The following is a 72,089-nucleotide window of genomic DNA, read 5'->3' as shown; positions in this document are numbered from 1 at the left end:
CTGAAGGGCCAAGCAACCAAAATAACCAGCAAATATTAGAAACAAGCTAGAGGAAGACCATCATGCATAAAGTAATGCCATCTTAATATCATACACTTCTTTGTAGCTAATTTTGGGAGCAGGAATTAGCCTATCTCTGAGTACATGATGTGAGAACAGGAAAGCAGAGAATGTCCATGAATGTTGAAGCCTACTTTATTGTAGTGGGTGCCTTTGAAATCCCTTAAAACTATATGTGGGGTAAAACACTATAAAGGTGAGGAGAGCCTCTTGGTATTCTGTGCAAAAGCAAAAGAAAATCAGCTTTGTAAAGTATATTGGAACTGAGATGATGCCAAACACCGAGTTTGACACTTGCCCTGGAAGGTTTGCAACCCTGAGAAGATATTTTGCTATCCATTTCTCCTTGCTTACAAGCAGGAAAAAATAGATGATGATAAAATAAACCCTTTCTGTTGAACAGTCTCTAAAATTCTGTTGAACAGTTTTAAAGAATCTAGTTTCTAGATCACACTAGGAAGGGTTCTTAAATGGAAATAATAATAATATGAGTAATTTCAGGTTCCTTGGCACCCAATGCAGTTCTCAATCCCGGGTGAGGCACCCATGCTCTCACCCATGCAAGGAGAAAGCCTTAAGCCTAGAAAAGGGTTTTATTAAAGCAGAAACACAAAGGAGAGTAGAAGTGTTTGCATCCTGCCTATGACAGGCAGTTAACTTCTCTGAGCCAGAGATGGGCACCTCTTTCATAACAAGGAATTGGGGTTACTTATTTTCAGCATTCAAAGTGAAATTGTTTATTCCAAGAGGAGACTGGAAGAGCAAGTCCTGATGTCCTTTTAACCACTAGACTGGTAGCTAGGGTACTTATGAAGATGTAAGAGACTTAAGCCCTGACCTTAGGGCTTTGTTTTAATAACAACAGGAGGTAGTTCTGAGTTGGCTTTACCACTATGCCCCATGGAAATAATCTGAATTTGCATTTGCTCATTATTTACAAGCTGGTTTGTAGTCATATATGCTTCTTTGACTATATACCAGACAGTCTGATTAGAATAGTCTGTAAAGCTTTAGAACATTTGAAAGAAAAGACAAAGAGGCAGATGGAAAGTAGGAAAAAAAGGCAATGGGGGATAATGTATGATCATGCCAGACCAACCTGATCTCTGTCTTTGTTGACATAGCAAGCATTACAGGCAAGGGAAAGAGAGCAAAATCTTAAAGGATAGATTCACCTGGTCCTAAATACAGTTTGCTGGGGATAGAGCACAACACAAGAGCTGCAAAGCAGGAAAAAACTGGCTGACAGGGAGACTGCTAAAAAGGGAACATGTTGCTGGAGGAAGGTAGCTAGTGTAATTCCTCAAGGATAGGTCTTGAGGCCAATTATATGTAATGTTTTTATTGGTGACCTTGGCACAAAGAGTAGCTATGTGCTGATGAAATGTGCTGATGACACAAAGCTGGGAGCAGCAGTCGATACAGAGGAACATCAGAATATCATACAGGAAGAGCTGGATGACCTTGAGAACTGGATTCATAGTGACAGGAGGATACCATGTAGTACCAAGTACAAGGTCATGCACTCAGGGACTAAGAAGAAGAATGACTGCCATCAACTGGGAATGCAACAGATGATGCAAATGAGAATGGGGGGCAAGTTTGCGAGTGTAAGTCAACCACAAAATGCCTGTTAGCCACTTAAAGGACATGACTGTCAAAAAAGTACTTGCAAAGTATTTCCAGCAATGCTAGAAATGGACAAAACCATTACTCAAATGGTAGAAAAGATGTTTTTTAAAGTATATTCAAGTATATAAATGAAAATCTCCCTAAAAAATTAAAACTGAATAGGTGCTGAAATGAAAGAGGAGTCTCAGGATATGGATATGTGAATAAGTTATTGCAAATTTGGGAAGGATGCAGGTTTACTAGTTATCATGAAATAGCCTTTACTAAGCGTTTGCCTGTCTGCACTTGTCTCATGGTAAATTCAAGGCAGTTTTTCTTTGTTCTCACTGAAAGATAAGCTGTCTTGAACTTACCAAGGAAAAATATTATGGCAGCTTCCATGAGGTGGTTAATGAGATATATAAAGGCTGAGTTCTTCTTCAAGTAATCTAACCCTAAAATAAATTACTTTGCCCAATCTGGCCAAACAAAAGATGAAAAGAGAGAGGATTGTGTCTGTAAATATACAAACAAAGTAGGTGAAGAAAAGGTGAAGAAAAGTTTTTTGAGTTAAAAAACAAAGTAACCTCAAGACTGAATAGTATTTAATTGGCTATATTTTGAATGGAAATTATAAAATAGTTTCTGATCACAAGAAGGGTGGGTGGTGAGAAGTTTTCTAATAAGCATATTGAGGGCAAGAAACCTAACTGCTTTTGGAGATATAACTTGAAAATATTTTCTTAATGATTGCCAACTCTATGTTTGTAATTCTTGTTAGTAAGGTGTTTCATGTGTGGAAAAGGTATGAGATAGATATTTGGTTGTGAGAGTGTCTCAGGGCAGGAGGCAGTTCTCTGGAAAGCATTCCTTCCCTTTTCTGCTTTTCTAGTATTTGATTATGACAAATAAAGAATCAGTACAACGCACTTCTGTGTTGTGTTATTCTAATCCTGTTCCTGAAAATCTTATAGTGCTCCTAAGCATTGTCATGAAAAGAATATACGACTTGAGCCTTTTCAACAAAAATAGAACCTCCATCCATTAATAACACAGTGAGTAAATGAGCAGTGAGGGTATGACTCCGAGCACAGATGAATTTCAGTGTTCCCTTACATGCTAATGTGTTTTTCTCATTTATATTTTTCACCTGAATTTTAAAAAATAATAATTATGAATCCTCTCTTTCCTGCTGTATTGAATGAGGGAAACTGTGACTGGTTAGGCTGACGTTTATACAAATGCCATTATAAAAGTTATACACAACTATAAATTATATAAAAATAATTCCATAAATTATTTAAAAGAACGACCAAACGCATTTGGGTAACATGAAGATGATATGAAAATGGGAATTCCCATGAACACAGAAGAAAAGCAGATGCTCGCATTCTGTGTTGAGGGTGTCTGCCCTGAAAGGTAGAGTGATAAGAAAACTTGGCAAAGACGACGAAAAAAGATATGTTTCTAGCAAGCATGTGTGTTAATACATCTGGGAAAACAGTTATCTACTGGAACTATCTCCACCTATCATGTTTCCATGGATACAGCAAGACTGTAAATATTCTTAAGGCATATGTTTTTGACTGTTTTTAATTGAGACCTCAGTTTGGGAAAGCTTATGACTATCTGCCTAACTTTAAGCACATACCTAGGCCATTGAAGGGAGAAAATGGAGGTAGACGACAGATGATTCCCGTGACTTCAAAGGTGCCTAAAGAGATGTTCTCACAAAATGAACAGAGGCTACAGACTCTTCCTGGCTGTCTCACTGTAAGCAAATGGGACTTCTTAATGCAAAGAAAGCCTCAAATCCCTCAGCAAAATGTGTGGACCAAGAACCAAGAAGAAATGTCTAATATTTATCGGTGGGAGTCTCGGCAGAACAAAAGCAAGTTGCAGGAAGCTCAGCACACTGTTTCATTTCTCCTGGCTGCTTTGCCTATGAAGAGCAGAAACATAAGTTACTTCATGCTTCATTTTCCAATCTTCATTGGCTGACTGATAAAATTAGTAAATAGTATTCTGTCCTTTTTCTCTGTTTTGAGTCTATTTATCTGAGAGAAGAGCTGGCCATAACTCTAAACTGTGTGAACAGTTTTGATATTTTGAAGCTTGTTTTCATGAAATATCAAAAATATTTTAGTATTTACCATGGTGTGGAGTTTCAAAAAGCTTTACTTGCAAATTTTAATTATTTCACTTTAATGAAAATGTCTGAAAAGTAATCTGTTTTTCTACATGTTTTATTACATTTTCATAGAGTTATATAATATTAAGGAAGATACTGATTAGTAGGGATTTAAAACCTCTTACATTCCCTTCAAGTTCAATCTGTTTCTCTCCTGTTTGTTTTCTAATGAAATAGTTTTATAGCACAGTTTCCACCAAATCCTTTTTGATAAACATTTTTGACGAACTACAGGTAGTAATAGGTAGTAATAACAGTTTGGAGCAAAATGATGACAGAAAACCTGTTGATAAGCAATTTAGCTTACCTGCTTTAGAAATGAATTTTCAGGAGCACAGCTGATGTGTTTCTTTTCAAATAAATCAAGAGCAGTCAACATCAGAAACCAAGCAAAAAATTTAAACTGCATATTTTACTTTTTTTCCTAAATTGTGTGTCACATATTTCTGTCTAATCCTTGTAGTCTAAAACTTAATACTTAGACTGATGGGAATATTACTACAGTAAGGTCAACCCCACACAGTTTATGACCAGTATATTTTTAAGTGGCAAATGTTAATCTGCCAAATCAATGCTGCAAACAACCTGATTATTAAAAAATGCTGTGTGACCAGCAGTTTTTGGCATTACTGAAAATCATGCAATACAATTCTATACTTGCTTTTAAAAATTTCTGTCTCTATAAATTAGATACTGGGCAGGTGGCATGATGTTTTTGCTATCAAAGTACAAGTTTTACCCCTATATCTTTGTGTTACATAAACCCACAGAACTAATACGTGAAGTATGTTTTCCTAGAGGAAAAGATAGGCTTTGCCTGATGTAAGAGTTTGATTCAATAATACTTTTCTGATACTGAGCTTTATTAGATAATTCTAGTGCTTTTTAAAGCAAAATTGCCCTTCTTTGCAAGGTGGCTTTCCCAATAAAGTGAGGTCACAAAATACGCCATAAATCAGTTGGATCTAAACAAAATTTGACACTGTTTAAATTGAATTGACTTGTAAGCCATGGAATAATTAACAAGAAAAAAAATAGCAGATATTTTAATTCTATTAGTTACTGAGCTATTTACTTTCCAACAGTTGTGAACTTCTGAAGGTGTCTTATTTTAATAATTAAAAGAAGGATGTTTTTTTAACCATGAAAAGACATTTATTTTTGTTCATAAGCCTATGAGTTAATTTACATATTTAAATTGTGTAATAATCATGACAGAATAAGAAAGGACTTGCTTGGTGGTTTTTTTTTCAATTTTCTAAGATTGCAGCATTGTCGTTGGCCTGTCAATAGAATTTAAAATATTAATTTTCTACCTGCAGTGTGTCTGCTGTGGTCAATCCCTGGCATGCTGGGACTCCCAAACCGTGCCAGGAACTCTCTGGGAGAGCACAGGCTGGCGCAGGCGCAGCCGTTCCCGAAACTGCTGTGCCAGCTCCGTGGTGTGGGCACTGGCACCGCTCAGTGCAATAGCATCGGTGTAACCTCAGTTCCCACTCTGCCAGTGAACTGAATTACATGGCTGCAGCTGGTCCTGTGTTGTGGACAGGATAAACGACCTCTTAAAAACCCTTTCTGGTTCCATAGTGACATGCAAAAGCCTTATGGTGATATAATATTAAAAACTGCTTACTTCACCAAGATCTTTGTTAAGGCAAATTGAATTAACTCATTCTGGCACTCCAAATTTCAAGCATTTGAGTCCTGGACAACACTTCCTTGAATGTCCATTTTTGATGATTTAACTTCTTATCACTGCACTGTAAGATTTTGGAGCAGGAATGGTCTGAACCTGTAAGAAATGACCCAGGCTTCCTACTTGCCACATTTTCTTCTCATTTTTCCCCTTGAAAATTGCTTATTCCACACCTTGAGAATCACAAAACTAGGACAATCAAAGAGATATTTGCATCAAATACACAAAATCACACAGGATTTCAAGTTTCCACTGTAAGTCGGTGGGGGATAATTTTGTTTGGGGGATAGAGGACTACGCTAGAATTCAAAACTGGTAATTAGAGGATTTCAGACAAAAAGCGGTGACTCTTACTAGTAGGCCGATGTCACAGGCATGAAGAGTGCTGAGCCGTGCATCCCAGGGAGGGAAAGAACAGGTCCCCCAGGATGTTTTAGCATTCCAGTCACAAGCTTATTTCAATGCGCTTTGCATACTCCAAGATCTCCTATGCAGAGTCAGGCTTTAGCCAGCCAGGGGGGCCTTAGTTTTTAAACTGGTGGCAGCTGTACCAAAAATGCACTCCCTCACATTTTAGGAATTTTGTAGTCCTTTTTCTGAGGTTGACAGGCATTTCAAATTTATTATGAAATTGATATAAAGATGGTATTTTTGACAGGTAAATGAAGACCTGCAGTATCTGATCACTCAGGGCTCTGTGAAACACAGGTGTTGGCTGCTGTTTGTCCCAAAGGGGAGGATTTGTTTTTACATCTGAGGGCCAACCCAAAGGATGGAAAGTGTCAGGAAAGGGGCAGTTTCCTCTGTGAGGACACAAATCACCACTCATAGTGTATATAAAAGAGTGAAGAATACTTTAAAAAAAAATATTTTCAAAATAGTACTTTTAATATGAACATATATGTGAGGTATAAAAATATTTGAAAAAATAAGTTTTTTCTCATGCAGTACTTAAGTTCTGAAAAGTCATCACTGTAGTTTTTTCTTTAATATGACTTTTAACCAACCAGCCTTAACCAGGTTTAACCAACAGAGCAAACAATCTTCTTAATTCAAATCCACGAGCCAGATTGATATTGCAAGGGAACTGAACGCCCTCCCCTTCCAGGAGTTTACCTGGCTCTGCCCTGGACGGAGGCTGGCCCAGATCCCTGGCTCCAGATCTCATCCTGACCGCGCTTGCTGACCTGCAGCTGCAGCTCCTAGCTGAGATCCTGCCTGCCCTGCCCTGGTGCTCTGCCCTGGCCGCTGCAGGGAGCCTGGCCCTGGGACTGCAGGAAGCCTTGTCCCCATGGCTCCCCACAGCTCCAGTTTGACCTCCAAACCCTGCAGGAAGCTGTGGTGGATGTGTAGGTGCAGATCCTGACAAATATTAGCTCTTATTAAAAAGTTGGTTGAATACATACTCATTCAAATGGTTTCAGAATACCTGCTGCTTAATGCAGAAATTAAATGTTTCTCAAATGTGGTCAGATCCAATAGTCTGGAACAGTTGAAAAGGAAATTTTCTTATCCCTCATAAATTATGTACGATTTGAAGTTCTTGTGTAGATTAAATTATAATGCTTTCATGCAGGAAATTTTAAAGACAAATAAAAAAGGTAAAAAGGTTGTATTTAAGTTTACTTTGTAAGTGTTGGCTTCTATCCCTGTTTCAGTTTTTTCAAGTTTACATTTCACTTATGTTTATGTGGAACATGGTCATTAAAATACCAAGCTACAGCATCTACTGCAGATCTGCAATGACTGGCTGCATCTATTATTTTTAGAACCTGATCCTAAGCTAGCTTTGATTGAAATTCACCTCTCTGCAGGTGCTTGCAAACGTATCTAAACAGATAAGAAACACTAACAGCAAGATGTGGCATAAACAGCTCACAGCCTTTATTCTGTATCTCTGCTAAGACAAGAATTTCACCTCCTAGGTACAGAATTCCCATGGAAATCAATCTATGGATCCAGTAAAAATAACCTCTCTCTGCTGAATACAGCACTGTGTAGTTATATGGCTAAAAATGTGTCAGGCCTGATTCCCTTCTATTTTAAGGCTTCTCTAAGTAGAACCTTTGAAGACTTACCAGGACAGCGAGAAGAACCGAATTTTGCAGTCTAAAAGAAGATGAGCCAAGGTTAGGTCAGGCTTGGGTTCCTCCTCTTACTGAAAGGGGAAGGCAGGACACGGTGGCACAAGTGCTGGAGGAAAGACACCGGGAAATGAGAGCTGCTGATCAGCTTGCTTTGGGGAAAGGCAGCTCATGGGCCACCACCGCTGCGCCCCACACGCTGACTGCTCCTTCAGCAGCAGCAACCAAGGACTTACCAGTGCTCTTCCACAGACGAAGTAGGCACAGGAAATCCTGCAAAGGCTGTTACCCTAAGTACTCGTGAAAAATAACACCACTCCTTAATCTTTAACAGTGTTGTGTGATTAAGGAAACTCAGTGTTACCGCCTGTTTTTAGATATGTGCTAGTTCTAATTATTAGGACAAGTACCAATAAGCCTGTAAAAGATGATGCTTCCAGGAGCTGCATTTTTCTCCTGGCAAATGAAGAACCGGCTGATGTTACAACATATCTCTTTTCACTTCAGAAATATCCAGTTCAGTCTCAGTACTCCCCGAAGTCCTATAAATCATGGCATCTGTGTGCTCCAGCTTATCGGTAGTCAAAACACCCAACTTAATCATGGCATTCTTTAAGCATTTGCCCCTAAATTTTCAAAACGGGGAATGTAATACAACCTGCAGTACATTTCAGAGCTATCTAGTCCAGTAGGAGGATTTATGGGGACTTTATGTGGTGATGGCATTAAACACAAGCTATTCAAGCTAGTCTGTGAGCTAGGGAGCTGAGAGGAATTACTGACATCCACCATGAAAAAGAGCGAGAATGAAGATGAACACTGGATTCAATACAAAGGATGCCTCTCTTCTATACTCTGAGAGATCATACAGGAATGTGGATTTAGCAGCTCAGTTCTTATGAAACTTAATAGACATTGCATGCTATAATGTCTATGTATTGCTTGAAAATGTAGTTTTGGATACTTATGACTTGGACTTTCAGCATATTCCAGATGTAGTATTACTAGTGGTGTATCTATATGTCTGAGAATAAGGGCTGTTTAAGCAACTAGAAAATGTCAAGATAAATAATTATTCATTGAAAAAAAAGCAAAAATCTGCAATGGATGTTATTCATATGATATTGTTTAGCCATTTATAGAGCTGGTTTAATAAAGGACTGTGAATAAGTGATGCAAAAATTGCCAAAATTTACAATGACTTCTTTATAAAAGATATTTTCCCTAGCTCTAAATAGAATTTGGATCTAAATCATTACCACAGAATGCAACATGAATACTGAAAACGAAGGGCTCATTTATATCCACTGCCCTGATTTTATCTCTTGAGTACTCTAGATAAAGGACTGAATATACTAAAGGAGCAGGTGATAGGTATCTAAGGAGGAGTTTAAGATGGGCTTTATATATTTATGTTTCTGACTGTAATCCTTGCTCCACTACAGTCGTCTCTCTGCCTCCACAGGCACTGTAATTTTCATTTTATTGTGTCCCAGGAACTATAGTTAAGTTTCTGAACATGTCCAAAGCTTCCCTTATCTTTTTGAAACAAAACCTTTCATTGCCTGGCAAAGAAATGGAAAACGAGGTCTTCTGCCAGACTCCCAAATGGACTCTGTCAGCCATTCTCAGTATAATTAATGGATTAACATATGTGTAGGTCTAAGTGTGTACAAAAGAGAAAGAGTTACGGTGCTGGATATCTTTTATGTAATTAATTCAGGGTGCTAAATGAGAAACTTTCAGGCTTCAGTGTCCTTCCAGGTCCCAGGACCTTTAATGCATTTTGTTCAAAGAACTGTGTTTCTGATGCCTGCAGAACTACTTCTGTGCTGCCTTACTCTGCCAGTGCCTGAATCTTGTTTGCAGGCAGGTACATAGACACTAGCAGAGACTCTTCTCCATGTTAACTAGTTCTGACTGTGCTGCAGTCCCTCAGACTAATGGTGAAAGTGCCTAGTTGAGAAGAAAAAGCAAAGGATATCTCAGAGTCACAGCATGGTGTTTCACATCCTTACTCATCTTAATTTTGCTCTAAGATTGTTAGCTTTTCTGTTCGAAAAGGATGCATAATAATTAAGCCATCAATTACTAGTTATTCCAGGACGGTACTTTCTCATTCTCTTTTACTGTAGCTCTTCCACTTTAATAATATTAATCAGAAAGGAATGTGAATTTGGTTATCGCACATCCCTGAGGGGACCATAAGCAGGACACCTTATCATTACCCTGGGATTCAGGTGACTGTGACCAAGAATCCAAGGTCCAGCTCTTATAAGGTCCATACGCATAACCTGGGCTCAGACTTCTGAGGGAATTGCAAAGTGCGAAAGAGGTGTAAGAAAGGCCATGTCTTGCTATGCAAGACAAAAAGGCAAAACTGCAGAGAGATGTGAGGTTGTTTACACTGGGCTCATTAGCAGCTTGAGGGTTCAGGAGGAGAAACCCCAGCTTGGAAAGATAAAGAATTCTGAAGGCAAAACCCCCTGGATTTGGAATATAGACCAGTGGAAGTCAGATATTCCCCATCTGACTGATGCCTACCTGGCCAGCAAAGACATGTTATCGGGGTGAGCTCATTAATCTTAGATACTTGATCAATAAATAACTGTTTTATACTTGACCTGGTGCCTAACGTGCTTGCAAAGTCTCTTTGTACATGGAAAGAGGCACTTGAATGAAGCGATGTAAGGAGATTTGGTTATAGTGCCCTAACTCCTACCCGGGAAGGTCAATGAGCCTCTCTCACTTCCCTTCTATATTTAGCTCTGACAATAGCCCCACGAACATATTACCATTGTATGAAGTGGAGCAGTGCTAAATAGAAAGACTTGAGCTTGTATCTCTGCATTGATTCAGGGAGAAGATTTGAAACTCACTCCCAAGAAAATGTGCAAGCTGGCTCACTGCTCAAAGGACTGTCTTGCTGTCTTTTGTGGACACATTTGCAAGACGAGAGTCATCTGCACAGAATCCCAGCCGGAGGAAGACGTGGAGAGAGTCAGTCAGACACTGTAGCCAAGCATCTCACTCGTTAAGCATAGATAGCTCCTTATTTATATGGCTTTGAGAATCTTTTTCTCATCCTTGGTACCTGCACTCCAAAGTGCCTTTGAGGTTCTTTCTCTGATCCAATAAATTGTTTATATGTATGACACTTGCCTTAAGCATGCAAGGAATATTCGTACATTTGAGTTACCTACATGATTAGGATCTTTACTAAATGAGAACTGCCATAAAATGTAGTTGTTATTAAATTAGAGCATAACTTGACCCCAGGGTCCCATAAACTTATGTGAGTTTAAATGTTTGCTCTGTAGTTAACCTTTGCTTTAAAAACATTTAGTTTGCATCCCTTAACCTAAATACTGTTAAACAAGATTTCTTTTCTTTTCTTGTATTAAGACACATTCACTAGTCTGAGTCACTGTATTTCTTATTTCAACGATGAACTGGATTTGACAGCCAACTTGCATTAAATCTCTAAAAATAGGACTGCATAATGAAAATGCTGACAGACCCTTATCTGTAGTAACATTAGTGGGCACCACTTTAACCAGGAAAATGACTTTCAACTTATTTACTGAAAATGAGATCAGGTGACAATTTTTAATTCCAGTTAAAATATGCAGTCATGCATGGGTATGAGGCTCAGATGGCCTTTTAATAAGTTAGTAATTTGGTTATCTCTCTGAGCAGACTTAAGAATTTATCTCAAACACAAAATTTATATTAATTTTGTTAATGTTGAAGAAGCTACTTGGAAGGACTTTTTTATTAGTTAGGGTTATAACTGTTGGGTTTATCTTGCGCACTTCTCAAGTTTTCATTATTGGATTTTAACTTATTATATAGCTAGGCTTCATTTACGTTGTAACCTTTCATTATCATTGTTACATTAATTTCTACAAGCCTTCAAGGCATAATTGACCTTTGTACATGAAGGAGGCATTTCTTTTCTCTGTATTAAAAAGGTGATCCATATGTGTTATTAAATCATTAAAAGACAACATTCATTGCCTTTATATTCACAAGAGGAGAAAACAGATCATCAAGGTGGAACTATGGAATTATCTCTATCTTTTTATCATAATTTGTTCCGTACAGCTGTTATAGGTATGCTCTTGTACAGAACATGGATCAAATCCTTATCTGGGGTTTAGAGAAAAACAGCAGAGATGATGTCTTATATCCTCTTGTATCATGACAGGACCTTAATAAAGATTTAGAGAAAGAAAGTCTGATTTTTCACTCTTTATTTGATTCAAAATAAATTGTTTTTTCCATTTCAAAACTGCAGGTGTATTAATAAACTGGAATCAGGATTGCATATTAAACTGGTATTAAATATTCTTCTAAAATGTTTTTTTAATTATACGATCATTATAGATTACCAAAGCAAAACTTATTGTCTTAAATCTGTAAATGTCTTTATTCTGTGTACCATTTCATGTTTTGTATATTAATTTCTGGTCAGTAACCAAGTTTCCTTATTAAGGAACACTATTTTGGTTACGTTGCAAAACACCTGATAATTGGAAAATGCTGTTAATAATTTGTATGTAGAAATTTTATTTGTTACCTTGTGAAAGCATATGATGATATGGTTGTTAATTATGTGATAAGTGATCCTATGGGAAAATGAGATTTTATCTTTTTTCCTGTATTGCCCTCCCCTCCACCCCCCACCCCCGTCTCGTTACATGTCTGGATTGTGCTTTAGCTCCTTCAACCCGTTCAAATTTTGTAAAAAAAAGAAAATAAGTATTTCTTTCTTCGTATTTTTTATTCAATTGATCTTTGTGAGACCTTAGGTGAGCACCCAAAACATATGAGATTGCTTTTCAGAAGTCAAGAGTGGATCAAGATCACTTTCTAAGGATAATCTCAATGTCCTGGCCAAGGCTTAGATACATGCCAAGGAAGGAGTACCACATACTTAGCCTTTTCCGATACTTCTCCTCAAGATACAGGTCACTGTCAGAGGCAGGAAATTGAGCAAAAAAGTCCTTGGACTGGAGGTTTTCCAGAAATTTCTCACTTGGCTGAATATGAGTAAGTTTTCACAGGTTTGATAAAATTTCATGTGAGGGGTATGAATTAACTCTTCTGGCTGATGTCAGGTGCCACCTCGGAAGCGTGAGGTCAGGAGAGGTTTACAGTAAAGCTGCCAGGCTTCACGTAGATAAAGCTGTATATTGCATCTGCTCTCACTATTAGAAATGACTGCATCATTTCCCAGAAAAACTAATTGGATGCAGGCATCACCCAGCATGAAAAATTTCCTAAGATGAGATCTTTCTGTGCTTTTTCTTTCTCTGTGGTGCAGAGCAAGCACAACAGTGCTAGCAGGAGCAGGGGATGCCACAGTCTCAGGGTGCTCACTGATTAGTCACACTTGTCGATACTGGATCTGGTCTCCTTTGATGGTGTCTTCATCACAGATGACAGCATAGATAACACAAAATCTTTTTTAGATGAAATCTGAGAGTTTATGTGGCCATCTCACCAATTTTCTGCAACCGTAGGGTCAGGTTGCGTGCTTTGACATCTCCCTGCCCCTTGTGGGCTGCATTAATTCAGCATCCATGGCTCCTGAGCTGGATGAATTCAGAGGAGGTGCAATGTATTTGCGCCTTTCCCTAAATGCACAGAGTAGCTCAGGACTAAGTACCAGACCATTTGGACACTGGACCCCTATGCAATGCCGTATCAGTTATTCTTGTCTCCTGGAAAGAAAAGAGAGCAGTTGTATTGAGGCTGCCCGTTGCCTGAGGCTCACGTGACCCCAGTTTGGCCCATCTTGGGTTTGGAGAAAGTATGATTTTTATACAAACAGGCTTGGAAAAAGAAAAGCACATAGTCATTCAAACTGCAAAAGCCCTTTATTTCATGAAAAACATGTATGACTCATGGAGAATGTTCACCATAGATTCTCTTTTGTATTCAAAGCCAAACTGAGTTTCTATTAAATATATTTTATTAGCAACATCTGACTCCTATGTGAGCTACTCAATTTAGAAAGGATTTTTTCCCCCCCTTAGGTTAATTGTGTTTCCCATTGCATTTAAAATATCATGTTTTTATTACAATGAGGTTATGTTAATGTTCTGAAATTCAGATCGGTTAGTCCATGTCAAAAAGATAATATAAATAAAGCATACAAGCTTGCTTCTATTTTCAAGCGAAGTATCAATCAATATGAGTATAACTAATCATCAGTAGCCTGTACTCTAGAAATCATTTCAGTTTGACAATTCAGAATTTTCTGGATGGGTTAATAGGTAATGTATGCGATTCATATGACGCATGCATGTTCAAGAGAGAAAGAGAGAGCAAGCTCTCTTCCCATTCACATATTAATTCTGGTTCTAATGGCTTTAGTTTATCAGATGAAAGCTGAGAACCTTTGAACTTCTCATCATATGCACAAGATTATTAATAAATGAACCATGAAAAGGTTGTATTTAAGAGAATAAAGGTCAAATAAACAGTGCTAGAATGTTCTGCACAATTCGATTTCATTTGGGGGTAAATTTGGATGTTTTAGTTTGAATTTAGAACACGTAATTTCTGCAAACATTTTAAATGTTGCTAATTTCTCACTAAATAGTATCAGTGTTGAAACAAGGCTAGAATAACTAGCTCATCAGTGGTAAGCTATTTTGTGCATGCTGCCACATTTTACATACTATACATATATATAAAACATATATATATATATAAAAATATAGGCATAGACATATAAACAGTTGCTTATCTTTCTGTCAAAGTCAAGCTTGGCACAGATTATTCTGGGTCACCATCACTAGAGAAAATAATTAGAAGATGCTATCTTAAAGCATTAAAAAATCAAAGGGAAAGTTGCCAAATAATGAGATTAGTTTTAAAGTCACGACAGTTAAAATTGTTAAGTTTTTCTCTGAACTCCTGAAAACTAAAAGTTTATGTTTTTCTAATGAAACCAGAGACTCTCAAGTAATAACATAGCTCTGGGCACTGAAGTTTTGGGAAAGTGCTGAACATCTCAAGATCTACAAAAAGCCTTGTAGAGCTGAACACTGCCATCTATCTATCTTTCTTTTTGTGGCTTTTCAGTGTCTGTGTACTGGAGATGCTCTAAGCAGGCAATACGACTGTCCATTGACTTTGCTCAGAGGTATCGCTCTGCAGTCCAGACCAGTCTATGGGAAATGGTGTGATGAGGCCTGCCTAAGCTTCAAAACTGAACTACTGTTCCAGCCTAAAATATTAATCTAGATGTATCCTATGTTGTGGTGACTACTTTCTCTAATCTTGTCTTGATATTACTATAATGTACAAAACCACATGACAAGCAGAATGGAGATAATGCTGCTAATTAATAAAGCCATATATTAAATGGCTCTGGAAGCTTTGTATTTCTCTAAATTCTGGTCTTTAAACATCATACTTAAATGTACAACTATGTGAATAATTATATTTTTAAAAAATATTAGAACTGGGCATGAATTAGTGCTGTCTAGTGACTTAAGGTTCAAAAAATAACTAGTCATTTATGGGTGAGGAGTTAGGAGATTGCTAAGCATTTCCTGATGATCAAGCCCTCTGAAGGCATCTCAGTCTCCTTTGCCCTCTGTCCCCTTGGATCAAGTTAATCCTTCCTCAGCAGGCACATTGCTCCCTGTGATATGTACCCATTCCACGCCTCTCCTCCTGTCTCTCCAGATTTAGTAAAGCAAAGATTGAGATACCAGGTATCCTGTTGCCAAAACAGACTTTACTTCATAGAATTCTCTTGCAGACAGCAATTTCATTGCCAACAACCTCTTATTTCTTCACAGATAGACTTACCTTACCAGTACCCAGATATTACGCTGACAGGTTTATTGGCTATGCCCAGGACAGTGCAATGGTAGCGCAGATGAACAGGAGGGCAAAAGTATTTCTGGACAGATGTAATAAGAAATTAAGAAAACAAATACAATTGAAAGGGAAAGCTGCTGTTTAAATTACAAAACAGTACTAAAAAAAATACTATTCTGGCACAGTTTATGCTGAAGTAGCGCATGTGCCTGTAGTAGCCTGTGCCTTGCAGTTGTGTGACATGAGAAGCACACAGTGCGGTGACCCTGTGTCCACATCCAATTGCTCCTCCTGGAGAAGAGGGGAGAGCATGAGTTCTCCAGAAAAGGACCATCAGAGAGCATAAATATTGTAACCTGATTGAATCCTGAAGAGGTACGTGGGTATTTTAAGAGCCTGAAAGCGCAGCTGTCCCTAGACTGCATGGAAACCATGCACACGTTATAAGAATGAGACCAAGGGGTCCAGTTGTTGGTATTTATGTAGGCTTTCAACCCAGAATAAGGGGGTAATGTTTGTATTCTCAAAGGGAGAGGAAGATCTAATGTGGTTCTTTTAGCAAAGAGAGAAAAAAGAAAAAGGAGGTGTGAATGGGTAGGCTAAAACAGCAGAGAAGGCAGTGTTGGCTGCCTGGGAAAAGCAAAGTGCCTCCCCGCCTAGACTGAAGGGGAACAGGGTGTTATTTGTTGCTGCTCATCACTGTGTGACTTTGCCTCGTTCTTGTATTGAACTGTGAATTGACTGAATATGCACCTCAGCACTAGAAACGCTGTGGAATTCACTCCCCTGACTGTCAGGAGACAAGATCAGTCTGTGATATTTCTGGCAGATCCAATATTACTCTATGGCATGATTACAGCATGCCAGTAGTATCCCGATGGTGTTATTTTCATGCAGCCACCCCAGAAGTATGTACAGACAGGAATGACTTCCCAGAGCTGAGATGTTGAGAAACGAGCTGCCATTTCTCCATCTGTCTGCCCCTATCGTGTTACTTGAATTCCATCACCAAAGATCAGGCTGCCATGAGCTAGCACGGTGTCACAATTACGCTGCTGTAAATGTCATTGCACTGGTTCACGGCAAGATTCATTAAAGACAAACATGTAGAGAGATAAGTACTTAACTTTTCTTTGTGCCTTGGAAAAAACTTCCTCCAGTATTTAATCTTTTGAGCCTATTTGTGCTCGCTTACCTTCAAAAGGATCTTAAATCTTTTTATATAAAGAAATATGAATGAGGCAGTACGTTTGCAGGCAATAACGAGCTATCTGCAGACATTGTGGAATTCCTGTCATGTGCAGGCTAGTCACCAAGTTGTTCAAAACCTGATTGCCTGAGGAAAGGTACTTGCCTTCGCAGAGCTCTTCAGGATGTGAACTGAGCTGCTTTAGCTTTGTGAAACCTTCCTGCTCCGAGTTCTTAATCATATATGTAAATTGGCCAAACTAATTTTGCTCATAGCTAAGCCAGGTTCAAGCAGGGTTTCAGAAATGCTTCTGAAATGCTTCTGCTGATGTTGATCACCAAAATCTTGTCAAGAGCACAGAGTATTATTTAGATTGCAAATTCTCAAAGGAAGAAACAGTTTTGTTATGAATTTGGGCAGTACTGAACATAGCAGGATCTTATTCAGTCATGGAGGAGTACAGGCAACAGTCAATAATTACAACATGAATTTCAGGTAATTTTACTGAGGCCAGTAAAATTATAGTAGATTAAATTATAGGAGATTAAAATGTTTTTTTCCAATATATCTGCAATCCGCATGAAGATACAATTGAGATCAAGAATTCAGATATGGACCTCTTAATCTTTTCTCTTTTTTAATATACTGAAGTGCTCTGAAAGAACACGGGTAGCTGAATGGATATGAAAGGAACCTGGCATCTTGGCTTGTACACACTCAAATCTTAACCAAGGGAAAGGGTAGCAGCACTACGAATTTGCCCACTAATTTAAAATTAACTTGAAGATTTGATCCACTAACTCTGGGTGCAATGCTAACAAGTGATAGTGGTTGACCTAGTGAAGTTGAGGTCTTTCTGATAGGCTATGACTTCTCTAGAAGCTTTCTGGCTTACCTCAGAAGAACATAGAAAAAAATAGAGGGCTGACTTCACTCCCTGTCTTGCAGATTGTGAGAGAGCTGCTGCTGGATGGACACCCCCTTCTGCCAACTGTCACGCTAGGTATAACCAAAGGAACGGACAGGTGAGGTGAGGGAAGGACAGGTTATTTTTCTTCTACTGGCACATGTGCAAATGTAGGAGAAATTGTGAGAAGTCTGAATTGCTTTTCTGCCTGCCTAGATTCTGTTGTAGACAGCTATACAGATTGGGAGGAAAATCTCTAGCTCTTATTAAGGATTATTAAGGATCAAGTGCTTCCCTCCCTGTAAAGAATGGGTTGGTTTGCTGTTATGCAGATGTGCCCTGTCTAATTGACCTTCTTTTTGGTCTGGCTTCCTTTGAAATTTATCTTTAAATAAGATTCTGATACAATGTCTCATATTATCCTGCCGTTTAGAAATTGCATCCAAAAAAAGAAAGTTTCTGTAGTCTCTTGGCAAGTTTATAATGTTTACACTTTTGACTTGTTGGTCTCATTAGTAAGTTTGTGCATATATATATGTATATGCACACACACAATATATTTGTATTTGGTCTATAAACCATCATACTGTTGTAATATAAAGGCTAACTTTTGAAACAGGTTCTGTGTGCCTTGCACCTAGACTTATCATAAGCCTCCCTGAGGTAAAGAAGGTAGTGAAATATTTTATAATATCTACTCGATTAGCATATTTAAATAACACCAGTAAAACTAAGGTTAACAGTACTGTTCTGCAACTGCTTGAAGGAATCAATGCCTGGCACCCTCTCTGCAAGCAGATAACACACATCTGAAGAGAGTTGAATGGTCTGGCACCTGGCAGGTCATGCCCACCTGAATAAACTAGAATAGAGTAGTTCTGATGTGTGGAATGAGGAAGCAACCCTTTGGACCTAACTGGTCTTGAATCACAGGAAAAGTATGTAGAAATGCCAGTGATTTGCAATAGAGCTTAAGGAAGAAAGAAGAGACCCACTTCTGTTCTGGCTCCCCTTATCAAACATCTTGACCTCAGAGACTAAGAAAACATCAAAATCTGCAGTTACCAGAGACAAAATCATGGCATCAGGCTTGACTAATATATTTGATTAATGCGTCACTCAGTTGTTAACAGATAGATTGCCTATTAGTAACACATAAATAAATTACTGTTTGATGTTGGCTGTCTCAGAATACTCCCATCATGACTGTACCTAGTTATCTAACAAGAACAGCTGCATCACTGCCTTAGCATCATATCTGGCAGTTAAAATATAATCATTTAGCAAAAAAAACCCCTCAAACATAATCATCAAAAGTCTTAGAACTTCCCTGAATTTAAGATAGTCCTTTGCTTTATGATTTTCCCTCTTGTGGTTTGACTTTGGCTGATTACAGAGAGGTACTAGTAGGAGGCTTTCCCTTGGTGTCATCAGAATAGTCACAAGAGCATTGACATAACTAATATGTTGCTAAAAATCTATCAGCAAGTGTAACCTTTCATTATGTTACAGCGGAATAAAATAATAACATACTTTGTATGTGTATCTGTCTAGGTATATGATGCTCATTTATCATATTTTTCTTCTCTTCTAAGAAAAGATAAGAACTCTCTTGTGAAAGCAAATGAGGTCATCGACCAGATATTGGTTAAATCTTAAATTATTTCTTCACCATTAACCTTTTGTAAGCTTTATAAGTAGGATTTGCACACTAGTCTGCAAAGAAACAATTGCTTTCATGAAAATTGTTTATGACTGGTATGCAGGATGAATATGTATGTATCAGTCCACAAAGGGGTTCCAATCTTCCAAAAGAACCATACTAATGGGTATAACACCTTATAATTAGATGCTATACATGCTTGTAAGGTTTGGTATAAATCTTCAAGATTTCTCAAATATTACCAAATGGAAAGATATCAAGACGATCTGAATGACAAGCTCTGTTAGTGCTAGTTTGATTTTCCCACTCAGCTATTCAGTAAAAGGACCTCAGAACAAGTTTATGCAAAACTGATTTGTGAACATATCATTTGAAAGCTGCTAGAATTGGTGATGGATGATTTAACATAGGGAGCCCTTCTTCCATATTTCAGCCACTTCCAGTATTCCTGATGCAGACTTAATTTGGTAGGTAGTATTTCAGTGTTAATACCTGAATAGGCTAGTCTTGCTGCAGTCTACTTAAGCAGCTTTACACCTGCATCTGCTAAACATTAGTTTCTCATTTTCCCCTGATTAATATCACTGCCTTCATGTACTCACTAGAGCAGAGCATTAAAATTACAAAAAAAAAAAAAAGCAAAATGACTAAAAACAGTTTACTTCTTTCTTACCTTTGAAGTTACGTGTTACAGTGTAAAAGTAATACTGAAATGGTAAATATGAAACATCAACCTTGGCAGGTCTTTTACAACTACATTTCTTATACATTGTTTTGGAGAAAGAATTTTGCAATTCAAATATTTTGGCACAGGTAGTAATGGAATTATGCCTTGATTGAGACATATGGCAGTAAGGAAAAGAAGAACAAATAATGTCTTGAATGACTAGTGCTTGAATAAATCTTACATACATATTTGTTAATTGTAGCAGTTGTAGTTGTATCCACTCTCAGTTTATTTGCTTTGTACACATACCCATAGCACATCTGCATAGAAAATATTTCATTGACATTTGGATTGGAAGTCTTTGTGAAAGTTCTTCATGTGGGAGGGTCAATATCTCAATATTGGGGTAAATGTGCTCAGTGCAGGCAAGATTTTTCTGTTCTGTGGAAGGGCACCGCACACGAGTAAGGAAACTGAGGCAAGCATCCTGTCTGTCTGTGTTGTGCTTGGCTGCCATAGGCACAAGGACTGCTCCCTGCTGCAGGCTGAAGGATCCAAGGTAGGAAGGGCAAGGACAGGGGATCTGCTGTGTGGGTCAGGGTTGCCCTCTAGAGCCATTGAAATTATTTTTAATAAAGAGCTTTATTATTGAAAATGGCCTTTTTCTCTCCAAACTGATTTATGTTTGTGTGAAAAACTGTGCCATGACTTCTTGTTTACTAGAACCCTTATTTGCCAGGAAAAAAGTCCCCTTATCTTTCCCCTCTTCACAAGAATTAAGCAGCCTAGGAAAAATATCCAAGCCAAATAGCCATTTTCAGTTTGGTTTTTTTTTCCATGTAAAAGTAGTTTCAGTTAAAAGAGCTTTTAAATTCTTCAAGGAAATCTAATTCTCATTTTGCCTCTAACCCACTGAGATGACACTGTGTGAGAGAGCATGCAAAGGGTTTGTGAGAGAAGGGAAGAGCTAACTACAATTGCTAACGGCAGCCAGGGCAGCTGTGCCCATTCTGCATGGCTATATATACCTGTAGCATGTCTGCACTATTTCCATTGACGAATTATTGTGCCTGGGGGGAAGAAAAATACCCCCAGGAGTTTTGGCCAAAGTAAGGTTCTTCTAGACATTGTGTTACTGAAAGCCGGTATATTAAAGCTGCAGTTTTCCCCTAAAAGTAGTTTAACATCAAGGAGCTTAATTCATAATCTAAAGAGAAAACCCAAGGTCTTGATCCCATGCTCATTAAAGCCAGCAGGAGTTTTGCCAACATTTTGAGTAGGAACAGGTTCAGGTTGCAAGTGAGTCTACCTTCCCAAGGACTCCTTCGTTTCAAACATCTGTCCCCTTTTTTATTCAGCTGGGAGGTTTCTGTGAAGACTGCTTTTAAATGCTCTCTTTCTTGTAAAACCTTAAAGAACTCACCCAGCTAGGTCAAACTGCAGTGAAGAGCTTTTTGAATTATCAAACTTGTGGAAAAAAAAGAAAAACGAGGTAATTTTAAAATGGCTTAATACCCTGAAACATGCTAAATGAAAGTATTATGTGAATAATTGTACCTGATATACAGGTATATTCTGAAAGTCATTTTAATGCAATGTTATCTTTGCTTCCTCTGTAACATACTGATCATAATTCAGTTCCTTTGAAAGAATTTATTGTTCCATACAACTGCTGTATTAGATAGCTTTACACTTCTATTATTCCAACTGGAGTGTCCAACTTGGTGCGAGATGCAATAGTTTTGAGCGAAGACGCTGTCTTTTCTTATTCAGACATCAGCAGTACTGTGCTGAGCTGCTCCCATTGCTCTAAGGTTAAAGCCTGTTTTGTGAAGGTGGCTTTTCTGTGCTCTTTTGTAATCGTTCTTTTCTTGGTTGTTATGGAGATAAAGCTTATACTGTCCCTTTTCTGCTTACTTTATCATGCTCCAGGTCCAATAGCACAGTAAACAACCTATTAGGCAACCTATTTATCTATGTCAGTGCTGCAAGTTCAGACCTCTATTATTTAAGGTATGAATCTTTTTTCAGGTACGTTTGTCTGGAATTGATTCAATTTTTTTTTTCCAAATTGCGCTAGCTTTTGTGGGATTTTTAAAAAGATCAGGAAAACTGTATTGGTAATATGTCTTTTCCCCAAAATAACTGTGCTAGTTGTCAGCTGAGCTTGTGTTTCAGCTATTAAGTACAACATTACCCAATCTAATATTTTGCACATAAAATAGTTCATAACACATAAGGTATTTCAGATTATTTTCTCACAAACCTCGGTGAATTAAAGTGTTTCAAATCTTCTTCTTTTCTACTAGCTCGTTATAGTTAATATTTATTTGAAAGCTTGTCTATGATTAAAAAAAAAAAGTTTAAATGATAAGTTACCTTCCTTCTCTGCATTTCCCACTGTGAAATTAGATGCGTTTTTCTGACCCACAGATTGCTCAGATTTGCTATATTCCATTGAAGAGTCAATTCTGAGGAGGTCAAGATCCTTATTTTTAAAGATTTTTTTTTTTTAAATTTAGATGACATTAGTCCTGAAAAGTACCTATGGGAGTGTCATGAATTATCTACAGGGATTCTGAATCCATCTATGCTTTCTACTTTGCAGAGAAATATCCTGCGTCAGAAATTACTTGGTTCTTAACCGTTGCCGCACGGGAGGTGCAGCTGAGCGGTGGTCTTCCCTGTGAGCTAGGCTTCCTCGCTGGGCTTCACCTCCCAGCACAGACTGCAGCCACCCCACCACGCCTCCCCTCACCAAGAGGTTCTTCCATCCTGGGAGAGGCACCCGGACACTGTGCCCAGCCCATGCTGGACAGTGTTGGTATTAAACGAGTTTGGGGGTGTGTTTGTGATGAAATCCTAGCGCTCTGTGAGAGAGAATTCAGTTCTCAAACGCTGCTTTGGAGCGAGGTTCCCGTTGAAAACCTGAGGTCTGTAAATTCCCTATATCCTCAGTTGCGCAGGTAAAACTTCTGCTGCATTTAACTGCATTCATAAATTGATGGAGAGTTTTTGTTCAAGAAAAAAAGCATTTCTGGCAGCTATAAAATAAGATAAATAGAATATCTTCACAGCTGTATTCTGGTCTTCAGAGACCACATTAAGCATAAAACATCAACCTTCCTCACTTCCTGAAATTCATTAAATATAAAAAGAAATGATCCTGGGAAATGCTTTGGGAAAGAACTCTGCTTATGGAAACATAGCATTAGATCATCTTCTTATAACCCTTGGGAAAAAAAAAGAGCAAAACACAACCTTTTTAGCTCTCTCTTTTGCTCCATTCCTGTAACTTCCATCATGGATTATTCTATTGTGAGACTTAATCCTGTAGATAAAATGACTCCTCTTACTGCTGTGCTGACTTGGGTATATTTTCTTTTCATCCTTATAAAATAAAAGACATGCTAGGACAGTTGTGTTAAACCAGCTACCTATTAGAGCTTTATTTTTCCTCCAGTCGATATCAGCAATGATGATTTTAGACAACTTTTCTGTGACACCTCAACCATGAACATGCAATAGTTGTCTACTGCTTATAATATAATTTCGTTTTTTCTTCTCTAGAGGAATTTAGTATAATTTGTAGATACTAGTCAGACTATGAGGACAACTATCTTTATTTTTAGCATCAATTTTTCAATCTCCATAATGTCAAAGGAGGGAGTTCAGTTTTGGGGTGGGATTCGGTGTCTGAGTAAATCAAGGCTGAGTCTAGTGTAATAATGTTTAGTATTATATTACAGTCTTGTAGTTTTGGGGTTGGGTTTAGTATCATATTACAGTCTTATGGGTGCTCATAGATGTAGAGCAGCCAGTCCTGCTTTGTCACCATCTGCTTTGTCACCATCATGAGATTGTATAATGGTGGAAAAGGCAGGCAGAGGTGTACAGTCCCATCCACCTTCTTATAAATTTATGTCTCTATACAACATACTTACATACATATGTGTATGTATATATGTACTTACATATGTACTCTTTTTTACCCGAGACAAGAAAACACAGGCTTTTTTTTTTTAAATTTGAGCCGTAGTTAAGTCCTCCACTCCTTGTTCAGGATTTTGTGGTGGGTTGACTTTGGCAGGGTCATCTTGCTACTTAAACCCAATACAGATTTAAAATAAAATGCCATTTCTTTAACCTTTTTAAAGTGGACATAGTACTCATATAATTGCCAGTCTTGGATTTCTACGTATTAGCACCTACTTATGCTCCTCTTATGCTATCCCAAAAAGCCCACTTCAGCCTTAACTGGGTGGAACTATCTCTGAGAGAGATGGCAGCTGGTCTTTCTGCTTGTATTCAACCCTTGATCCCTCCGGAGAGAGTGGCACAGGCAGAGCTCATGCTGGAGTTGTAAGCATCAGTCTTAGTGATAATGAGCAAACTTGGTATGTTATGTCTATGCTCTCCTGTGAGCAGGGTCTATGACTCCACTTTGTCCTCTACGGAGTCAGCAACTCTTAATAAATATTAGCCAGTAATAAGGCATTATCAGTCAGGGCTCATCGTTGACTGGCATTGAACCAGAGGAATAAATGCAAGTTGAAGCTGATTGATAATGACTAATCTCAGCACCATCTGTCAGTGGTACATCTGTCCAAACCCTGTGGTTCTGCATCTTGTCTAGCACCACTTCGGATGGGGCCGAGCTGCCAACTTTGCTGCATCTTGGCTTTAGAAAAGAACCCTTTAGGAATGAGCTGCTGTACTGCTAAAAGGTTCCTGCTGTTGAGATGCTAGTGCATACCATATACAACCACTTCAGCAAATTCCAACTTTGTTCTCTATCAACAGTTATGTAGAAATATTTCACTGAAATGAATTGCCATACAATACATCAGCCTTGTCATATCTCCTAGACTCCCTGACTGCACAGATTAATCTTGGAGGGAGAAACGTATTTCCCATGCATTTACTGTTTGTGGAATCTTATGTAGAGAGAATGCATGATGGTAAGGTGTATGGTTTAGTCATCTCACTTGGAGGGGTGCATATTTCTCAGGGATGATGAAGCAATGAATAAATTAGGTTATATCAAGTGAATACTAATGAACATTACCCCATCACCACATATGCAGCGTAAGTTGTGTCTTACAGAAAGTATTTAAGAAATACTTCAGAATTCTACGAAATGTTGTACTTTAATTCTTCAAGATACAAACCCAGGTTACCTTAACGCAGCCTAGGAAAGAGAAAAATAACTATGCTTAAAATGCCTCTGACAGCTTTCTCATACACTAGAGTGTCACAAGCTTAAATCTGAATTGCAAAATCTACCAGAAGAAACAAATGTTGTATTGGCATCTCTTGTCAGAGCTGATTTTTAAATCCTACTGATAGACTCATCTATCCAGGCTTTTTATTCTGTGGAGGAAAAGCACCTTTTAGCCCTCTTGTTCACAGATCTCAACTATCTTCTTTTCCTACCTTTTTCCATAGGCCAGCAGAGTGGCCTGTCTCTCCTCTGGTAGATCAGCTTGTGGGGCATCGTCGATGTGCAGGTGGGAAGCGTGCCAGCCTGTGGAGCTCCTTTGAGGACTCCATCAGGGAACAACCCCTGGCTGCAGGGCCGAACCCCAATCTTGCTCCTGCTTGGCAAGAGCTTTGGTGTGGTCACTGCAAGCCACTGACCAGCTGTATGCGGTGTAGAGAGTCAAAAAGCAGAAGAAAGGTGCAGAGTTATACCACATAAGCATCCAAAGACATCTTCCTTGCTGAGGGAGAAGCATGGAGGAGTAGGTTGCCTGAGTCTGAAGTTTGATGTGAACTTGGTAGTCTTCATATTTGGGAGAAAAAACTACATGTGCACCAGACTAATGGAAACAAAAGGAAACATATCTGCATTTCTTGTTGTCTAGAGCAGACATTTTCTACCTCCAGTTGCAACAAATGTCATTAAAATAAAGCTATATTTACCTTTAATGTGAGATTTAACTTAGCCAGTTTGGGCTGCACAAAATAAAATGTTTAATAGGACCCAACTCTCAGAGAGTTGGATGATGTTTTTGAATAGATTTCAGTGCTTCAAGGTAGTCACTTAAAAACCAAACCACCTGAGTACACTTTCTTTCTCTGAAAATAAGTCTAGATTAATGAGGAAGAAAGAGTCTTTTTTCATAGCTTGGTTCTGGTAAGTGCAAATATTCTGAGAGAGCACAGGCATAGCAGACCTATGTGCACATTTATGGGGATTGTGAGATCTTCCATAATTTAATGAAGTTATCAGCAAGACTGCTGCAGAAAAAGTTATTTTTATGGAAAAAATATTTTCGCTGTTTCAGCACTCTGTCACTGATCCATTAACTTCTTTTTTAACAGGAAAATGTAGTGTTATAATTGATCCTTATGCTGATAGTTTAGAGCTGAAACATGAAAATAATAAGACATAATGAGGCAGTCCTGAGTGAAAATATTCAGATAAACAAATGTGATGTTAAACAGCTCTCCATTAATTCTAGATTTCCACAGAACCAGTATGCAAACACTTAATTGCTTCTGAGCCAGAAAGATCTTCATAGCAACCAAAAGTCAAAAGAACTTTTTCATTTCATTTTAACTTTTTTTTCTCCTGAAGGCTTTTTGCAACAGCTCGCTTTCTTTCCAAGAAAAAATATATCACCCTGGTTTTAGTTCAATTTAAATGAAAAACACCTCATTGCCATCCTTTCTGAGAAAGTTTAGTTGTCTCCATGTGAACTAGTTGTTTAGATTCTAGTTGAAGTGAATGAAGGTCTAAGTGTAATTTGTGATATTTGGGTATCTATCTGATACATCCATATGAAGCTAACAAATACAGCACAGAGCCAATGGAAGGTCTGTGTATTGGGTTTGTGTGGCAAGGTTTTGGTAGCAGGGGGCTAACGGGGTGTCTTCTGTGAGAAGCTGCTAGAGCTTCCCCTATGTCCGATAGAGCCAGTGCCAGCCAGCTCCAGGACGGACCCACTGCTGGCCAAGGCCGAGCCAGTCAGCAACAGTAGCAGCGCCTCTGGGATAACATATTTAAGACTGTGCAATGGCAGCCAGAGAAAGGAGTGAGAATATGTGAGAGGAACAGCCCTGCAGACACCCAGGTCAGGGAAGAAGGAGGGGCAGGAAGGGCTCCAGGTGCCAGAGCAGAGATTCCCCTGCAGCCCATGGTGAAGACCATGGTGAGGCAGGCTGTCCCCCTGCAGCCCATGGAGGTTAATGGTGGAGCAGATATCCACCTGAAGCCTGTGGAGGACCCCACACTGGAGCAGGTGGATGCCCAAAGGAGGCTGTGACCCCATGGGAAGCCCACACTGGAGCAGGCTCCTGGCAGGACCTGTGGACTCATGGAGAGAGGCACATACGCTGGAGCAGGTTTGCTGGCAGGACTTGTGACCCTGTGGGGGACCCAGGCTGGAACAGTCAGTTCCTGAAGGACTGCACCCCGTGGAAAGAATCATAGAATCATAGAATCATACAGGTTGGAAAAGACCTCTAAGATCATCGAGTCCAACCGTCAACCCAACACCACCATGCCCACTACACCATGTCCCTAAGGGCCTCATCTACACGTCTTTTAAATACCTCCAGGGATGGTGACTCAACCACTTCCCTGGGCAGCCTGTTCCAAGGCCTGACCACTCTTTCAGTAAAGAAATTTTTCCTAATGTTCAATCTAAACCTCCCTTGGCGCAACTTGAGGCCATTTCCTCTTGTCCTATCGCTAGTTACTTGGCAGAAGAGACCAACACCCACCTCGCTACAACCTCCCTTCAGGTAGTTGTAGAGCGCGATGAGGTCTCCCCTCAGCCTCCTCTTCTCCAGGCTAAACAACCCCAGTTCCCTCAGCCGCTCCTCATAAGGCTTGTGCTCCAGGCCCTTCACCAGCTCCGTTGCCCTCCTCTGGACACGCTCCAGCACCTCCATGTCCTTCTTGTAGTGAGGGGCCCAAAACTGAACACAGGATTCAAGGCGCAGCCTCACCAGTGCCGAGTACAGGGGCACGATCACCTCCCTGCTCCTGCTGGCCACACTATTTCTGATACAGGCCAGGATGCCGTTGGCCTTCTTGGCCACCTGAGCACACTGCCGGCTCATGTTCAGCCGGCTGTCAATCAGCACCCCCAGGTCCTTTTCGTCTGGGCAGCTTTCCAGCCACTCTTCCCCAAGCCTGTAGCGTTGCTTGGGGTTGTTGTGGCCGAAGTGCAGGACCCGGCACTTGGCCTTGTTGAATCTCATACAGTTGGCCTCGGCCCATCGATCCAGCCTGTCCCGAAGTCCTGAAAGGACCCAAGCTGGAGCAGTTCGTGAGGAACTGCAGCCTGTGGAAAGGACTCACGTTGAAGAAGTTTGTGGAGGACTGTGTCCCATGGGAGGGACCCCATGCAGGAGCAGGGGAAGAGTGTGATGAGTCCTTCCCCTGAGGAGGAAGCAGCGGCAGAGACAATGTGTGCAGAACTGACCGCAACCCCCATTCCCTGTCCCCCTGAGCCTCTGTGGGGGGAGGAGGTAGAGAACTTGGGAGTGAAGTTGAGCCCGAAGAAGGGAGCGATGGGGGGAAGGTGTTTTAAGATTAGGCTTTATTTCTCATTACCCTACTCTGATTTGATTGGCAATAAATTAAATTAATTTCCCTAAGTCGAGTCTGTTTTGCCCATGATGGTAATTGGTGAATGATCCCTCCCTGTCCTTATCTTGACCCATGAGCCTTTCGTTATATTTTCTCTCCCCTGTCCAGCTGAGGAGGGGGAGTGATAAAATGGCTTTGGTGGGTACTTGGCATCCAGCCAGGGTCAACCCACCACAGTCTGTCTGTCTCTGGAGTGGTGGGCAGAGGCCAGGAAGACCATTTCTAATAGCACAAACCACATTGGTGTGGACAACTGAATGGAGTCCATGGTGTCAACTGTGGCTCCAATGAAAAAGACCCTCTCTTCCCACCCCCACCCATGCCATTGCCTCAACATATGTGTCTAGTTTCATTTCAGATGTCCTAGGATATCCTACCTGCCCCCAACAGATACTGCAGAAAGGCACAGGTCTGCTATATGTCCTTTGGTCTCATTTGCCCACCTTGTATGTCTATGCACCTCATATGGCACTAGATACTTGTGGTCAGGCAAATGAACAGGGCTCTTCATCTCCTTTGCCTGTAATGGGAACTTACATATTTGGCCATGTACCACACATACAGGTACCCTTATAGAGATAGCTATATTTGTGTGTCTTAATCACAAACTAAATTCCATTCCTTGGGCTTGATTCATTTGTCCACACATGGCTGTCTAGTGCCACTTCAGACAGCCCATGCCCTTCCACCTGGCCCCCAGAAGCTGTTCCAAAAGGACTTGAGTCTCTTTTAAGTCTTGTGTCTTATATACCACTGTTGTGTTCTTCTTGGATACCCCAAGGTATCTCAGATGTCAGTAGATGCCTATGTATGGGCAATTGAATTGAGCTCTGTGCTGCACGCATGAGGCAGGAGGTGTTTCAGTCTTTCTTGTAACCCTCTTTTCAAAATTATAGAGACTTTATCTATACGTGTACTCAATAAATTACCAGAGATTCCTGAGTGATTTTGCAACAAGCAGTCCAGAAGGTCTCCTTTTCTTGCAGCAAGCCATGCCATTCTTTATCTGGGGAATCTACAGCCAAGTGTCAAAGTAACGGTAACGAAGAGAGAAAACAACATTGGACATAAAGGGCAGCTAAGTCTAAACACATTTTATATTAGAGGGGCAGTGGCAGTCTTCATCCCATCTTATGCTATGTATTTAGGGTAGTGTGGACAACTTCAGACTTTTATCACGCTATATCTAGCAACTTCACCTTCTTTGCATTAATACACACAGCGCCCATCTGCAACAGTGGAACATTGCTGCTCCAGCTAATGGAAAGGAAATGATTCTTGCTTCAGGAAGCATGATTGGATCAGGGATTTTAATCCAGAACCTGGATTACTGCCATGGATATTACATGTGCCTTCTCTCTCCTTTCCTTAGTAAAGTGACTCAAATCTCCTGCATTTTAAGTTGATTGGAAAGAGCACAATGAAACTCTCTCTTCATCTCCTCCCCTTAAATTCCTTAAATGTCAAAAACAGTTAAATCATTTTGGTAACACATGCAAATTCAGAGCATTATCCATATCAAAACATGATTGGTTGACACATCTAAGATTTCACTTTCTGTCATAAATGTGAACACTAACTTCCTTCCTGATTCTCAAACTTTGCAAGGCACTCTCTCTAGAATGAGATTTACGACTAGAGTTTTTTCTTGTGGTATGCTTGGGTGTGTCATTTGCACTGAAGAATCAAACTGTCTAAATATCTGCTTTCATGCAGCACTGAGCTCCAATTCTCCACAATTCATTGTTGCTCCACTACTTGGTCATCCTCATTTTGCCATCGGATATAATTAGCTTCTGCTTAACATCCAAAAAAATATTGCCAGGACATGCTGCAGAATACAATTTACAAACACAAGCACTGCTGTACTTCAGCTAAAAGCCCTTTCACTTCTATGGTGGGGACTACACTAATCAAAAGGCCTCCTTATAAGCAAAATGGTTATACTGCTCTGCCTGTCTTATTACTTTCCCCTTCTTCCCCTTGCTCTTCCCTCTTCCCTCTCTTCCACTTCCCCTTTCCCCTTCTTCTCCTTCCCTTTCCCCTTTACCTTTGCCTTCCCTTCCCTCAGACTAAAAGGGAGGACAGTCATGTGATTCACAAAAAAAAACCTCACCCAAAACCCAGGAGTTTTAGAGCAACGTGATTCCTTTAAACTGTTCTTCAGTTAACCATCACAGTAGTCTATACCTTGGTGTTTAATTAAGTGGTTGGCTACATTAACACTTAATGCTTGTTCAAAGCTGTATGATAAGCACACGTTTGAGTTGCTCCATAGTTAAAGTTACACAGTATTACTGATGTGGACGGGAGTTGGAGGTTCAAGTCCCTTAGAGCTTTTTGACAGCTTAGCTGTGTAAACTACTGAGAGGTTAAAAATTAAAAGAAGCTATGAAAATACCAGAACCTGTTCTTTTAACCTTTGTATAAATAAGCTGAAGTAACACTGGGCAGGTTGTATTTTTTTATATTTGGCAGTGTGGAAAAAAGGAAATAGATGAACAAAAATTAAAAGAAACTGCCTTCTTCAGTTAGTTTTTATCACCCTGTAGCTTGTCCTGCATGGGTCATGGTGGCAAATGCTTTCAGTAAGGGCTCAGACGAAGTCCTTAAGCACCAATGAATTCAGTTCACTTGAAGACAGCTCAGGTCCTGCTCAGCCGTGTTGAAGCTTCACCTGGTGAACAAAGGATAGGGGAAGACTTGTTATGAGCTGTAGTTAAAATTTTGCAATTCAGCTTGTTTCAGCTGCCAAAATTCATAATGAACAGAAAGAGATCCTCCTACTTCGTCTGGGATTACAAAGATGCCCACTACTTTTCTGGGCTCTGACTTACATTACAGGTAAACTGGGATTTTGCCCTGAGCTTTCTGAGCCAGAGTGGCGTATATATACATATATACTGCATTTATACACAATTTTGGAAGCCCTAATAAGTCCCTGGGGAGTCCCTGCTACTGACCATGACCCTGCTGTGTTAAGCGCTTAGATTCAAATAGATGGCTCAGCTCCAAAACCAGGCATTTCTTTCAATGTAAGAGCAGAGGTGATGAATAGATAAAGGGGAACAGATTGAAAGATGTAGCCTACGTGCTTTGGTACTTCAAACATTTGAATTTGTGCCACAGGACAGAAGAAAACCAGTTATAAAGAAAGGTGGATCTCAGCTGGAATATTCTGGATCCCTACCCACATGTAGAGGGCAGGGCCATTCAACTATGAGACCCAGAAAAATCAGGAAAAGGAGCATAGTAGTCACAAGTCATGCTTAGTAGCTTTTTCTGGCACTATCTGAGGAAGGTTGTGGTTGATTTTTCCCTCAAACCACACATGTTCACCCTCCAACAGCTTTTCTAGTCAGACTGCAGAAAAAAAGATTATAAGAAAAAAGAGACTTGAACAGTGCAGAACCTAAATGAATTTGCTGTAAATTCTGTCCTCTACCTTTACTACTTTCAATACATATAATGGCTTCATTTCTCTGCTGTGAGTGAGTTTTGATCTACCACAGGGTGTTTTATGGACCAGACAGAGTGCACAGTGAACTGGGTTGTCACCTCCATAGATCACACATTGCATTTTGCTGTTCACTGCTTTTAAGCTGGGATTCTGCCTTTCTTGAGAAGGGAATGCAGGCAGGTGCACCTGAGGTGATGGTATGCTTGTGTGGATATTAGTATTTTATTTACCTGGGTTTACGGGAAGATGATAATATCTTGTAGCTCTACAAACCCACGCATAGGCAAATGAAATAGGTTCTCAAGTGAAACCCTATAGATATAAGGAAGAAATCTTGTATTTGATGAAGCTGTCGTATTTCTGTGTTAACTGTTAGCTGAAGGGTTATTAGTGATTAACCTATAAGCCAGAATGTGGAAAATTAAGAGTGTTTGTTGACACGAGTCAAGAGGACATTGAAAGGACTGAGGTGCCACCTTTCTTTCTCCACTCTGGAGCGCAGGTGACAGAGTATCAGGGATATCCTGGAGAGACCAAGAACCGACCTCTTAAAGAAACTTGTGGAGGAACGTGTTTGCATGGGCACTAAATTATTTTAGTGTTAATGCAATATAAATGCTATGGAAATGAATATTGTAGCTGAAATCCTATTAATAGAGGTAGGAGAAGAAAAGAGCCATATCTGTGTAGGAAGAACCGCAGTATCTCTTTTAGCTAATTCCATCTTATTTTTAGTTGTGCAAAGCATTCCAGATAATATTCAATATTTTATGTTATTTATAATATTTTCTCTGCATATTTGATGTTTCCTTTCCTAAGAGCCCTTCCTCTGAATACTGGCAGGCAACCATTACCACCTGCTTATCAGTATTTTAGTTAAGTTTCTCTGAAGCCCAATGCCATGTAATGCTTTTTCAGCAGATAGAGAGCTGTGGCTCACATGCCAGCAGAGTTAAGCTGAGGGGCAGGGAAGGGAGAGCTACAGAGGAGGGTGCTCCACAGCCCCCTTTCCACATCACATGGGTGCAAGGAAACAGTCAGACCAGACTGGGCAGCACGATCAGTGGCTGACACAGGACGCCGACTGTCTGACTGCTGTCAGGCTCCTGGGAGTGGGAAGGAGGGGTGTTATCCTTTCACTGTGTTAGCACTGTCAGAAAGCATCCTCATAGTGAGGTGAGTGTCACTCAAAATGTATTGCACACCCCCCACCTTTAATATTCTGCAGGTGCAGTCTTCCATTAGGCATGAGGTTGATTTGCCAGACAGCAGTAGCAAAGGGCAGAGAGGACCCCAGATTTTTTTCTGGCTTCAGACCAAATTTTTTTTATCCCTGCAAGGAACTAACATTAAAAACTAACCCCAAATGCTCTTGAATTTAGGAATGTGGGTGTTGAATTTTGAATTGAAATTCCAGCTTTCTTCACTTTAGGGCATTCAGATTCAGCACATTAGAGCAAAAGAGGCTTGAACTGTCAGTTCTCATCCTTTGAATATTGCACTAAGCTGGTAGGGCGCATTGCAACACTCGCTGAGATATGTACTTTCCCTTCTTGTTACAACGGACGAAGTCCAGAAAACTGCAACACATTTAGGAAAAAGACCTCATATTTGACCAAATCGAACACGTTAAGAAATATTAGGTCTGATTGTGGTTTTGAATTTCCAGTTCACACAGGGACAATGAAAGAATGAGAGTCCCAGGAGGAGCTTTGGTCTGCTTAGCCTGAACCCTCCCTTCACCCGCATGATAGCACATGCAGCTGTGGCAGCTCCTGCCACTTTTAAATGAGCATAACATATGCTCCCATCTGTATATACAGCAAGCTAATTCCCTGGGGCCAGAACCAGTGAACAGTCCTGCCTGCACCAATCATGAAGCAAGCGTTGCTGCAGGCATTAACTTGTAACAGGGCTAAGATGCATGTTTCTTACCTGCATTGGTGTTGGCTACTGCAGTCAGTTCCCTCACTGTAGATACAAGATGTACCTGAACGAGTTCAAAAGCGCTTGCTCCTCTATGGTTTCTGAGGCCTATGTCAGTCAGAATAGAAGAAGTCAAAACCTAGTGAAAATGATGTGGCGTCTAAGGTAAGTGAACATATGTTGCATGGATCTCTGGTAATGTGAAAGGATGCCATGATATATTCTGAATAAAACTGTAATGTCAAAATGAATGGAGGAGGACCAAATTATAATGGTGATAATACGGTGAGCACCAGATTATGAAAGGTTTCTTCTCATGGCTATCCAGTAAGATACTTTGCTGCTGCAGCAATTTGACTACTGAATGAGAAGATAATTTCAACAGGGGCTCAGGATAATTACAGCACATTAAAATGAAAGTGGCTTGTTCTGAAAGTATCTAAAGAATATGTAGGTGATAGTGGAATTTCAATAAAACTATCAGGATACCTTTCACCTCTGGTCAACCTATGTTCTAAACAGGACACCCGATAAAGTTACAGTAAGGTTGTAATGCAAGCACTGAAAAGTTACAAAATGCCTGAATTAAGCTTTCTGTGTATCTAACTGCATTTCTGTCTTTACAGCCCTGGGCTGTCCCCTTGTTGTGTACGAATTGTGGCAGTTTGACTGAGGATCACGTACTGTTTTTTCTACAAGACTGTCTCATTCAGTGCCCTGGGTGGACAGCACTCGGTGATTGAGTGGCTCCTCAATATTTTTGTTTTACCCTCATATTTCAGTGCATGGCCCATGGACATATTTACTTTACGCTACTCAAACCCTTCCGTCTGACAGAATCATAAATGTCCTCAGGGGATTTTTCTATGGTGTTACTTATTGTAAGTCTTATTTGTGCAGTATTTTTGTGATATGAAGGGTGATACTATCTGCATTTTTTATGTGGGGAAAGGCAGACAGATTAAGATTAAAATTAGCCTTTACATTGGGCATCTAGTTTGAGGCACTAAAGACCATATATTTTGTAGAGTATTTAGTGCAATCACTAATCTAGCTTTACGTAGGAATTTTCTGGCAGGAACAGACATAGGATTATTGTTATAGTGTCCTAATCACAAGACCACTCTTTCTCTTACAGAAATTCTGTCTTCCTCAACACAAGCCTCTGTTACAGATGCATTGAGGGACCTTACATCAGAAAACTGAGTCATCCCAGAAAATGGTCCACCTCACGCAACTTTTATTCTGAGTGCTTGATTCTACTGCTTGAGCAATGGAGAAACTGGGAGATGATGGTAGGTTGACATCTTTCATGTGGTCCAGACAGTGTTAGAAGTAAAATACGAACATTACACAAAACTCAATACTGACAACTCCAACCTTTGGACGGTTTTGGAAGTTCATGTTAAATCTCGCTATTTTGCAGTATCGTTCACTGAAGGCAGAGCAGTGTACACTGCAGCAGCATAAGCAAAGTGGTGCACAGGTCATGGTTGCAATAGAGCTACCCCGGTCTCCCTGATGGGAACAGCTGGAGGGAAGCAGATGGCACGAGGTGTCCAGCATAAAGCCTTGACATGATCAGGAGGAAAACTAATGAACAGTTATTGTCACTCACGCATACTGCTACATCTTCGTACATCCTCTTGGCATTTCTTAGAATAACTGTAGATGCCTCATGGCAGCTGTCACATTAGCCCTTCACCAGACAAGGAGATGGAAACTTAACAGTTATGGCTTTAACTGGTTGCAGGGTTACATTTCTCCTAGCAACTTTTAACCTCAAAGCAGAGAGCTGTCTTAGATCTTGTCAATATATGTTCCCCTTAATATAAAGATAATTAAAGTTTATATCAAGTCAACAGTTTTATTTAATCTGTTTTTTTCCGTGCCTTTACCCCCTCCAGACACTGGGTTCCTCATCACATACCTAAAGCCTTGGAGTCCTCCCACAGGCATTTCAACACAGGTGCTCACTGCCCAAACCTGTTGTCCCCTGTGGACTCAGTGTCTCTGCTTCCTTACCATGCGCTACCCCATAGCAGGGCTCTTTCACACTCAGAGCCTGGTTCCTTGCCCCAGTCTTTCCACCTCATTTCTGTCTCCTTACACAATATCTCAGAGTCACCCTCCTGCCAGTCCTCTTCTTGTGTCCGTCCCAGAGCCTTGTTTAATCTCAGTCCCCCTCTGCCAGCAGCCATATACCTGACAGCGTCCCCTCTCCCAGGCCTCTTCTTTGCAGTGCCTTTTGCTAAAATCCCTATTGCTCATCCTACTTGATTTTCCTCTTCCTTATCCTCATCCATGCTCATTCTAATCCTCCATCTTGCCTCGTGTCCATGCCATTCCCAGGTGGGCAGGAGAGACGACCTCCCTGCTTGTAGCTCCTGTGCCCAGTGCTGCACAGCTGGGGCCAGCAGTTATGGGGACAGCCCTCCTCTGTCCTCTGGCCAAAGTCCAGCAAAGTTATGAGCAACAGCAAACGGTGCCTTATAATGCAAAGTGGCAGATGTGTTTAACTCAGCATCACTACTCACTCTACCAGTGATGGTGCCATCTGTAGCAGTCAACAGAGAGCAGAAGACAGCTGATGTGTGTCACTTGCATTACCTGTCCTTACACAACCAAACCATTTGCTAAAAAATTATTTTTATCTACCCAAGAGCTGGCTAAATTACACAGTTCCTTCTGCTTATCTCTATATCTCTGACGTGCAGCTCATATAAAGCTAGTCATCCGGTAAAGATAGAAACAATGGACAAGCTCCTGAAAAAATGTTCAAGTAAGATACAAAATACCCTTGTCCTCACCAAGCAATCCACGGTTTTCCACTAACGCAGCTAATAAAATTAAGGCTGTTAACAAACAAATATATCAAAATTCAAGAGCCAACTGCCTACCTGGACCTGTCTAAATAAATACCACTGTATTTATATGACAGCCTCATGAAATGTCTAATCTTCAAAGCATTCACACTGCAAGAGGGCTGTTCTGTTTCACGATCAGATATTGCAATGATGTAGGATTTGTGTATGGAGATTTTTTGTGTTATTGATTTAAAATCAATCAAATGTCAAATCAACTTGGCAAATGGAATTAGCCAAGTGAGCTAAGACACTGCCAAATGTTCAGCTAAACGGGAGCATCATGTGTAACTGAAAAAATGTGGAGCTTGCCTGCAAGCATTGCATTCTTTGAACCTGTCCTTGCATCTTTTAGGGAATGGTCTGTGCCTTTCAAAAAACAAGAAACTTGGGGAGGAAACCATGGAGGAGCAAATATATAAAGAAAATTAACTAGCTGGGTATGACAGTTTATAATGTAATAACTGTTATGATTTTGAGACATTTAAATTATGATTCTTGCACTATTAAGAAAGATTGGAAAATTTTAAAGTACAAAGCTGCAACACAAAAACATAACACGTTTGGAGCATCAAGACAATGATCCATCCAGTGCTGAAGAATCAACCCAGGCATGATTCTTCAGAAGAATGTATTCAAATCACTGTAATTGACAATTGTGGTGTCGTCAGGGAATTTTTTTTCCCAAATCTCCTCACAGTTAGTAGATGATTTATAGGTGTTCTCTTTCTGTAACTGCTTATCCTTCTTAATACCCTGATAAGCTCTCAGATGCAATGGTAACCAGTGGGAATGTAGAATCATAGAATCACAGAATCATAGAATCATACAGGTTGGAAAAGACCTCTAAGATCATCGAGTCCAACCGTCAACCCAACACCACCATGCCCACTACACCATGTCCCTAAGGGCCTCATCTACATGTCTTTTAAATACTTCCAGGGATGGTGACTCAACCACTTCCCTGGGCAGCCTGTTCCAAGGCCTGACCACTCTTTCAGTAAAGAAATTTCTCCTAATGTCCAATCTAAACCTCCCTTGGCGCAACTTGAGGCCATTTCCTCTCGTCCTATCGCTAGTTACTTGGCAGAAGAGACCAACGCCCACCTCGCTACAACCTCCTTTCAGGTAGTTGTAGAGCGCGATGAGGTCTCCCCTCAGCCTCCTCTTCTCCAGGCTAAACAGTCCCAGTTCCCTCAGCCGCTCCTCATAAGACTTGTGCTCCAGGCCCTTCACCAGCTTCGTTGCCCTCCTCTGGACACGCTCCAGCACCTCCATGTCCTTCTTGTAGTGAGGGGCCCAAAACTGAACACAGGATTCAAGGCGCAGCCTCACCAGTGCTGAGTACAGGGGTACGATCACCTCCCTACTCCTGCTGGCCACACTATTTCTGATACAGGCCAGGATGCCGTTGGCCTTCTTGGCCACCTGAGCACACTGCCGGCTCATGTTCAGCCGGCTGTCAACCAACACCCCCAGGTCCTTTTCCTCTGGGCAGCTTTCCAGCCACTCTTCCCCAAGCCTGTAGCGTTGCCTGGGGTTGTTGTGGCTGAAGTGCAGGACCCGGCACTTGGCCTTGTTGAACCTCATACAGTTGGCCTCAGCCCATTGATCCAGCCTGTCCAGGTCCCTCTGCAGAGCCTTCCTACCCTCCAGCAGATCAACACTCCCGCCCAACTTGGTGTCCTCTGCAAACTTACTGAGGGAGCACTCGATCCCCTCTTCCAGATCATTGATAAAGATATTGAACAGGACCGGCCCCAGTACTGAGCCCTGGGGAACACCGCTCATGACTGGCCACCATTACAGTTATCATATGTAAATATGATACATTAAAAATAAACAAGAATCAAGAACTTAAAATTTCCTTTTATCAGTTATAATGAGTTGATTTTGATTTTCACTGAATAGTTTAACTATACTTAGCTCTTTGTGGTTCATTCCATTCATAAAGCCAAAGAAAATAACTTCCAAATAAAACTGGGGTGAAAACTTTAGGCTGGAAATGTTCATCATGATATGTTCTGATTTTTTACACGGTACAAATCACATAATCTGAAACAATAGTCCCTATGAAGGAGCCGTTTTGGAGTAGGACTGTCAATACTGAGAGAGACTAATTTGATTCAAAGATTAAAGGTTATTATGCCCTCCCCATAATCAGGTCTCCCAGCAGTTAATTACTGCCACTATAAAATACTGTCACATTGCTTCCATTCTGAATGCTTTTAGTTTAAATTTCCAGCCATTCGATATTGGCCTTGGCTTTTTTTCCAGGTTTAAGGTTTCACAAACATTTTGATGAAGTGAATTTACTTTTGATTATTTAATGGAAAACAATTTTGGATACCTTCAATAATTCTTTCTTATTCTGACAGCTCTTCTAAAGTTGAACAATACAAAAAATCATTTTACTGAAGGCACAGCAGACATTAGGCAAAATCCTTTAAAAAAGAAATCCAGGATTCTAGGACAGCCAATGATGCACTGGGATAGAAACCATCTGCCTGTAGCAATGCCACAGGATGTGTACACAAGAATCTGTTCCTCAGTGGACACCAGGGTGCAAAATACTAAGAATAAAAAGAAATGCAAATGCAATTGACAACATCCAGGAGGACAAAACAGCCTGAAGAGCCTAAGCATGAGATCTGCCATGAATCTTCAGTACTACTGCAGAGCACTCCCCAAAGGGACAGATGGTAGGAAATTCTGCAGTCATATCTGGTTAACCTGAATCCATTTCTAAAATCAATATTACATATCCTTTTAAACTGGTTATCACCTTTTCAGTGGCTATCATCTTTTAGAGACCATGCTCAGATAAATTGAGAAATCAGGCCTGTACTACCATTATCTGATTCTTTCCCAGGCAAAGAAACTGTAAAATGTCCATTTAATCCCACTTCACAGACATCATAATCTATCGTTTTCATTATTGGAAGAAGTAAATGAGAGAGAGGAAGACTATATTTTTAGAATACATATTTTAAATTTATTCTAAATTACTCTTATTTTAAAAGGTGTTTTCTTCATTAGAGATTTTAGTTTCAATTTTGCATGATTTAAGATGGTAAAACCCAAACATTGTTAAAGGCAGAATATTTACTTGTGTGTCTACAATAGCTGGATGAATCACAGATACTTCTAACTCAGGGAATTTAAGGAAGAATCCCTTTTGGCCAGGCTCCTGGCCCTCCTTAGGTCTCCATTTTTTTTGCAGGGTTGTTGTGTCTTACTCTCCTCTAAATTACAGATCAGGAATTGTAACAGCACATACAATATTACTCTGCCCTTTTTAATAGACGGTGAGATTTTTGCTCGATTCAGCAGGAGAATGGCTTTCCAGACAATTATGCGAGTTAGGTGGGAGTCACAAATCTGCAGCATGGGAGTACAAGGACAGGAATGAAGCTGAGATTCTGCACCCCTCTCAGTAAATCTTTCATTAGGCTAAGGTTTTGGGGAATGAGGGCTCACTTGTGCAGTCCAGAAAAGACAAGCTTTACCTGTTTATGATACCTGTACTGCTATGGTCTGAGAGTTTTCCTCTGCCTGGTGAGTCATATTCATGTACACGGAAAACTCAATCAACACTGTGACCTTACTCACTAGTCACAGGTACTGCATGGTTATCACGGTTTATCTCATGTTTACAGTGCACAGTATTAAAAAAAATGAAACCCAATTAAAATATGATTCACATACCAAAGTTTGATTAAAATAGCACTGATCCCAGGACCTGTGGTTCCCTCGCAGAAGGGTGATCCAATTCATTACATCAGTTATTTTATTCAGTCCTAGATCTGCAAAAGGTCTCCGATGTCACAGCACTGAGAGCTGCAATACCTCGGGATTTCCAACATGTACCTTCTGGTGCTGTGGGAACTCCTTCAGGAGGGGGCAACCAGGGTTTTGCCCTTACTTAAACACTATTTCTTTTTGTTGAGCGGGCTTAACATGGTAGTATTCTGAAAGAGCCCTGGAAGCAGGAACCAGAGCCTGATCCTCCCTCTCTGACTTCACCTGAAAGTCCTAATCCTCATGTGAGTCACTCCTCAGTAATGTGAGGGAAATGGCTTCAACAAGAGGGACAAAATAGCCGTGCCTATGGTGACAACCCAGAGACTAGAGAACGCTCCTGGGAAGGTGGAAATGGGCTCCCGTGGCTCCAAGCTCCCTGGATGAGTGCTGTGGCTGAGCCCACTGCTGTGCCCTCCCCGCCTGGACCGGCACCCCAGGGTCCCTGGCTTCCCTGTGTGCCCAGAGCCCCAGCTGGGCAGGGTGAAGGGAAGGGCGCTGGGTCTGTGGGCTCTGAGGGAGTTTGTGTCACCACCTTGGTAAGAACTGAGGAAACTAATTCATTAAAAAATCAGGTGTCTACAGATTTCAGGCATTGAGAGAGTCAGGCAGCAGCCGAGCAGAGTTTTTGGGGGTCTATATTTGGACTGGAGTCCGGAGAGGCAGTTTGGTAGGATGTCAGTGTGACAAATGTGACAGGCTTATACGAATCTTCACCTTCTCTTCGGAAAGATAGTTAACAGGGCTTGGAATTATGGAAGGCACAGATGCGAGATCCATTTCATGCCATGACTTCGGTCGTCTGGCTCTCACACTGCTCCGGGAAGAGAATCCAGGTGCTGTGTGCTTCACCAAATTTTTCTTCTGGTGCCATCCTTTCCTTGACACTGCCAGGAAAGCTCTTCCCCCTTCCTATTCGCCCCCCTGAGCCAACAGGCACTTTAAATATACAAGTGCAGCTGAAACTTTCATTTAGATTCCTGACGACTGGCACCACAGTTATTATATCCCCAGACTGACAGTTCCTGCTGATTGGTGCCACTCAATTCAGAAAGCAATATCGCTTTGATATATCAACCTGGCAACTGCCTGCAGGAAGCTATTCTAGTCCTTCTCTCTGAATTTCACTCTAAGAAATATACTCCTTTCAACAGGGTTTTTCAGGGAAAGACAGGCAGAACATTTAAGAGAGGGGATGGGAAGCTCAGTATGCCCCCCATAGCCTTAAACAAGAGCACCTTTTTTCTTATTGAGGAGGTAGTAACTCTACAGGAGACAAAGACCCTGGCAAGAGCCTTTACTCCAGGATTTTACACACTTGAAAAATCCAGGTCTTATTCATAGAAAAAGGAAAGGGTTTTTAAAAATTTACAGCTGACCTATATGTCCTTTATGAAGAATTTGTCATGTTGGTGTTTTAAGAATATGTTGTTTGATGTTTCAGTTCAGGCTTTGTTGTGGAGCTCAAGGGTCAAATAGTCAAGATGTTATGGAGCAAAAACAGTTGGGAGAGTTGCGCTCAGCAGCACTTCAGCTGGGAGGATTAGGAGAGAGTTCCCTGGGATACTTACAGTACTCAGCCGCCACCAAGTTAGGGGACAGTCCATTTGCCTAGTGTGGGACTCTGCCTGTGCTAATATTTATAGGAGAAAAGTAATGACAAAAGCATAATTTTTAAGAGTTTATCTCAAAGGTGGAAACTAACACAACTGGAATATAAGGAGCAGGTAAATGATTTTTATTTAAGCTTTCTAGGCGGAAGGGAATCTGAAATCAAGGAGTTGTAGAACCAGAGTACGAGATCAAAGTCAATACGTATTCCCGTATATATTCCCACTGATGACCTAGTATGAGGCTAATCATGTTCTCTTGCTTCTGACTGCCAAAGTGCTTTCTATTTTTTCTGAAAGATCGTATCAAACAACCTTAGTCGTGACCAGCTCTTCCCAATCTTATTTCAAACAGTGGTCTCAGGACAGAAATTCTCCCTCTGTCCCATGGCACAAACAAAATCTGAACTTGAGTTCCCTATGCAAGCAGCTGGGGCTGGCCTGCTGGGGTATCCTGACGTGCAGTCTTGGGGATCCACCCCTTAGCTCTCCTGCAGTTCCTCTGCTTTGTTTTTTTAATGCTTAAGAAAGTTTCACTTCAGTTCCTGGGGAAGAATTGCCTGGCTACTACTTATTTCTAATAGTCTTTCCTATTCCTAAGTAACTGCTTTCATAGAGGCAGGCTATTCTCACAATAGCAATGCAAGCCAGAACCTGTGGTTCAACCTGAAAGCTTTGGAGCAGACATGGGTGTACATGTGAAGTGTTTTGCTAGAGTTGGCAATAAAAAGAGCCCAAGGACTTTCCAGAAATGCAGGTGGCTGCTTATGATTTCTTCATCTTCTCTGAATGTGATTGCATTCCCTTTAGCTATTGTGTGTATCATCCTTCTATTTAGAGTTATTTTCTTAAGTGTATCTATCTGGAGGGCAGTGGAAGGCTTTTAGTGAAGCTGTGTTGCATGCTTCAGTAATGCTGTATGAGAATATTCATTCAATGGTTTATTTAAGAAGGAAGCAGATGTTTTTGACTTGTCAGAAATGTAAGAACACTTTATCTTGGTGAACTGCTTCTATCAGTTCCTACAGATATTATTCACCTGTGCGCGTCTCCGAAGAAAGAAAGAGCATTTACAAGAAGCAGAGAACTCCTCCTGAATTCTCCAATGTGCTGCTACAGACAGAGGTCACAGCATCTCTGTGCACTTTGTTATTAATACAATTGTAGGTGGAGCAGGTGGCAACACCTATTATATTAAATCCTATTAATTGAATGCCTGGTTAAAAATACCAATTTTTTTTTTTTAAATTGCTGTATAGCTACTAGCTACAGTGATTTAAAGGCCAGTTATTCAGCACATTTCCCCAAAGATTTATACTGATTTCCTTGTAACAACAAAACCATGGTTTCTCTCTCTTCTTACCCTTCCTTTTCCTGCTATCACCTCCTGGTCCTTTTGTTAGGGTGTAACATTTTACACTTTGTCTGTTTGCGTATAGCCCGTAAAATAATTAGGTCTCCTTCTTCAGCACATCTCCTGTAAAGGAGATGCCATCATGTAAAAGAGACATTTTAATGTTTGTTTCAAAGCTACTGTTACCTGCACGAAGCTGTGTTTCTGAATGACTTTACTGCCAAGAAGTTAGAATATGAGGTAACTGACAGCTCTCTGTATCTGCCCACCCTCACATCCTCATTTACATGCATGAAAGTGAGTGAGAAAAAGAAAAAAAAAAATGCTATATTGCCATGTGACTGTGAAGGCAGCTGCATATAATATTAAAAATCTAGACTTTTATAATTTGTGCTGGAGCTGGAAGAACATGCAAAATGTTTCTGTCCAATTGGCAGGGAAGTTGATTAATGGACTACTACCTAAGTAGAGCACTGGAGAATCAATGGGTTGTGGTCAGGCCACTTGGTGACATAGAGTAGTTGTCACATTTGTTTGGCTGTGCACATACCCCACGTCTGAGAGGAGCAGTACTGGTTGCCTTTCCTTGTACTCACCCTAACCGTACTATGAGACACCTTGGCCTGCACAGTGAAATGCATCTCATCCCCCACACTATGAACCACTAAAAAGAATATTGCAATGAACCTACTGCCTCCTTTCTGAGCATTCAGTTAAGTAATATTTGCATTTAAAAACCTGCTCATTCAGAAGTGTATAAACCTCCCCACCCAATAGGACAATATTTTGGAAAGCACAAAAAATGCTTTGAAGAGTCCTTTGTGGGAGAAAGAGAAAATTTGGGACTATTCTTGTAGCTGGATTATCTTTCTTATGTAGACAAGACGAAAAATGCACCCAAGGAAAACAAAAGGATGACAAGGGAAAACGTTTTGAGAAAATGTTTCTGCTTGTGGTGCTGACTCCCTTTTACACCCTCTCTGTTACAGAAATGCAGCATCTGGTCAGATGGGCTGCTCATATAGCTAGCAAGTCCTTCTCAGTGTCTGGCTGTTGAAGGCATTGATTTATCTCAATGTGTCAGTCATGGCTTACAACAAAATGGTGAGATTTGCAAACCACAGGCTTTTTTTAGACATAAAATGGGGAGGGAGATTTGAAAAAAAAAAAAGTAGAAAAAAGCTGAAGATGGAAATGACCCCTTGGGAGTGATAGTAGGATCTGTGTGCTTCTCTCCTAAGCATTCCTGGAGATTTCATAGAAGAGGAATGAGGTGGTGAGGCTGCCAGTCTCTTTCCCTCCAGATGGTTATCACTGAGATGCCTCCCAACCATGAGTAAGCCTCAACAGTGCTAGGAGGACACAGTGGTACTGGGGATGATGAGAAAGCTATGAGGGTTTAACTTGCTTCCAGTATCCCATACACCCCTGCACTCGCCATTAACGACCTGTCCACTTGAAAGGGCTGACAGATTTGTTTGATAGATTTAACAAATAAAAACATATACGGATAAAGAGTGTCCATTTCTTCTGTTTTCTATGGGAGGAAAGGAAAAGGCTACGACACCCCAGGGAATTCTCAGAAAACATGAAACACTTAGGTGAGTCAACAATCTGATTTATAGCCTATGCAATATCAGCCACGTCTGGGTGTGTAAGATGCCATTGTAGACATGAGTGAAAGAGGAGAACAATGAATGGAAAAGAAAAGGAGGGAAAAAAAGCTGCAGAACTAAATTCAAGCCTTTTGTAAATGGGCATTACTCCACTGATTTCACATAAATGATAACATTCTGCTGAGAAGGACAAAATGGATATAAGGTTTTGACAGACTGGTTTCATGCAACCTGGGATTCAGTCACTTCACTTGTGAAATGTCTTCTACACTGACTCAGAGGAACTGGTACCACAAGACCCGCTGCATAAATACTCCACCTATGTTTCTCCCACAGCAACAAAGAAGGGTGAGAGTGTTATTAAGAATGAGTCAGGCCACTGACTTCTTTGCAAGTGCTCTCAGGACAGCATAGCAAATTTATAAATTCTCAACATTTTCTGGCTAATGGTCTTATAGCAAGAGTACCCTCACAGATTCCACTCACAGCTATTTGCAAACTTCATTGTTAATGGGAAATATTTGGGTTTTGTCAGTTGCATTTGTAGACGGGCTGCACTGTTGACAAGGTTTTCTGAGTTTGCTGTTGTTTTCCTAGAGCTACTCTGTACATTTTCAAATGAAGTATTTCTTCATAATAAGATATGTCAAACTTCATTTTGCAGTGAATCAAAGAGATTCTGCATTGAAGTGCCCGGGGAGAACTTTAGAAACTGAACTGTGCTTAGAATTAAAACTAGGTTAGGCAGTTTGTCCTAAAATTCAGGTTAAACATCAGAGATTCCCAGCACATGATAAAGGATACACTCTGTAGAAGATAATCCAGGGTAATTAATAACAATTGATTACTTTCTTGGTTTGCTACATTTCAGTGTTCCGGCTTGATAAAGTTCCCCTGACACACTGCTCACATATGTATATTTACTTGAGAATATATATTTCTGAAGCCCATCAGAGGCACTACCTGAGCCTGAGATCTGCTCTTATTTCCTATGCTTGACAGGCTCAAGGCCTGATTTATAATTGCTTGGAAGCTTCCAAAAAGTCCAGATTCTATAGGCAATGATGTTAGTGCTTCAGAAGGTGGCAGTCTGCCTCTGAATCGTAAGTGAAAACGTGCTCCAGAGTCGAGGGAACCAGGGAGGTGGTGAACAGTACATAAACCTCAACACTGCAAAGTACCAAACACTCCAGTACTGCTCCAGTAAAGCACTGAAACGACTGACCAGTCCCTTCCTGAAAATGGACCCTGCAAACGTGCTGGGCTGGATTGAGTCAAAGTCTGTGGTAATTTGGAAAGCTGGACTCATGCCTCTTTCTGTTGTACAGGACACATAGCTGGTTTGTTTTTGTCAGTTCTAGTAATAGTCTGCATAATTGAGTTTTCCTACAGTGGAGTCAGGTTATCTGTTTATCTGTTTCCAACAGCACACTGGTGGGCAGAAAAAGGAAGAAAACAAGTCAAGCATCCAGGATGTTATGAACCATTGACCTATATTTGCAAAAAAGTCAAGTTAATGCAATGGCTTAGTTGTTGAGTACTCAGATTAAAAATTAAGATCTTCAGAAAATGATCTACATTTGCCTTATGAAGATTGTCCCCCATCAGATGCTTCAAGATGTGTACCGAGAAATAAAGACATTAAAAATCAACAGTCACTTTGAACAATATAACTGCCCTAAGTATAGAACAATCTCAAATTATGTTTCTGTGTGTATAGTTGTGTGTACATACATATATATGTATACATATGCTGTTTTCATGTTCATGAAAGAAGAACTTCTGTCAGACACTATATGGATGATTCTGAGCGGATATTCAACACCAATTCCTCTACTGAAATTATGAAAAGATACTCACATTAAGAGAAAAAAATCTGTAAGTATATTGCAAAATTTTTGCTGTAGTTGTAAAAATTGTAATGTCCTAGGAAAAGGAAACCTGTTTCCTGAATTTTTCAATCTGTTAGAGATGAAGGCTAAATGTCTTTAATGGTTTGCTGTTCTATAGGTACAAATAAGAAGGAGGCTTCTATCCAGTTTGCTTTATGGTATAACACTCAAAACATGTTTAGAATATCATTTCTATGATCATGATTACCCAATCATAGTTTCAAAGCTTGTTCCCTTCCCTTCTCTTCCCTTCCCAAAATGACTACTGAAAGTGCATTGTATTAAAATATTTGAATCTTTGCCTTTTCTGTCTCTCTTCTGCACTGGAATCCATCAGTCTTAGGGTGCTCATCTTACAAAATAGCAGATAGGAAAAACTAATAAGTTACACCCAAGACAGGGTGAGCTCCCTATCTCCATTCTTTTTACAGCAAGAGACTTCCTTTTTTCCATACTTATAAAAATATCATATCTTTGTAGCAAAGATTTCCCTCACCTCAGCTTTTCTTCTGCGTTGCATCTCAGGCCAGCCAGCGATCACTGTATTTCTGTGCAAAGCATATTTGCTCCTTGAGATCCTTTAGAATAATACAGATGTTGCAATTATTCTGATTATTTCAGTGCTGTTACACAGTTTTATAAAACTCTTACTTTTTTCTTTAGTATTAGAAATATTAGAATAAAACAAGACAAAATATTGTTTATGCAGAGAAAACATCCATAAAGAAATAAGTTTTCTTAGGCAATGCTGCTACATTAAAGTGTCATTGCATACATAGAACAGCTTCATATAAACATTAATCTTGTAGTGCAATAAAAATGATTAAACACCATAGCAAAATGGAATTATCAGCACCTGACCACATCTGTGAAATTTTTCAAATATAGAGGAGGTCTGTAATGTGTTTGTTTTGTTAAACTTAGAGCATAGATTAAAAACATTCACTTCTGCATTTTCCTGATTGCGTTTTTTATTTCTTTTCAAAGGGAGCATCAGTGCATGAGAACAAAACAGTTCCACTCAGTAGGGCACATAGCTCAGAGCATTCTGTCCCATTTTCAGTGACCTGGAAAGCACAAAGGCTGTTGTGCTGAAAAAAGGAAAAAAAAAAGAAGAAAAAAGAGACAAAGAAAAAAAGAAAGAGAGAAAAAAAAAACTTACCAGGGTAGCTGTAGACAAATAGTACCTTCATTATCAACATAAATTTGAAACCTATCAGTTTCCTTGGAGAAAGCGATTATCAGGGAAATGGAAGCATGACGCTCTCTCTCACCTTGGTTTCATTTGGGAAATGTTGAGAAACAACAATGATAATGGATTTGAAAAGCAACATCTCTGTTACTGTTATAACAAAATAGTAATAAATGAAAGACAAAAAAGCCAGACACTGAAGAAAACGATAGGACAATGCCTCTCATAGGAGAACTCTTATCATGTAGGACACCACTGACTAAAGCAGTATTTTATTTCACGGTCTTTCTTTGTGGAGTATTACACAACATAATGAGACATTATTCTGGATATACAAAATCAATTGGAATAAATTCCAGAATTATCACACAGCAATTACAATTCAACACAGCCACATTGAAATAATGACGACAATAGGGCTTCTTTCCACTGCTGTATACATGACCTTTTCCATAGTCACCCTGTAGTTAACGGATGCATGTCACTGCTTCCTCTTCTCTCCTGTAAAATGACCGTGTCACTCACCTGGCAAGCATTTAGCCTTCAGGACAAGACACAGGCACACAAGGTGGTCAGGACGGTGGGTATTCGTGGAATGAATAGGAAGGGAATTTTGGCAGCAATGATGTTGGGTAAGGTAGAGATAACACTCCTCCACATGATGAGAAAGATCACTGAGCAGGCACTGTATGGATATGATAAAAGCTTTGCTAACAGTGGTAGTGATTCACGGGGAGTTTCCACACGCCACAGAAGGTGCAAGCAAAATTTAATGGAGCTCTCACATTGGGTGCGGGACCAGTGCATGAGTGGGACAGCAGGACATGCAAAAGTGATTAGTCAAATAGAAGAGGAAAATCTATTTCTTCAGTAAAAGGTCCCTCTGATTTAGGACCATGACGATTATTTGTTACTGTCTGTTTTTAATGAGACATCTTGGTGGTGGCCAACGGATAATTCTCAAGCACTGACACCACAAGCTCAACTCAGGACGTTCTGTAGTGGAACAACTGCAAATGAAGAGATAAATTTCCAAAAGGGTAAGATTCATATTTATGGATATATTTTGTCTGCAAAATTTGCATCTGTAGTTCAATTATGCATAGAAATTTGAATAGTCCTGCTTCTAACTACCAGATGGCTAAAAGGTTAAATCATTTACTTGGAGAGAGATACACAAACCAAGCACACATTTCAAAACATAAAGCACATTTTGTCTTGCAAACTGGGAAAGATGGCCTTGATCTGACTAAAAATACCTATCGGTGACTACTACCTTCACTGTAGGTTATTCTTAATATGCTAAATCCAAATATCTGTAGAAATCCATATCCATTTCTTCTCATATTATAGTGAATCTTTATACATTATGGTGCAGAAAAAAATATCTGATTGACACTGGCATCCTGCATCTTCCATTTTTGTTCTAGTCTTACATATTGTTGAGAGCTGGTCCCTCTTGCCAAAATTACTGACATTAGAAGTGGGTAAAAAAACAACAGTAAGGTTAAAGCATTGGAAAAAATCAGTGCGATACAATAGAGCTTACAAGGACTATGGCATTTTGTTATGCGTAAACCTGCAATTAACCATGTTTGGTTTTAAAATTGGTGAGACGTATAACAGCATGATGGATGTCTTCTTTATAATTCCTCCCATGAAGACTATTCAGAAATAAGATCAACTTTATATTTAAAATTATTAGCAACGATTCCTGTTTTTTAACTGGAGAAAAAGTGGCAGATCTATAAAAATAACATTCCAAAATAAAATTAGCTTTAAAAAATAAATTACTATCACTGATATGAGACACTGTCTCATTCAGAGGAGTCCTATAAAAATCTAAGACACAATCTCATGGATTAGCTCCTCAATAAAGTGAAAAGCATTGTGATGTGGCTTTAAAATCATGTGAAAATCAGATACATTGTGGGAAAATGGTGCTGCAACTGTGACATCTAATATGTAAAAAGGCTATCCAAAATAACACCAATCACTACCTAGGAATATTTTACTGATATACTGTGATGTGCTTGTGGGAAAAAAAAGGAAGGGGTAAAATAAAACTTAATTTAAGATGGTGATTTGTTGATGAAGAAGTGGGCTCGCACAAGAAGTATAATATTTGATTAGCGTATTATGTAAAAACAATAAAACTATGATGAAGAATTTTTCTAAATGTCCAGTGTCTGTACAAAAGTCATGTCATGATAGTAACCAAGCTGGAGCCAGATACATAAACCTCAATGCTAATACCCACATGTAATTTTAAAATACAATAACAAATTATTATTATATTGCTACACACATTTACAGTTGTCCTGGTTTCGGCTGGGATAGAGTTAAATTTCTTCCTAGTGCTGTGGTTTGGATTTAAGATGAGAAGAATGTTGATTACACACTGATGTTTTCAGCTGTTGCTAAGTACCCTGCTAGTCAAGGACTTTTCAGCTTCCCATGCTCTTCCAGGTGCACAAGAGGCTGGGAGGGAGCACAGCTGGGACAGCCGGCCCAGCTGGCCAACGGGGTATTCCATACCATGTGATGTCATGCTCAGAATATGAATGGTAGGCATGTTCCAGGAAGTAGCGATCGCTACTTGGTTATCGGTCAGCGCGGGTGGTGAGCAATTGCATTGTGCATCACTCATTCTGTATATTCTATCGTTATTATTATTGTTGTTGTTGTTGTTGTTATTATTATTATTATTTTCCCTTCCTTTTCTGTTCCATTAAACTGTCTTTATCTCAACCCACAAGTTTTCTCACTCTTACCCTTCCGATTCTCTCCCCGTCCCACTGGGCGGGGGAAGTGAGTGAGTGGCTGTGTGGTGTTTGGCTGCCTGCCAGGCACCTGCTCGTTGTCCAGGTCACTATAAACCACCTCCAGCATGGCTAATTCTCTCAGGTACTGGATACTTCTCTCCATAGTGGTCCTTTTGCCTAGGTGATATAGAACATCTTCCTTGAAGGGATACCTTTCCTTCACGCTTGACAATAGTCGCCTCCAGAGGCTTAAATAAAACCCGTAAGACTGCAAAAGTGAAATGTATCATAGTCAAATGTAAGATGAACATATGCAGCAAAATCTGTCAATAGAATATGTATTTACCAACTAATTTCCCAGGATTTCTGACTGGTTTTACACTCGATACAATACGAATTGTGTTGTCTGTGTCATGAAATTTCAAATGAGTTGTAACGGATAGTGGCCCATGCTCCACTCAGCTTTGCAAAACTACTGGATGTGAGTTTATTTGCACATTAAGATCAGTCAAATGAGTTAGCAGAAACATTAGAATACACCAGAAAACAGTAATTAAAAAACAGTGTTCGAAAAGCAACATCCGGACAGATTCAAAAGATCAAGTATTAGCTGATATTAAAACATCCCATTGTCAATGTCCATAGACTTTCCAGATTATGGATTCTTCTCCAGTTTGTCACTTCAGAAAAAGCCATTCCAAGAACAAAAATTGTCTTCTGGAAAATAATGATTTTGTCTGGAAATGTTTCATTGCGTAGGGGTATACCTGAAAAGCTTTCAACTTTCCTCTCTACTTCTCTCATTTTCTTCTGCTCCCCTCACTTTTCCTATACCTATTATATATCTTTTACATTCTTCTCCTTTTTTTTGTTCACATTCACTCATTTATTAAGCTTCTCTTTCTATTTCTTCGTCCTTCACACGTCATTGTTTATCATCATCCTTTGCTCTTTCTTTTCTCTTCCACAGTTTCCCTGTTCTTTTTTTTTTTCCCCACTTTTTAACCAATTTTTTGTGACTTCTTTCCCACTAAGTTTCTGCTTCTGGAGGGAACAATAATAACCCTAAGCCTTAGCAGTTTGATACTACCAAGTCTTCTGCAGTAGTTTTGCAGAAATGGCAAGGTCCCTTGGAAAATGCACAGACTAAAGAGTAGATAGGCTCCAGTCCTGTGCTCAGATCTGTTACTATTCAACTTTGTGATTTTGGGTAATTTTTTGAGCTTTGTTTTCCTGCTACTTTTAATTTGCCTTCATAGGGGCACAGGTAATGGAAGGTAAGTCCTTCAGTTTAAATTTGTTTGGTTTTTTTTTAAATCACTTTGTCTGACTGGGTATAGATAAGAAATATGATGCTCACTGGTGAAGTGTGTTGTAGCTGGCCACTGCTGTCTGACATTCACCGACGGCTGCTTGGTTGGTTGGTTGTTAGACTAAATAGTGGCAGCTGAAACCCCTTGACCTGCTACTTTTATGGAAAAAGCTAGCTCTGTTTTAGTTACCTACACCTACTTTTTAGCTGCCCATACTGAGAATCACATAGGGTACTCTTCAATGCTAGTGGGCACCTTGATGATGCCACAGGCTTGTTACAGAAAGTTGCATGCAGTAGTATCAGGGCCCTGAAATGAGTTTTGAGGGCAGCCTTTCTGTACGTGCTTACAAGGACTGGGGGTGCTGCCAGAGGGATCCCTCATGCAAGCTGGCCAGACTGTATTGGCAGAGGGAGAGACACACCGGGGGCAGTTATAAAGACGAATGTTCTTTGGAGTTGTCGTGGTTTAACCTGGTAGGCAGCCAAACACCACGCAGCCACTCGCTTACTCCCCCCCTCCCGGTGGGACGGGGAGAGAATCGGAAGGGTAAGAGTGAGAAAAACTCGTGGGTTGAGATAAAGACAGTTTAATGGAACAGAAAGGGAAAATAATAATAATAATAATGATAATGACAGAATATACAAAATGAGTGATGCACAATGCAATTACTCACCACCGCGCTGACCGATAACCAAGTAGCGATCGCTACTTCCTAGACTATGCCCCCTATTTATATACTAAGCATGACGTCACATGGTATGGAATACCCCGTTGGCCAGCTGGGCCAGCTGTCCCAGCTATGCTCCCTCCCAGCTTCTTCTGCACCTGGCAGAGCATGGGAGCTGTCCTTGACTAGCAGGGTACTTAGCAACAACTGAAAACATCAGTGTGTTATCAACATTCTTCTCATCCTAAATCCAAACCACAGCACTAGGAAGAAATTTAACTCTATCCCAGCCGAAACCAGGACAGGAGTATGTTTCCCTGTCATGCCAACTGGGCAGCTCTCAACATAGCCCGAGGTTGCCTCATGAGCAAGGCAGGATGAATAGTAAGGCAGTTTGGCCTCAGGGATCCTGCCAAGGACGATCTAGAAAACCGTGGAATACCATGAAGTTTGCTGTGAATGAGTAAATAGGTCCTTAAAGTGTAAGTGTTGTTAACACTGTGTGAACAGTCAGGAAAGGCAGTGCTGTGAATAAATACCTGAAGTCAGCTAAACACCTCATGGCACTTCAATAAGGTCATTACTGTGCAAGTTGATCTGAACTATATTTTATAGTCACTGTAATAGGTGTGTGAATTTTTAACTTGAGAAGTATGTTGGTATTTGTCATGAAAAGAGCACCACAAATATATATCGTCTCTGTGTCCTTTTCTTTTTCTAGACTTTCCTCTCCCTAGTTGTCTTATTTTGTCCTCTTTTTTCAATTTTCTTGAATCCTTCAGTTTTTCTCATCTTCTTTTTTCTCCATCTGTTCTTTGCAAGATGTTGAAAAAAATCTTAATATGTGCTAATGAGTATTCCTAAGTACATTTAAAATTTACATAAGGAGGAGCAGAAAGAGAAAGAGTGAGCTGAAGAGAAGAAAGAGCATAGCTCAGTGTTGCTTCCAGGTTTAGCTCATTTCCATAGTCAGCTGCGGTAAGTCCTGTGGCATTTGTTGTGGCAGGAAGGAAAGAAGGGAGAAATGCAGACAGAGTTTATTTTAATTTTTTTCATAAAGTAATGTTGAAATTCCACAGAACCTCTTTCAGGCTCCCAGCAGAGCTGCTTAGTCACAGTGATATTTTCCAAAACGGAGTCATTACCTGTACCTGAAGATTCATTTCCAAATTAAGAAAAAAAACCCAGCAGCACTTTTTTTCTATGAATGAAGCTGAAAGCAGAACAATCGCAGTCATGTTCATTACATGCAGCTCTGCTGTTTTAACTCCCCTAAAATTCACAACACAATGTAAGAGCCTCAATCCCTTGCACCAGGGGATGAGGCCTCATGAGGATGAGGCTCTGCTGCAGCCGGTGTTGGAAGATGAAGAAGCTGAGGAGAGCAAGAGAAGCCTGCTGTACAGCACCGTGTTGCAGTGCTTGTGCATGTCATAGAGCTTACAGATTTTGTACCAGCTGAGTATGGATTTGTTGGGCACAACAGAAGGAGCCGCCCTTGGAGCCCATGCTGGAGGAGGGGGCACCATGGGCCTCATACAGAAAGGGTCTTACAAACACCAGGGGCACCGGGAGAGAGAGGGTTGCTGCTCTATTACTGTGGAAGGGAAACAGCAACATCGATGCCATGAAAACTGCTGCTACCCTCGTTTGCGCTTCAGTCGTCATCTCTTAAATGAAGATAACACCTCTCTGGAGGGCTCTGAGGAGAAAGCCATTAGTGATTAATAGCTGCTCAGACACTATAATAGTGCAGGCCATATAAATAAATATAGTCCCAGCTCCTAATGAGAGTGAGACACTGTCTTCGTGTGAACGAAGGAAGATGCCAAACTTCACCCCTTCCTCACCATTGTTGTTTCCCTCCTGCATGAGGATTGTATCCTTCTTTTTCCTCTCGTGGTGTAACAGCATCTTCTACTCGCCTGAACACCAAGATGCCAGCTACTTCCCAGTGAAGGGACAGAAGGAAAAGGCCCTTTTCTAAAAGCTCAAATCAAGCTATAAATGACCAGGCAGGTTCCTTCTTCTCTGGACTACTGGTTGAAATGTTTTTGGCGACTTCTCTACTGAAAGAAAAGCTCTGAAAATATGTGTCAAACTAAAGCTCGCCAGATCCCAGTCCCACTCCTTATCTTCTCAGTCTCCTGCGAGTCTGGCTGGCAGGCCACTGAGTGAGGCTCCCAGGCTCGCAGAGCCCAGGCATGTGGGACAGCCCCACTGCACAGACAGCAGTCACTAGGCAGGAGCTAGATTTGGCAAGAGGTGCAGCTCTCAGATGTGTCTAACAAGCATCCATCCCAGGTGGGCCCCGTCCCTGCTCACAGGTGGATATCTTCGAACTGCAGCACCTGCTGAGCAGGATTCCCAGCACGTTGGCAGGAACTTACACAAGTTTTGGATAGAAACCTGCCCGATGGTCCAAGTTCCTTCAAATGACTGCCTGTGTTTTGGCTGAGGCTTGCTGAATTAGAACCCTTCTCACAAAACATTTTGGTCTCAACTAATCAGCATTTTGATGGAAAAGCAGCTTTAGCCAAAGAGGTGTCTGTCACTGAAATCCGTATTCTGCTCTGTGGGCAGGACGGGATTCCTGGTAGCTCTTGTCCCCACAGACTGTCCTTCTAAGAAGAACCAGAGAGAGGGTGTGCCACAATGTGAGGAGGGATTTAACCTTCTCTCACCCTTTCACACTGGGATCATGTCTAGTCCTGCACATGTATAAGGATCTGGATCTGCATTTATACTTACATATTTAGATTATTGTCACTATATACTGTCTGAGCTCTAAGTAGTTTATGTATTTTTTATCACAACTCTCCTGAACCTGCTACCTGTTTTACAAAGACTGAAGCACAAAGCAGAGTTCCTTAGACAGGAATAGGTGCTGAACAGAACACAAATCTCAACACACTGCCTGTTATTGAACCATCATTTTCATATTCCTGTTTTCACAGCTTCTACCAGCAAGCTTTCTTCTTGCAGTCTGTTTCCTACCTTGAGAGATCAAATGAAGAATTGCCAAGACTGGAGTCTTGTGAAGATCTCCTTCCTCAAAGCTGTTTCCACTTATTTTACTGTGGAACGGAAGGAAAAGACAGGGTCAATCCAACCGTTGTCTTGAATTTTGGAAGGGCTGAGTACCAGTACATATGCACTGAAGTACTTTCCTTCAGGAAGCTGTGTTTTATTGCTTTGTTTGGGTTGAATTATATGAATTTTGTATTTACTTTGTTAATAATATACTCTGTATATGAATAATTCCAGGTTGCTTAAAAAGTTTCCAGCAGAGTACAATGTGTTATTCACATTGTAGCGCATCCTTGACTTCCTGAAATTATTATAGTAACATCATTGATAAATACCATATAGACCTTAGCAGATCTTTCATAATAACTTCTCCCTCTTTTACTTTTTTTTAGAATAACTGACCAAGTTTTCTGCTTCTGTGCTATCTGGGGGGATGGTGCTGTCTAACATTTTTGCTAATGCAGCCATTTTAATAGAACGAGCTTTGACAAGTAGGTGGTGTATGGAAAAGTTGGGAAAGTGTTTTCAAATAGCCCATGTGCATGAAAAATATTGCTTCAAGTATAGCTTCGATACATTTTCACAAAATACTTTAAGATGCTTCTCGAAGAGTTCCAGTTACCTACCCTGCTTCATTCATGGCCGAAGGATCTCACATGCAGCTTCTTGCTACATCTTCTTGGTGAAGATTTCTGTATTAGTACCTAATAGAATTGCCAAATCATTCATTTCCAGGTTGCTCCTATCTTTACATTTACACTACAGAATGGAGTAACTGAGTCTAGGCAGCACAAACTTTTCCTTCCCTTTTGATTAATGTTAGGCGTATAGGGGAGACACAGTCTTTTAATACAGAAATCTTATGCGCTTACCATGTTTTAACACATATTCATGTGCATATCACTGTAGTTAAGAGTCTTGTCAAGGAAGAAAAAATGAAACTTTTAAGCAAACTGAAATTGAAAACACTTGGTCAACTGATGTTTTTTGGTCACCCAAACATAACAAAGAAGCACTTTGATTCTTCCTGGCATCTGTCTAATGAAGAGGAGCCCTATGCCTTTCATGGAAACAAATCTTCCATCCAGTCAGACACCTCCTAACTTCTAATTACCCATTAAGTTGGCCAAAACTTCTATCCAATTATCCAGCTTCTTGGCTAACTCTTAGTGTTTCTTTTTTCTCACCAGCACCTTTATAGTCTTGCCTAAATTCTCCCCTCAGCTTACTTCCTGAAGGCTTTCTTACATTCAGGAAGGAGAGTGATTGCAGTTGTTGAGAATGGGAAAAATATCTGACTGTCAGGAGCATATGTTTGGCAGCTGAGTGAGGCATATGTCACTTTCTCTTTCAACGGATTCACGTAGATTTTGAAGAGGACTACAAATAGTACCAGGCCTTTGAGACCTTGGAGAGAAGGAACAGTTACACATCACCTCCCTTTCTATTTCTCCATTGGCTCCCCAATCTTCGTTGAATTGAACACCAGCATCCGTCTTCACTTTTAAGATTAATCTCAGCTTATCTCCCCTGCTAACTCTTCCTGCGAGTTCACTCTCAAACTCATAATTATGACAAAATCCATCTTAAATTTTTTCAACAAGAAATTTTGTTGCTCATGCTGCCCCCCAATAAATATCTCAAAGCAGCTCTATTAATTCCCTCAGAACCTCTCCCAAAATTTGTTTACCAGTACACCCGCAGTAAATTAGACGTTTGTTCAGCAGGAATATGCTCAGTCCTCCTTAGCCTGTTTGGAATTGCTTTTGTAAAGAGCCTAACACAGTGGGGTCATGGTCAGTGAGTGCACATGGTACTGCTCTAGGCACCATAGTTGCTATATTATGAAGGTAGACACATGAGAGACAGTTCAGTTGCCAAAATAATCTAGTGACATCTGCAATGCTGAAAAGTACTTGAGATGTAAGCGTAGGACTCCAAGGACGGAGCTCCCACAGATCTTTGGGTGACCTGTTCCAGTGTTTGAACATTTTCATGGTAAAAAATGTACTCCTTACATCAAATTCAAATAAGACTTTCCCACATTGCAGCTTGTGACTCTTGCCTCTCATCCTTTCACTCTGTGCCTCTTGAAGAGTTTTTAGCTTCTCCTTCCCTGCACTGTCACATTAAGCAGATTTAGATAAGATCCCCTCAAATCTTCTCTTTTCCAGTCTGAACAAACACAGTTCTCTCAGCCTCTCCTCATACATCATGTGCTTCAGTCCCTTACCATCTTGGAAGCCTGCCCTGGCCATGCTCCAATGTGTCCATGTCATTGTTGTCATGTGTGGAGAAATTACATGGACTCCAGATGTGGTCTCACAAGTGCCAGACAGAGAGAGGGGAAAAATCACTTTTCCTGACCTGATGGCTACACTCATCATCATGGTGGAGACACACCACTGGCTCATGTTCAATTTGCTGTTGACTGAGTCCCCCCAGGTTGATTTTTTTGTTTGTTTGGGTTTTTTCTTTCAGCTGCTTTCAGGCCAGTCAACTCCCAGTCTGTACTGCTGCATGGGGTTACTCTATCCTAGGTGCAGGATTTTGCATTTGCTGCAAGATATCACATTTTATCGATGTCAACCCTTTTTTCCTACTTTGGAACTGCATTTCTTCATGTGGTGAGAGGACCCTTATTGCCTCTTCAGACTGGAAATGCAAGTAATATCTGATTGCAGCATTAGATATATGTCCCCCAAAATGAAATTGTGCAAGCTTTGTGAAATACCAGCTGATTACCTCAGAAAACCAGTAAATGCATTTCCTAGCCTGGTAAACACATGGATGGGATTACCTCAAAATAAATGTTTTCATTAGCTAACCAATAGGAAGAAATGTTTTTAGGATGGGCTATGGACTATGTTTGGCTCCTCCTTCTTTGAACCTCATTCATCCCACTCTCTTGTAAGTTTTTAGCTGCAAATTAAAGCAGCCAGGAAAGACAGCTGATCATAACAAACACCTAATAAAAAAAGCATAAACACACAGAAAGAAGAAAGAACAGAAGCTGCAGAGTTCCACTGCAGACATTTGTACACAGAATTTGGTACAAATTTGATAACAGATGCTGCCAAATGTAATTGCAGTCAACATCACAAATCCTAGTCTTGTCTCTGCAGTTATGAAGCATTTGATCACAGCCAAGATACGTGTACTCCTACTTCCAATAGGACAAAGCTATAGTGTCTTTGGATGCAAACTGGTGGATCCGCCTTAGAAAGGAATCTGTGAGCAGCAAGTTTGTATGCCATGTCTCCACTTGACATATTACTTATAATAAGGAACAAAAAACTCTCCAAGGTGCTACTGCAAATGTATGATCCACATTTTACTGAAGTCAACAGGTGTTTTTCTCCGTAGCCCTAAGGGACCAACACGTGGGGATAGAAAGTGCCAAGATAGCATTAGAAGATACTAGGCATAGATATCTATGCACTGAGAACCATTAATAAATCTAGTAAGATTTAGATAAGAAAACTTATGAATTTTCCATATTGTTTTACCCTTTTGTTATTATTTATTTGTAACTAGTTCTCAAAGAGTTATGATTGCGGTTTCTTTGTCAGTTGTCCTGGATTTTATGAAAGTCAAAACCTGTAACCAGGATAGGCCCTGCAATGCAAACTTGTGAGTCATTGCTTGTATGATAGAACTTCAGGTTGAAAAGGCTTATACAAAACATTTCCACAATGCTTTTCTTAAAAAAAAGGAAAAAAATTTTGAAAATACACAAGAGAGTCCTGTTTAAAAATTCTAGACACAAAAGCAATGATGTCAATGTAGGTTGCATTCAGTAAAAGGCATTTTCTTTGTTGAAGCGTCATATAATGTCACTCAAAATTTCCTGCTATTCTCATTCCTCAAATAATTAATGCTGTAGATCAGCTTCCTCTCTCCAGTGTAACTCCCGTTATGCCTTTTTCGAAAATACTAAACTTACTACAAGCTCAGTAAAGGTATATTTTTAAAAACTGTCCTGGTTTCAGCTGGGATAGGGTTAAATTTCTTCCTAGTCCTGTGTTTTGGATTTAGTATGAGGAGAATGTTGATAACACACTGATGTTTTCAATTGTTGCTAAGTGCCCTCCTAGTCCAAGGACAGCTCCCGTGCCTACTGACTGAGCTAGGCGCACAAGATGGGAGGGAACATAACCAGGACAGCCAGCCCAGCTGGCTAATGGGGTATTCCATACCATGTGACGTCATGCTCAGTATATGAAGGGTAGGCGTGATCCAGGAAGTAGCGATCGCTACTTGGTTATCGGTCAGCACGGGTGGTGAGCAATTGCATTGTGCATCACTCATTTTGTATATTCTATCATTATTATTATTATTTTCTCTTTTCTGTTCTATTAAACTGTCTTTTTCTCAGCCCACGAGTTTTTCTCGCTCTCACCCTTCCGATTCTCTCCCCGTCCCATGGGGGGGTGGGGGGTGGGGGGTGGTGAGTGAGTGGCTGCGTGGGGTTTGGCTGCCTGCCAGGTTAAACCATGACAAAAGCCCCCAATTTAGCTTTAAACTCTCAGGCATAAGTAAAAGTTCTGATTGAAAACAGAGGAATAGGACCAGGTTTTGAACACATGTTGGCAATTTTTTGTTTCAATTGAGGCAAAAGACTCTGAAGTTCAGATGGCATGAATCAAAGCACTCATTCTGGGGAAAAATGACATGATTTAGAAACTAACAGAGAAAAATAGACAGAAACATTTTGACAGACTGTTTAATCTTTTATCTAATTCAGGAGTGATGATGAATGGGAAGGAGATGAAGGGGAGGAAGAAGAAGGGAAGAGAGTCTAGGAGATTTGGTAGTTTGTCTTTAAGTGGTCTGAATTTTAAAGCACTTAGAACTGAGTTACTGCTGCTTTAAAAATCAAGGCCTTCTTTTCAGTACTTTCACTTGGATTAGAGAAGATTTACTCAGCCACGGTATTCCCCTGATGCAGCAAATTGAAAACTATTTCAACCGCCCAAGCTCCAGGGAAAGGTAAGAAACACAGAACCAAGATGCTTCAGAACTGGCACTTTTGAAATCTTCTCTTTTAATTGAATTTGAAACTGCACTCAGAATCCGGGAGAGCTGGAATGTAAGACATCTGAGAGCTACTTATAATTTCCTGATCTTGTGGATCACATTAAGCTGGCTCAGCAAGTCACAAATTGCTGTAGCTTTTGTCCCAACTTCTAGCAACAGCAGATGAAAACTGTAAATACTTGTTCAGGTTGAAAAATGATGTAGAGACTTTGCTTAGAATGACATTCTTTCAGCAACAAGCTCTCCATCCAGCACCGAAAATGAAAGAGCAACCACACTGAAAGGACTCTACCACTCCAGTTTCCTAAGTTCATGATCAAGGAACGCCAACTGTGTTCTTATGTCTCATTTTTTGTTTTGAGCAGCCGCTACAGAATGATGCAACACTTCCAAACACATGCACATATTTGACATGCCATCCAGCAGAAAATATGCTCTACTCACACACAAATTACTGACATTGACTCAGACACCTAAATGTGTCGAGAGGTTGAGCACAGAGAGTTCTTAAGCCAGGCTGAAGAGGTGTGTGTCTAAAGCCCTGCCTCTGTCTCTTAGACATCCACATTGTCTGTGCAGCTCTGAAACACGTACCTCTGCAGAGCTTGAAACCGCTTCAAGCACACAGGCAACCGTCATTACTTTGGGTAGAAACAAAGTACTTTGGGTAGAAATAAAAGGAAAAATGGACAGAGGAAAAGGTAATATTATCTTCCGTCACTTATGACTCACTCTCCAGAAATGTGAGACATATTTTTTAGGATGACTTTAGGCTACAGAATAACAAGCAGAAGTAGCTTTTTTGAGGCCAGAGAATGAAATCAATGGATGATGGCTGCTTTGGTCATTATCTGTACTACAATCATCATAATCTTTTTTTTCTTTTGTCAGTATGAGCAAGACCATCCCCCTGATTCAAAGAATTGTTTAGGTTGGAGGGAACCTTTTGAGATCATGCTCATGATCTTTGTGAACTGAACCTGCACATCAAGCCCCTGGGTCTACAGTGCACAGAACTGTGCTGTAAGCCATTATTTACCTGGTTGTGACATTTAGCAAAAACACAGTTTGTCCCAAACAGACCTGAAAACAAAAGCAATAAACTTAATGAAGCAGGTATTCTATGAGAAGCTTGAGAAGTTGCCAGTCTCTTGCTTACCAAGTGTTTCAGATAATATTCATACATGCATTTCACATTCATGCAGAATTCGTTCTGATAATTGGTCTGTCATAATGGATGGTAATTGGGTTCATGACAGTTACAGATCTTCCATTATCACCTTTCAATCAATCTTTTCAGAAATGTCTCATTTGGAAGGGGCCTGAATTTCAGCAAGGGAAACTGCAGACGTTATACAGTTGGACAAATCATCATACTGGTTCTTCATAAGCACCTACAAGGCAACAAGGCAATGAACATCAGCCAACATGGATTTACCAACAACAAATCACATCTAGCTAATCTAATTTCCTTCCACAGCAGGATGGCAGGTTTTGTGGACACAGGAGAACCAATAGATGTCATATATCTTTCCTTTAGAAAGACATTCTCTCTCATGGAATTCTCATAAGCTAGTAAAGAAATGTCAGTCTAAATGATAATACTATAGAATAGAAAACTGTACACGACTGTAATTATTAATAATTCACTGTCAAGATAGGAGGATGCATAGAGGGAATTTTGCAGGAGTTCATTCTATTGTTCTAGTAAATATTTTCTTTAGAGAATTGGATGATAGAGAAGTGAGTTTACTCATTAAGTTTGTTGATGATACCATACTGGGAGGGACAGCCAGTATGTTGGAGAACAGAAACTACGTTCAAAATAGGCCTGTTAAATTTGAGACATGGAATGGAAAAAAGGATGAAATTCAGAGCAGAGCCATAGAAAGTACTACAGTTGGACAGGAATATTCAAATGCATAAATAACATACAGAGAAGAAATGGCTGGAGACCACGAAACAGAACAAGAGCTATTGTGAAATGGTGAACAACATTTCCCGGAGGAAAAGGACCTGGGGGTGCTGGTTGACAGCCGGCTGAACATGAGCCGGCAGTGTGCTCAGGTGGCCAAGAAGGCCAATGGCATCCTGGCCTGTATTAGAAATAGTGTGGCCAGCAGGAGCAGGGAGGTGATCGTACCCCTGTACTCGGCACTGGTGAGGCCGCACCTCGAATCCTGTGTTCAGTTTTGGGCCCCTCACTACAAGAAGGACATGGAGGTGCTGGAGCGTGTCCAGAGGAGGGCAATGAAGCTGGTGAAGGGCCTGGAGCACAAGTCTTATGAGGAGCGGCTGAGGGAACTGGGGTTGTTTAGTCGGGAGAAGAGGAGGCTGAGGGGAGACCTCATCGCACTCTACAACTACCTGAAAGGAGGTTGTAGCGAGGTGGGCGTTGGTCTCTTCTGCCAAGTAACTAGCGATAGGACGAGAGGAAATGGCCTCAAGTTGCGCCAAGGGAGGTTCAGGCTGGACATTAGGAGAAATTTCTTTACTGAAAGAGTGGTCAGGCCTTGGAACAGGCTGCCCAGGGAAGTGGTGGAGTCACCATCCCTAGAGGTATTTAAAAGACGTGTAGATGAGGCGCTTAGGGACATGGTGTAGTGGGCATGGTGGTGTTGGGTTGATGGTTGGACTCGATGATCTTAGAGGTCTTTTCCAACCTTAATGATTCTATGATTCTATGAATAGATGTAGAAATGGGCATATGGCCTCTAAAATATGTGAAATTATTTCCTTGCTTAGCTATGCATTGGATATTGAAAAGATCTCAGCTGAAGTATCATATGCAATTTGGAACACCACCATCAAGAAATATATGGACCAGCTGCTTAGTCTGGAGGAAAAGAATGAGAATTTTCAGAGGAGGACTAATAAATATTCCCCCTGAATAAGAGTTGGAAGAAATGCAGTTGGTTAGTCTGGAGAAGAGAAGGTGGAGGAGATGTGTGTCATCATTCTTGGCACCTGTATCGCGCTGCCTGCTGCAGGGAGAATACAAACAACCAGCTTGCCAAGACCATGCTGACTGGGAAAAACTGTGGGTTTAAACTGAAGCATGGGAGGTTTAGAAAAACTTTTGAAGGGTCAAATGAGAAGAATGGGAACTAACTGCCTGGGAAAGCTGAGGAGTTTCCAGTGTGGAAAGTCTTTAATAATATATCTCAAGAACCACCTAGTTAAATTGATTGTGCTTTAGAGTCTCTGCAGGAACCTTCCACTAATAACATGGAAAATAAACAAATTCCAGTAGTTTCAAAAGAGAATAAGATAGACATTATTTTAATATAATTTCTCCATCGAAATGTAAGAAATAGAATAAATAAGATGCATAAAAAGAAAAAATCCTATGCCTAACTGAAGATTCTATGATTCTATGATTATGGCAAAAGAAATTGAACAGTGCCAAATAAGCATCTCCCAGTGCTCATTCAAGGATTCAAATGTGCTTTTCTTAATTACTGTACTTGGTCTAAAAGACAAATGGAGATACCTAAAGCAAGTGGATCTCGGATTTTCTTTAAAATAAAAGAATTCTTACACTATTATTTAGAATGTCGATTTAGTTTTTTAAAAAATATAGCTACTTCATAGTTGATTATCTTTAGTATTTCTTACAGTAAGTAAAGGTAGCTTGGTTTTCTTTTCTAAAGGTTTGATCCAAAGCTTTCCAAGCAGATGGAAGCGTTTCCTGCTAGCTAGCTTTTGAAGATCTGAACTCTAGTTACTAATCTGTGTATTCTTATTGTTTGTCACATTAAAATAGGAATCGACCAAAATAGAATAAATGTAGAAATATCTACTGTGACAATAAAAAGAAGAAAGCAAAACACGATTCCTACACAAAGAGTTTACTGTTCTTTTATCATGATACCAGTTACCTCTTTTATCCAAATTACTAATCAGTAGCATTCAAAGCAAATTGACTGTTTGGAGACCAAAGATGACCAAACCACAAAGTAGATTAGGTACAAAGTTATGAAAAAATCCTTGAAATGCTGAAAACTCTCAAAGATTGAAGTCTTTGAAATCAAATTGGTTCTTTTCTCTTTGTTCTAATGTATAGCTTAAGCAGTACTGAATATGATCCATACAAACTGTGCGCTGTATACAGTTAATCACAAGACTGAAGATTAGCAAATTAAAGTGTAATAAAATAATACCAACCAGCAGCAGCAGCAAATAAGCCCATCTCCACAGCAGGATACTGCAAATGTTTCAGAGAATAAAGAACATTTCAATTATAGGCCATATGCATAATATTATCGTGCTGTGCTAGCCAGGTTGAAATTAGCTTCCCATTTTTCATCTCCTTTTTCACAAGCTACACAAAATCATCTAACCCACTAGGATTTCTATATGTCACTGAAGAAGTCTGTGAACTTGCCATCCAAAGAAGTCTGGATTTAAATCAGAAGCACATTTTAAACAGTGTAATCTTCCTTCTCCTCCACTGATTTTTGCACTGTTCAGACAGATGAATTTTGACCAGGACCATGGCTTCCCATGTATTGAAGTAACATACAGCAGAACCCTACAGTCTCTGAGTTTCTTCAGGAATGAAGAATTATATTTAATTTCTGTTAAGCTTTTTTATTGCACCATAGAACATATCTTGCCATTCTAATTATTTTGGTTTGTATATATACATAGATACATAGTTTTTTTATTTTAAAAAATTCTTTATTTTCCTTGATTCACCATATTAATAGCCTGGTGTGCAACCTGCAAGTTTGCTTTGTTTGTTTTGCTGAAGACAGTTCTCCAAATGTCTAAAGAAAAATAAGGAAATACTCCTTATGAGTACTGCTGCTACTAAGAATATAAGAGGAAGCTGGATCACATTTTAGAGGCAGGGATAATTGTAGTGCATCAGTTTGAGGAAAGCAGATTTAGTGTTCACTCAGCCTTGTTTGCTGAGTTGCTGCTTGGTTTTTAGAAATAATGAAGGGGGAAAATGGCAAACTCTCATTATACTTACCTTGTGGTTAGGTTTTCTGCTGGCTAGCTGGCAATACCTACCTTGTGTATGCTGACTAATTTTGAAGACAGACTTTTTTCCTCCCATGATTCCCTGAGAAAAATAGTGATCCAGTTTGAAAATTTGGAGTTGGATCAGTTAAACTGTACCATTTGACAAAATTTAAACAATTAAGCTATTCTGAATTCCAGAACACCCAAAAGCATCCCTTGAAAGACTTCACTGAAATTCTCACCAATATACCAAAAACTGTTAATGTAACTTTGTATAATTTTTGCTGATGCCACAAAATTTCCTGGTAAAGGCATTTTGCAGAAAAGCTGTTTTAACACTTAAACCTACATTTTTTTGGACTAGATTCCCATTCTTACTTAAATTAATCTATATCTGTAATATCACTGGCTAAAATGTACGAGTAGTTCAAATTTATAAGCACCAATTAATAGCAGTATCTTTCTGCTACCAACACAATTGCTGCAAGTGATTTCCTGGCATTGATATGCAGCACATATGCTTCTTCTAAGAATAACTAAGAAACAATCTGCCTAGAAATTATCTACCCCTGGCTCTATAAAGCACTGTTCATCTATACTACCAAAAATGACAGCTGGTTCTAACCTATTTACAAAAAAACCCCAAGCCCACTATTTTCATTACTGTTGCTGTCATCATGCAGACACTTAAAAGAATGCAAATGCTATCAAAGAACCAGCTTAGCATAGCCATTCCTGTAATGAAATGTTATAATCTTATATAATTTTATGTAAACTACATGATGAAACTGTATAACAAAACCAGTACTTATATCCATTGCTGACTTTATAAATAAGTACCTTGTACTCATCTCTCGCAGGCATGCTTTACAACAAAAAAGCCCTCTGCCATCTATCACAAAATACTGTCATATATTTTTGGATCCATAGTGACATGCAGGAGTCTACCCGCCATTAAACTGGCTTCCACATTTTGGGCCTACACTGTGGGCCCTACTAAATATTTGCTGCCTTATCTAAAGCACCCAATTTTCCACCAGTTAACTTCTCTAACAAGTAAATTTCTGACTCTGGAGCTGCATACACACCAATCATATCATCGTCGTACCAACCTGTTTCCTGCTAGCAAGTCACAAAAAATGTAGTTAGATAAGGCATAAAACAAAACAGCCTGTGGAGGTCCCAGTTCATTTTTCTTCTCTGGCTAAGATATAAGAAAAACCACTTCAATTCCAGTTTTGTACTTTCAAAGGAATGAGGCTGAGAAACATGTCTATTACTTTCTCCCATTTGTACCTCAAATAAAGAAGCATTCATTGGGCCAGGGAGGCAAACAGAAAACTTGACATAATGGAATGCCCATGTCAGAGGTAGGCATCTTAGATTTGAGTCCCTACTCCAGTGATAATTAGTTATACAAAAGGAAACCACTTCTATAGGAACAACAGATATTTACTTTATAATATATGTACTCCATTGTTCAGGAGACTTTCTGAAGAGGCAAATTCTAATCTGTTCTCCAAAGCAGGCAAATGAAGATGTGAGCATGTTTCTGCCTCTCTACATATACATACAGAGAAGCAGACAACAAAGGCAAAAGAAAAGAGCAGGTAAAACCTTCTGTCTGTGTTCGGCATGAAATGGGACTGATGTGGCTTAGAGGAGAGACTTGTTCCTCTTGGCTGTCTAGGGTCAAAGCATGGACTTGGCTACTCTAGAAGGCAATTCAGAGCACCTTACAGAGGGACCTGCTCTAAATCACCCTCTCCCCTCTTGCTGTATTTAATTTAGCACATAAATTAAACACATAAAGTAATACTGCCCTTAGCTGGGCAGTATTAGGCAGTATGACAACCTTGGAGAGCAAAGCAGCAAAACCACAGGCAACGTTTAAAAAGAATAATTTTACCCATAACATCTATTGTCTCTTTCTCTCACCTTTTTTTCTAAATCTAAAAATAGATACAGTCTCATGAATGACTATATTTAGGACCCCCTCCCCTCAAATTAATCTCTGCTGTGGAAAAAATATCTCATTTTGGAAGTCACCTGAGGAAATTACTTTTGCATAGGTTCTCTTGATAGGAATTATCTTGAAGTCAACAGTATGACCGCAAATATAAGGCAGAGAGAATCTATTTCTTTGTGCGTGTGAAGAACTACGTGGATTATTAGGAAGAATGTTCGCATAAAAAGTGGGACCCAATTTAAATATTTAAGAGCTGTAAATACGCATTTAAGTAATCATCCTAGGCTCCCTTTACAGCTAGGAGAATAGAACAGAGCCCTCCAGAGAGTGACTCCTACATTGGATGCTCAGGGAAAGATTCACTTGTCATAACACAGGTGTCTACTGTCACTTTTGGTGCTTCAGGTTACCAGGTTGCATATTATAGGGGCATGGGTGTCCTACCTATCCTGCATCCCATCTGCCAAGCGCATACAGATATTTGGATCTCAAGAGGCCCAAGATACCTATTTTAGAGAAACTGATTCCTGCTTTTTGCTGACAATGAGATGAATTGCCTGATAAAGAGACCTATTTGTCTCCATTGATTATAAAGTAAATCCATGGTAACCTCTTTTGAGCTAAATGCCCAACTTTCAGATGCCTAAGTAAGGGCAGAAAAATCTCAACTTCATGAACTTTTGGCATGAAATAATGAAGTCAAATGAGCATAAAGAAATGGTGCACTGTGTTTTTATATGCACTACTAGAAGAAAATATTATGATCAATAATGTGGCTTTTTTGTTTCATCTAAGATGTGTCTGCTGCGATTTGAGAGATCATAACCATCTCTTTTCCCAATAGCTTCTACAATCATTTTCAGAATGCTAGTATGGTGTTTTGTAATGTATTTTGACATGACCCAGTGGTGGATGTAAATGAAGGGTTTTTTTTTCCCCTTATCCCTAGTTAAAATACAGAAGACTAGGGTACTGTTATAGTTCTTCTGTTTGAAAGTCACAGAATAATACAATAATTTATTCAACAACAATTGCAAGCAACAACCTCAGATTTATGGATTTTTCAATTTATTTCACTAGGTGACAAAAAATACTTTTCTGTGTTAACTTTGCTTTTTTCTGTCTCAAGGTTACACGTTTCTTAACCTTGGATTGTATCTCAGCAGTATTGACTGCTTTAGTGAATATTTCATTGCCACTTGCATAGATATTCTGTTCATTATAGCACAGTCTCACACTATAGGCAGGTCAAAGAAACATATATTATATATGCACAGATATTGAGAAATAAAGTTGTCAGCATCATTCAGTATGTCACATAAATATTTCTCTTAAGAATTATCTTCTGCTTGGTGGAGTTTTGTATTTGTATTCATAAGTATGTCTCTCTTCTGATAAAAAACAAGATTATATAAATTCTGTTTTTCCCCCAGTGCCTGCAAAACATTCTAATACTATGGTGCTTTTTGCAGTTTCTCTATCATGTACTTCCTTTACTGTTTTCTGATTCTCACCAATGTTTATTCTCTATTTTAAATTACTTTTTACCACTCTGATGCACAAACCTAGGCTAGCTGCATACTTTCTGTGGTCTGCTTCTGTTCTTTCAATCTCTGCAGAATTGCAGCTTTAATTAAAAGTGAAATATAAAAAAGTCAATATTTACAAAAATGGTCTAGGTTCTGGATGTGTTGATTTCAGGATTTATACCACATCAATTTTGTTAGTGGAAACTAACATTTTAGTGGCTGTTCTGACTCCACATTGATAAGTGTTTAATTCATAGTAATTGCTATAAAAATATCTGATGTTTGTCCATACACAGTGTGGTTAGACTAGAGAGCAAAGATAGCAGTCCAATCAGTTCTCCCCAAAACACCTTAAAGATTTCTGCTCTCTTTAGATGGCCAGATGGATTGGATTTGACTCAACTAAAGCTTTCTGGGAGTTCTTTACCTGGTACAAACGATGCTCCCGATGGCATTCTGTGGTCTTCTCTCTTATCTCAGAAGAATGAGGACAATTTGGATCAATTTGTCAGAGTATTCCTCTATTTTTATCCTTTTCAGAAAACTAAGGTATGGTAAAACCAATTGGTAAGCCCCTGTCTGCATCTCATAGAAAGAAAACCACCTGAAAGTAAAGCAAACAAGCATGTAAGCAAACAAGTGTGTAAGCTCTGGGAAGCTGTGTCTCTTCGGTAGTGCTTACCCCACTCCAGGACCCACTGTCACACAACGAGTCCACGCACACGTATGTGAACAGAAATGCCTCAACTCACCCAAAATGCACTCTTCTGTTAAAATAACTTTTTTTTTGTTACCTGTGAAATACGGTGAGATTATGGTGACCAAACTGATGTCCACAAAGGCTCATGCCACAGCCTGCTTCAGACCACTCCCATCAGACAAGGCTGCATTATTAGGGATATACAAGGGGCACAGCTGAAGATCTACCATCTACTGACTGAATATTAATTAGCATTACGTAGCAGATGACTGCTAGATAATCTAGCTTAAAGGGCAATGCTGGAACAATTTCAGTGTGGGAGATGGATAGATTTTCATTTGGCTACTATTGTGTTTTCTTCGAATGGTGCTTACTTGGAGTGTAGGTATATGCTTCCTCTGAGAGCAACGAGTTATGCCTCTAATAGGTAAATCTGGCAGAATAATTTTTAGACCCTCAGAGTGAAATACTCGTGTGTGTGCTGAGGCACTTGGCTTTCTTTACAGAAAGGGAATCAGGCACCTCAGAAAAGGATGTAAACAGTAGGGAGCCCCTAAAGCATTGCATGGTATTTGTAGCAGTGTGCTTGAAAACCCATTTCTCTCCAGAGCCTAAGTTCTCTGGAGACAACCAATGCTGAAGGAAACTGGATTTGGGATCTAGAAGACAAAAGTATGTTATTTTTCAATAGCACATTCATAGCATTTTTCTTTTAAAAAAGCCTAAGCAGGCTGCCTCTTTTGTTGAAGGGGGCGGCATCCACCATTTACGATAACCTTGTGGTTGGACCTAGGAAAGCTGAGTCTGATTTCCTCCTCCTTTTTTCTGACAGACTGCCTTAGCCACCAGGTGTTCTCAGATATTCAAAGGAAGAGGCGTGCAATTCTGGCATTAGAAAGATTAATGCATAAATGGTCCCACTTGTATTGCTCTAGTCAGAAGCACCTCTTGGAGTGCCAGGACATCACTGTGGCTATGAGTGTCTGCCCTCACCCAGTATCAGATAACCTGAGCTCATCTCCTTGAAAATAGTGATCAATCTTAATTTTGTCATGTGACTTTCATATTAGGAAGTGAAAATTGCAACAAAAAACTTCAGGTTTACCCCAATAAAACAATCCACACGAAAAAAGTCATGGGGCAGAAAAAGCTGAGCAAAACCTTCATGCTCAGTCATGATTATGCTGTACCTCCTCCCACTCTTTGTTTTGATGATAGGCTTTCTAAGTAGAGATCTTTTCTTTTGTTTTTAACTGCGAAGCAGCTAGCATGCTGCTGGTGTCATAAGATAAATGATTAATAATCATCATCATGAGAGAGAGCAAAAGGGCAAACGATGGCCCCAGATCAGTACTGAATCCTATTTTTGGCTGACAGCAGCAAGTTACAAGTCTGACAGGTTTAATAAACTGGTACTGATATTTACTAAATTTTTCTTTCAAGTTTGTTTCAGCTGGATACAGAAGGATATGCATTTTATCAAAAAATATGCAGCGACAGCTGAAAGATCTCAGTGCCAGGAGGCATTATTAGAATCCACATATTTAGAAGGAATCAAAGTAGGATTAGACATTAAAACTGGTAGTGATAATAGGCAATACTGTGCTAGAAAAAATGGGTCATAAGACTCCATGTTTCACGACTGTTTTGAAGCATATGTGTATTCAGAAAGAAGAGCCAAGAAGTAGGTGTAGGTCCATGAACTTTATTTTTCCCTTCTGTCTGAATATAGGTAGGGCCTTTCTCAACCCACACACTCTTTTTTTCCCTCAAAACCATGATCTCTGGGCACTGTGTCTTGTTAATGGCAACACTGTGATGCCTAGAAGTCCAGACTGCAAGGTGTTGTACAAAGAGTACAAGAAA

The sequence above is a fragment of the Calonectris borealis genome, chromosome 1, assembly GCF_964195595.1.
Source record: "Calonectris borealis chromosome 1, bCalBor7.hap1.2, whole genome shotgun sequence".
NCBI classification, from domain to species: Eukaryota; Metazoa; Chordata; class Aves; order Procellariiformes; family Procellariidae; genus Calonectris; species Calonectris borealis.
Note: the sequence above shows the minus strand (reverse complement) of the source record.